The sequence below is a fragment of the Mobula hypostoma genome, chromosome 6 (genome assembly GCF_963921235.1).
Source record: "Mobula hypostoma chromosome 6, sMobHyp1.1, whole genome shotgun sequence".
Lineage (NCBI taxonomy): Eukaryota > Metazoa > Chordata > Chondrichthyes > Myliobatiformes > Myliobatidae > Mobula > Mobula hypostoma.
Genome location: NC_086102.1, coordinates 53,523,006 through 53,595,094, shown reverse-complemented (window position 1 = coordinate 53,595,094; position 72,089 = coordinate 53,523,006). Strand labels below are relative to the sequence as shown.

General features: G+C 42.5%; 1 protein-coding gene across 1 annotated transcript; it reads right to left on the bottom strand.

The window, feature by feature from the left end:
• Positions 1-23,261: 23,261 nt before the first annotated feature.
• nsun3 (NOP2/Sun RNA methyltransferase 3) lies at positions 23,262-70,865 on the bottom strand. The gene is made up of 6 exons (XM_063050837.1): positions 70,498-70,865; positions 69,496-69,617; positions 54,053-54,396; positions 49,931-50,085; positions 41,369-41,490; positions 23,262-24,732 (listed from the first exon to the last, which is right to left on the bottom strand). Exons 1-6 carry the CDS (start codon positions 70,549-70,551, stop codon positions 24,471-24,473), a joined length of 1,059 nt encoding a protein of 352 aa, XP_062906907.1. The 5' UTR covers positions 70,552-70,865; the 3' UTR covers positions 23,262-24,470.
• Positions 70,866-72,089: the final 1,224 nt, after the last annotated feature.

Below are 72,089 nucleotides of genomic sequence, written 5' to 3'. Positions count from 1 at the left end.
TGGCCTGAATGGTGGAGATCTTTGATGATGGATATTGGTTTCTTCATGAACTGCCTCTTGTATATACTACCGAGATGGGAGGGATGTGACCATGATGTACACTACTGCACATTCTAACATTCCTACACATTCGATGTTCCACACTAGACCATAAGTCGGTACACTTTCAAAAGTACATCTGTAGACGCTTGTAAAAGTGACAAGTTGAACCTCCGAAGAAAATAAAGAAAAGCTTACTAACAAATGAATAATGCAGAGCTGTTTTAATGAAATACACACAGTGGTGACTTGTATTTAGATCTAGGCAAATAGGCAAAGTTGGAATAGCACTGAAAATAACAGAAGGGTAGCAAGAGAAATGACATTCTATGTTGGAATCAGATTCTTTTGGAGGACTGTGAGCTTCTTACAGCTCTCCAATACAATCTAATAAAATAAAAACAAAAAAAATATGCTGGAAATACTCAGCATGCCAGGCTGCATCTGTTGAAAGAGAGAGAGAGAGTGTTAAGTTTTCGGGTCAAAATGTTTCTTTTGTTTCAGAGAAAATTTAAATTCACAGCTAATTATTTATCATTTGCAAGAATCTGGCAGTTTTAATAATTGGTGGAGAGGTGAACCTTCTGTTCATTTGATGGCCACAATGCAATAGTCCAGCAGATCTTTAAAGGAATTTGTCCAAAACATTTATTAAAAGTGTGTATGCATGCTAAATGGGGTTGGAGGATGATTGCACAAAGCAGGACTATATAGACAGAACTTAAGTGGAATGACTCCACATTATTATACCAGATTTTACAATGAAAAGGCCTGAAAAGAAGCTATTATTTTTTGAAAGGTTCAGGAATGTTTCTCCATGACACACATACAAAATGCTGGAGGAACTCAGCAGCTCAGCATCAAAGGAGGGAAATAAACAATCAGCATTTTGGTCAAGACTATAGTTTAAAGCAGTACAGTATAGACTATAGCAGTATGTTTCTGGCTTTTGCCCTGATGAAGTGTCTCAACCTGAAATGTTGACTGTTTATTCTGCCTTACTGAAGCTGCCTGACTTGCTGAGTTCCTTCAGCATTTTGTGTGTGTTGCTGAAGATTTCCAGTGTCTGCGGGATCTCTTGTGCCTATGCATCTCTGTGGGGTCGTTTCATGAAGGTATCACCTCACACTCGCTTCCTTTGCCACTGTGAGATGGGCAGGCACCCAGAACACAGGGTAGGCATTGCCTCAACCTGGTGAACCGGATCAGGGGTCTCCTTGGCCCCACAGCTCATTGGAAGCAGAGTATCAAAGCCGCAGGTCAGCACAGACCTGTACAACTGTTTCCAACAGTAATACTGTTCCAACAATATCTCTGGGGTTTGATATAAATAGAGATACTTACTGTGAGTGAAAGGTCAGGCCAGGTGCATCAATGCAACTTTAATCAAGCTTGACTGTTTTTTTTTGGGGGGGGCGGGGGAAGACAACTGCCGCAGAAATCTTAGCCACACTTAAAAAATAAACCAATAGAGGCGGCTGTTGGAATGAATTTCAATTTGTTGAGATGATGGGTGGAAAGAGAAAGCGTATCTGACAAATATGTACTGGTCAAGAAATGAACACAGTAAAAGGGTAAGAGATCGTGGTGGAGTAACTGCTGCCCTCACACACCGCCAATCATTTGTGCCCTGGACCATACAGTTTATTCCAGTGGGGTCCATAGTGCAGTCTTCTCATAGGTTCAAGGCAGCACAAAGCCTGTTCAAAAGAAGTGGCTGGCTTTACCATCAGAATAGCCTTAAGGCCCTACCTCCAGACTCACTGTTTGAGCTGTCTTTTCATTCGAATGTCTCTAGCATTTACAGTGCCTTCTAAACGTATTCCACCCAACTGTTTGTTCACATAAATGAGTACTACAGCCAGGGATTTTTATTAATTTACTGTAACTGAGAAGTTTTATTTGCGAATCATATGTTCCTTCCCCCCCCACAGTAGAGCCCCAAAACAGGGAAAATTGTAAAGCATGAAAAGCTAACAGTTCAAAAACTGAAATGTATTTCAAAAGTATTCATGCCCCTTTGCTCAGTACTAAGTTGAACCAACTCTCGTAGCTATTATAAACAGTAGTCTTTTTGGATAAGCCTCTATTATATTTGTACGTGTGAGGGAACAACATTTGCCCACTCCTCCTTGCAAAATTCCACAAGGGTTAAGGTCAGGACTCTGACTGGGCCACTCAAGAAAATCAATTTTCTTCATTTGAAGTGGTGTGCTATGGGGCATTGTCCTGCTGAAAGATGAACTTCCTCCCCAGTTTAAGCTTTTCTGGCAGAGACTAACAGGTTTTATATCCAGGTTCTCTCTCTATTTAGCAGCATTCATCTTCCCTTCAAGCCTGAACAGATTTCCAGTCCCTGCTGCTGACAAGCCCAGAATCAGAATCAGGATCAGGTTTATTATCACTGGTATGTGTCATGAAATTTGTTAACTTAGCAGCATCAGCAGTTCAATGCAATGCATATGTGACCCTCGGGCTCAGCCAGCACGTGTCCATCTAGGGGAAGACAACTTCTGGCCCGCCAAACTGAGAAATCTCGTTTGTGTGGATGCTGTGTGATGTGTTGCTCGGTTACAAATCCGCACCGCAAGATATCAGACAGTACACCATATGCAATTAACTGACTGAACTTTATAAATCTTAATCTGAATATAGGGTTAGTAAAGAAAATAATAAGAAAAAGGGCCCATTTAAAGAGAAAAGTCAAAAGTGCACGTTGGAGCTCACAAATATGGCCATTTGTCAACCATCGACCTTCTCCGAGCATCGCCGACCTTCAGACCCTCGCTCTCGGTCCACTCCATCCAGTGGTCTTCCAGCTCTCTCCACACGCATCTTCCTTCTTCTCCTCTCACCAACCAAAGACTGCGAAAATCTCTCTTCCAGACTCAGAAGAAAGAACAACAGCATACCAAACCGTTATCTCTAGTCATAACCCAAACATTGCTGCTACAGAGAGACCATTACATTATCAGTGAAACCTTACAGCATGTTACACTCTCCCTCCACCAAATTTAGTCATGTCCTCATGACGTTGAGATAATTCGCCAACCCTTCCTACAAAACACAAAGCCCAATCTAGGTGTAAAAGGCAGTGACATTGCTCCCCAACACAATAGGGGTCACAGTCTGTTCCCCTGGTGCTACACAGGCCAACTTATCTGGGGTCTCCTAATTCTCTGAGACCTCCGCCTCCATCATCCAAATCTTCAGGTTCCGACACTACTGGGAATACTTCTGGTCTACCTGGTGAGGCCTCCCCCGACCTATCACTCGTGCCCACCTGCAACTCGGAGCCCTCTGTCCCGTGATCAAACCCTGCTTCCTCCCCTGCAGAGTCCTGCTACAACCCAGGATGCCCACAAAAAGCCCCACCCCCTCTTCATCTGTCTCAATGGGAGAAGGGCCGGGAGACTCTTCCTCAATCAATGGGGAGTTAGTAAAAGGCAGCATATACCCCACATCCAGGTCCTCATCCTCTGAATTAGTATCCCTCTCAGGGGTGGGGGCTGGCCTAACGTCACCTGTTGGGAGTCCGGTATTCACCCCGCGTTTCTGAAGAGTCCTCTTACTAGATGTAGGCTCCAAGTCGGGCTCTGGGTCTACTTGTACCTCTTGACCCAGGGGCAACCGGTTCCGATGGAGAATCTTGACAGGCCCATTACCATCCTCTGGTTTCACCGGAAAACTGGTAGGTTTGGCATCTGACTCTCCACCACATAGCGCGTAGCCGCCCAGCGGTCAGCCAACTTACGCTTTCCAGCTGGCCCCAAATTCCTTATGAGGACTCTGTCTCCCGGCTGGAGTTGAGAGAACCTCACCCTTTGATCATACCTCCTCTTATTCCCTTGATTCTGCTTGGCAACCACAACCCCAGCTAATTCATCAGCCCTTTTCGGCTCTCTTCCCATGTCAGACACATACTTCAGGATAAGTCTTCGGTGGCAAGTCACCCTTGTCAGTCCCATAACAAAGGTCAATGGGCAACCTCGCCTCACGCCCAAACATCAGATAATATGGCGAGTATCCAGTAGCTTCATTTCGTGTAAATGTGAACCAGATGCCAAATATATTGACTCCACTTGCTCTTCTTGCTGATCTCCAGGGTCCCAGGCATGTCTGGGAAGGTCCGATTAAACCTCTATGACTGGGGATCACCCTGCGGGTGATAGGGCATGGTCCATACATGCCCAGTAACTCATGGATGAGTCTGCTCTCGAAATCCCGTCCCTGATCGTGATGTATCTGCCTGGGGAGACCATAATAAATGAAATACTTCTCCCATAACACTTTTGCCACCGTGGACGCCGTCTGGTCCTTGGTAGGAAAAGCCTGAGCATATCTGGTGTAGTGGTCCGTGATGACTAAGACATTCGCCATGTTGCTGGCATTGGGTTCTATTGCCAGGAAATCCACACACACCAGGTCCAGAGGTCCCACACTCTGCAGGTGGGACAAGGGAGCTGCCCGTGTAGACAGTGTCTTCCACAGTATTCAGTGAACGCACAACTTGCAGTATTTTTCGACCTCCAACTTCATTCAGGGCTAGTAGAACTGGTCTCCAAGCAATCCATAGGTCTTTTCCACCCCCAAATGTCCAGAATCATCATGAAGTGACTTCAACGCAATCCTCCGATACTTGTCCAGCAGAACCAGCTGGCAATGCCGGGGTCAGTCTGGGGGTGATGTGACCTGGTATGAGATCTGGTTCTTCAACTCCAACCAAGGCCATTCACGCAGTAATGGAGGCACCGACGCATTTTTCGTCTTCTCCGCCTGAGCCCTGTCTCCCTTTTCAACCGCCACTCAAATGGCACCGAGGCCCGGACCATCTTGCTGAGCAGCGGCCACTTCCCCAGAATTCAATTCCGGCAGCTAATTGGTCTTCAGAGCAGTCAGGTTACAGTAAACTTGGGGGATGGCATCATCAGAAGCCCCCGATTGATTCACCACTCGATCCTGCCCCTCCTTTTCCTCTGCCTTCATGATGATGGCAAACTGACACATGGCATTCACCCCCAGGGCAGTAACGCTCTCCCACTCCTCGTCCCTGATGCCCCCGTCGGGACAAAGTGTCCGCATCAATGTTCCAGCTTCCCGACCGGTACTTCAGGCTGAAATCATAGGCAGACAACGCTGCCAACCACCGATGGCCTGTGGCATCCAGTTTCGCCGAGGTCAGGAAATAAGTTAGAGGATTGTTATCTGTCCTCTCAAACTTGGCCCCGTAGAGGTAATCACTCAGCTTATCCACCACCGCCCATTTTAACAACAGAAATTCCAACTTGTGAGTGGGATAGTTTTTCTCGGAGGGCGACAGACTCCAACTGACAAACGCAATGGTTCTCAACCCAGTGTCCTGATCCTGATACAGGAAGCCCTCCTGGCTGGCATCCGTGTGCAGTACATATGGCAATTGGGGGTCCGCAAAATCCAGCACTGGCACTTGGGTCAGCAGCTCCTTCAACGATTAAAAGGTCTCTTCACAGTTTACATCCCACCTCGGTCCAAAGGGCTCCGACGGGTTAAGGCACTCTCAACCCTCCTGTCCCTTTTTCCCCCTCCCTTTCTTCCCCAAGGGAGGGTAACCACACAGAGGCTGATTCAACAGGTAGCTCACTTTCGCATAGCCTTTCACGAACCTCCGATAGTAACCACAGAACCCGAGGAACGAGCGCAGAGCACTCACAGTTTGGGGTCATGGCCAAGTGGAAACTGCCTCTATCTTAGCTGGAAATGTAGCGACTCCATTCCATGAGACTATGTGCCCAACATAGCTAACAGACATCTTCCAGAACTGGCACTTGTCCAGGGAAAGTTTTAAACCTTGAGTTTTCAGGCAGCCCAGCACCTTCAGCAGCCTTGCTTCATGTTCTTCCAAGGTGGACCCAAACACTATGAGGTCATCCAGATACACCAATACCTCAAGCAACTTCATATCCTGGCCCCCCTCCCCCCCACCATTCTCTCCATGACTCACTGGAAGATTGGAGGAGCTCCCGATATGCCATGGGGCATCCTTTCGAACTGGAAAAATCCCAGGGGACATATAAAAGCCATCTTCTCTTTGTCAGCCTCACTCATGGGGATCTGGTAATATCCACGTCTCATATCCAGTACACTGAACCACTTCGCATCACTCAGACAGGCCAATGCGTCTTCGATCCTCGGGACCACTTACTGGTCAGGGACGGTGCGCCTGTTCAGAGTCCTATAGTCCACACACATCTGTACCTTCCCATTCCTCTTCCGGGCCACTACTATTGGGGACGCAAAGGGACTTTGGGACTCAGTCATGATCCCAGCTTCCTTCAACTTACACAAATGCTGCCGCACATCTTCCAAGTCTGCAGGGGCCAGTCACCACGACCTCTCTCTAACGGGGTGTCCTCGGTCACCCAGACAGCGTGACGAGTGCTCTTGGAACAACCCACATCGAACTTGTCAGTGGGAAAAACACCTTCCAGCTTCAGCATCTTCTCTACCAGCCTCCTTTTCCACACCACAGGCACCAGTGAGTCCCTGAAGTTGAATGACTCCGCTGTCAACTCCCCCCCCCCACCCACACTTTTTCAACAGTTTCTCTCCAGCGTGTCTCACAGGGACACTAGACATTACCGTCACCGGGAACAGATGCGCCAGGGGCATCCCCTGCTTGAAGGTGACCTCCCTCTTTGTAGTGTTCCTCACAGTCACTGCCATCCTGCTCACCTGTACAACCGAAGGCTTCTGCAGCTCGGGCCTCACCAGTACCCCAGCCGGAAATCCCGACTACCCCTTGAGGTCTTCCAGAGTGTCCACTAAGAGGGCCTTGCCCTCAGGCTCTCGGGAAATTTGGAGTCCCCATCACTCTTGCTACTTTCCCGGGCCGGACCACCAGTGGCTTTGACTGGGTGACCCACACAGTCCCTCATTTAAATTTGGTATCCGGCCCAATGCAGCCACGCACTTCCTCAAAAGCAGCACGGAACACCGGGTGCACAGACAATGTCCCCAGAAAGCTCTCGCCAGCCTTCTCCTTGCAGGCCCCCATGAGTTTCCTCACAGGAGGGGTGTTGGTTTCCACCAGAATTGAAACGCCACCCTTCTTAACCGTGTCCAGACAAACCAGCACTAAGGTATAAAGGACCTCAGACACTCCCACATCGGCCTCCAAGAACTCCAGCTTCAGTGACAAATAACCGTCATATGGATAATCACTGGCACTGAGACCCCAGATCCCCAGCGCCCTGAACAGTGTCAATGGAAGATGCTTCAGATACAGGTTGTAAAACAAATGATACAACAACGTGACCTGCGAGCCGGTGTCGAATATGGCTTTAGCATAAATACCCTCTATTTGTAGCGACACACTGGAGCATGGTCCCACTAAGCCTTCAGGAATAGGGTCTTTCACTTTCGGGGGTTCCTTGGTACATTGCTGGAACGTCTTCCCTCAGAGACACCAGGCCGTTGCCCCCCTGGGTCTCCTCTAAGTTTCCTGACACCTCTCCCAGCTTAGGCACCCAGGGGCTCACACTCCGAGGGGCTTCCCACTGCTCACATTCCCACCTGGTGGCCCCCCTCACCACAGTTATAGCAGATGATACCGGCCGCCCCACTTCTTGTGGAACGCTGGCCACCAGCAGCCCTCTTCATAGTCCGTCCCCTTGGGGGGTCCCCCTCTCTACTTGTCCTATTGTATGGGGGGGGGTCACCCCCGCTGTTAACACCCGGGGCATCTCAGTTCTCAGCTCTGCCACAATCTCCTTTGCTATTCTTCAGGTTGGGCTAGCCGTGGTCACTTCAGCACAAGGGGTTACTACCGAGGACTGTACCCTGCTGATGGAGCCCTCCCACGCCTCCGACGCCTTCTCCTCCTCCTGTACTTTTCTAATCAGCTCAACAAAGGAGTGAGGGGGGCACGTCCTACGGGACTGTCAGAGACCCCAAGTAATCATGTCCTTGACTGGGCGCCCTTGGCTATCTGGTCCATTCTTAACTTATCCACCTCAGCTGCCTAAATGACACCACCTCCCACTCCAACCCCCGCGCCGCAAATAATTTAGCTGCCTCCCTAGCTGAAAAATGTAAGCAGAAAGCTTCTCCCCCTTCTCCTGGCGCATGTTCTGAAACCCCACCATGAGCTCCAGAGGGCTCCCTGTCATTCCAAAAGCACTCTCCAATGCATCTAGATACTCGCCAAGAGTAGCAGAGGGTTGGCTAGTTTTCACAACTCTCAACACGTCAGCTGCCAGCCCCTTCAAGCCAACCAATGTCTGTCGCTTTACGTCATCGGAGCACTGCCACTCATCTAACAACTGAGGGGTCTACTCCACACAGGTCTCATACTCCTTTCCCCCCTCAGGGTTGGGCGTTATTCCAGAGAACATTCTTAGCTTCTGGTGGGGACCCTCTGCCTGTGCATTGGGCCACTTATTCGCCAAAGAGGTAAAGACTGATGCCAACTCAGAACTCTCACTCTTCACCGGGTGACAGGGACTAATTAGACATTCCAAACCCGACCGTTCTTTCCCCTCGCTCCTCAGAAACGATAGAACCCTGTCTTTGAAATCTCTGCCCCCTGCTACGGGAATCTCAACTTGTGACTCAGCCTGCTCGGCTCCCTTCTCCTCCCTGACAGTATGGACAGGAAATGGCCCCACCTCACCTAGGGCACCAATAGACACTGACAGTTCTACTACTATTACGTCAGTGCTAGTCTGAACTAAAACAAGGTCTGAACCCACCATTTTATCAAAACACCACGCTATGATCTCAACTTTGTCAATAGCTTTAACCGTACACAAAAATCAAATTAACAGTTCATCTGGGGTACAAATATCCAACCCACTCAACATGGACACATTATTTACCGGTAATCCCATGGAGGCACACCACCGCCCCACCCCAGCAGCATCCATTTAAACACACAGCCCACTGGTTCAATGCTCAGGGCAATCGATCCCAGACAAACCCCCACAATTGTGACCCTCAGACTCGGCCAGCAGGTGTCCATCTAGGGGAAGACAACTTCTGGCTCCACCAAACTGAGAAATCTTGTTTGTGTGGGTGCTGTGTGATGTATTGCTCAATTACAAATCCGCACCGCAAGATATCAGACAGTACACCATATGCAATTAACTGATTGAACTTTATAAATCTTAATCTGAATATAGGGTTGGTAAGGAAAATAATAATAAAAAGGGCCCATTTTAAAAGAAATGTCAAAAATGCACGTTGGAGCTCACAAATACAGCCTTTCGTTAACCATCGACCTCCTCCTTCGGACCCTCGCTCCCGGTCCACTCCGTCCGGTGGTCTTCCAGCTCTCTCCACACACATCTTCCTTCTTCTCCCCTCGCCGACCAAAGACCGCGAAAAGCTCTCTTCCAGACTCACAAGAAAGAACAGCAGCATTCCAAACTCCGTTATCTCTAGTTATAACCCAAACATTGCTGCTACAGAGAAACCATTATATCATCAGTGAACCCTTACAGCATATTACACAAGAAAAATAAATAAATAAATTACAGTATACACATATTGAATGGATTAAAAATAGTACAAAAAACCAGAAATAATATATATTAAATAAGTGGGGTAGTGTTCAAGGGTTCAAAGTCCATTTAGGAATTGGATGGCAGGGGGGAAGAAGCTGTTCCTGAATCGCTGAGTGTGTGCCTTCAGGCTTCTGTACCTCCTTCCTGATGGTAACAATGAGAAAAGGACATGCCCTGGGTGCTGGAGGTCCTTAATAATGGACGATTCTTTTCTGAAACACCGCACCTTGAAGATGTCCTGGGTACTTTGTAGGCTAATACCAAGATGAAGCCGACTAAATCTGCAACCATCTGCAGCTTCTTTCAGTCCTGTGCAGTAGCACCCACCCCCCACCCCCCCATACCAGACAGTGACGCAGCCTGTCAGAATGCTCTCCATGGTACATCTATAGAAGTTTTTGAGTGTATTTGTTGACATACCAAATCTCTTCAATCTCCTAATGAAGTATAGTCACTGTCTTGCCTTCTTTATAACTGCATCAATATGTTGGAACCAGGTTAAGTTCTCAGATAATCTTGACATCCAGGAACTTGAAACTGCTCGCTCTCTCCACTTCTGATCCCTCTATGAGGATTGGTATGTTTTCCTTCGTCTTACCCTTCCTGATGTCCACAATCAGCTCTTTCGTCTTACTGACGTTGAGTGCTAGCTTGTTACTGTGACACCACTGCACTAGTTGGTATATCTCGCTCTTGTACGACCTCGTCACCATCTGAGATTCTACCGATAATGGTTATATCATCAGCAAATTTACAGATGGTATTTGAGCTATGCCTAGCCACACAATCATGGGTACGGACAGAGTAGAGCTGTGGGCTAAGCACACCCCCTTCAGGTGCATCAGTGTTGATCATCAGTGAAGAGGAGATGTTATCACCAATCCATACAGATTGTGGTCTTCCGGTTAGGAAGTTAAGGATCCAATTGCAGAGGGAGGCACAGGGTGCCAGGTTCTGTAACTTCTCAATCAGGATTATGGGAATAATTGTATTAAATGCTGAGCTATAGTCAATGAACACCATCCTGACTTAGGTGTTTGTGTTGTCTAGGTGGTCTAAAGCTGTGTGAAGAGCCATTGAGATTGTGTCTGCTGTTGACCAATTATGGCGATAGGCAAATTACAATGGATCCAGTTCCTTGCTGAAGCAGGAGTTCAGTCTAGTCATGACCAACCTCAAAGCATTTCAACACTGTAGATGTGAGTGCTACTTGGCAATAGTCATTAAGGCAGCCCACATTATACTTCTTAGGCACCGGTATAATTGTTGCCCTTTCGAAGCAAGCGGGAACTTCTGCCCGAAGCAGTGAGAGGTTGAGCAAGCGGGAACTTCTGCCCGAAGCAGTGAGAGGTTGCTTCCCTGCAGCATGATGCTCCCTCCACCATACTTTACAGCAGGGATGGTGTTACCTGGCTGAAACACAGTATCAGATTTGTGTTGAGGCCAAAATGTTCCAGGCAAGTCTCAACTGAACACATGATCTTCTCCCACATCATTACAGTATATTTGAAATAATGCACTGAATATGCTTCTTCCTTGCCACTCTTCCATAAATACCCTTTTCGTGGAAGGATTTAGAGACAGTGGCGCCATTAACGTCACCTCCATTTGCAGCCACCGACTTCTGCAGTTCACTCAGAGCGACTGTTGTTGACACAGTAGCTTCTCTTCTCTGGTGACTAAATTTAGAAGCGAGGGAGCCTGACCTAGGTAGTGTGACTGTGGTTTCATGTTTTTTCCATGATATACTGCAATGTGCTCTGAGGTATGTTCAGCGCCTTTGAGATGGTCTTGTACCCTTCCCCAGATCTGTGTTTCTCTATTTTTATTTCCCTGACTTACATGTTCTTTTTTCTTCATTTTGAAAATCTACCATACCACTGATCCTTACAGAGAGAGGGGGTATTTACTCATGTGATCCTCTAGTTTTCTACATCAACAAATTGGGTGAGTTGGTAATATACAGTATTGCACCTGAGGGAAGTTAGCCCAGTAACTACAAATACTTTTTCAACCTCACAAATTTGGTGTTCAAGCTTTAGTAAATCATTGACAGGTTTTCAATTCTTTTGATTTGATATGATGCACAATGTTTTGTAGTTTAGCTCAAAAATCCTACTTCAATATAGTAGTTGTGGGAGCTGAATACTTTTTCAAGGCATTGTATATTTGTTCAAAATCACTCAGGGCCTTTTCAAAAACATTGAAATTATTTTTAAAGTGCTTCAGAATTAAATTATACACTTAAAAATGTTAAAACGTTTAACTTAATTTAAATCAAATAAAAAGCTTTACAAATATTTTCACCAGGTGCCCAGAATAGTCGTTAATCAAACGTGACTGGCTGAAGGGAATATAGGATCATCTGAGTTAATTACTAAGGAACATCTTCTCACTCTTAACTCTAGCCTAGATGGAAAGTTGAAATTAGCCACAGATTTTTATTGATCTGTGGACCAACAGTGGATTCAAGCAGAATTCAGCAATGTGGTATAGATACACTGTAGCCATTTACTGTCTCGATCATCACCCTCTACTGCATTCCTGACGGACTTGGCAAAAGGCTGAAAAGAAAGTAGGCAGAGAAGGGCAGCCTTGCACAACTCCAGATGTACTGGGTAGGTTTCCCTTTCCACTCCTTCATTTGGAGTGTAGTATTGATGTCTTTGTAGAGCAGTTGTATTCAGTTCTGGATTCCCTCCCTAAAGCCTATCATATACATGTGATATATTGTATCCAAGGCTTCTCCTGTCTTAGCTAATCAGACATGTCCATTAGTTTAGGCAGGTATCCCTGAATGATGCAAAGAAATTAAGAGATTTTCTTTCTGGATAAGGTGTACGTTCTGTCAGGATCAACTGCCTCAGTACTCAATGCCTTGTGCATAATTTTATAATTCTCATTCAACAGTGAGGTGGATTGCCTGTGCAAGGAGCTGACCGATCGGTCATTTCAGAAGGAAAACATAAGCTAACAATATTGCTGTGAGTTTGGAGATCATCTTGGCCAGATGGAGCAAGAATTACTTCCTTACAGGGCATTGGTAAAATAAGTACTATTTTATGATAAAATGATTGTTACATTACTGATAATAGGCTTTTTTTTCCAAAATTAACTAAATGTAGATCTTCCAGTTGGTGTGATGAGATTCAAATTCATGCCTCCAGATCAGTAGATTTTCTCCACAATTAATAGTCCAGCTATATAATCTATAATATTCTGAGTCAAGGATACATAAACTAAATCCTGTGTACTGACAGACACCGAGTAAACTGGTGTTTCTAAAGCAGAGACTAAAATTACTCCAGGGCTCTGTAAGGGTCCATTTGTAAATTAATAAAAGTTAAGGCACTCAATGCTATGATAAGATAAAGAATCTTAATGAAAATAATAACATTGTACTTAATGGTGGAGGTCCTCATGAGTATTAATTGACAAAATTTAACCAGGTCAGAAACCAAAGGCATATGGTATGAGTTGGGTGCTATGTGAGAATGGTGTTAATAATCTAGAATTCCTGCTGGCATGATTTTCCTTTTATCTAACTTTACTATTAAATCACTTAACTAAGGTTATAGGTGAGCGGGTCAGTCTGAGTCATTGAATCATTATCCCACTCCATCATACATAAATAGATCTAATCACCTAAGATTGAGGTACTCATAACACAAAGGGCAAAGCAAAATGTGAGCTTTTATCAGATCTCAACAACTGAAAGAGATTATTTTATAATACACCATTTTAAACATGGTGCAACTGCAATTTTGGAAAAAGTTCTTGCTTTTTGAACATTATTCAATTATTACATTTTCAAGCAGCAGTGTCAAGGGTCCTGACTGATAGTAACAGCCAAAAAGATAATAGATAATGGACAGAATTTCACTTACAACTATTTATTTTGTGCCAAAAAATTAGCAGTCAGGAGCTGAATTACATTAAGATTGAGATTCCTGATGTCTCTTCAATATTGTTGTCTATAAGCCATGAGGGCAATTGACTCATTACAACTTCAGGAATAGCTCAATGATTTAAAGCCAGAATCATCTCAGCAGTCTTATTCCGTCAGCATCAGATTTCATTTATTTGCCAATTTGCCAAAATCCTCAAATCTAATGACATCCACTGGTTAACAATTTGCTCTATTGTTTCCAAATGCTTGTACTTCCTACTGTGGATGAAGTAATGTATTTGAGATAGGTAGGGGTTATCGAAATATTGCAAGCATTTATCACGGTTAAATATTGAGGTGGGAGAAATGGCAAGAAGCAGTGATCATTTTGTTGGAATGATGTAGCTCTCAAGACTTATATAAGTGCTCCATTTGGAAATTTTAAGGCATTGTTAAAGAACTTCATAAAGTGAGAGATCTAATAGTTGTATGGAAGCAGAAAACAATAAAACTTTCTGCAAGATGTATGGCAAAGAAAATGTAAAGTACAAGGTTGTCTTTGACTATCAGCACTAATAGTGTATATATTCTCTGGAAATATATTCTGCTGCATTGACATTGATATCAATATAGCTGAGTATATTGGAAATGCATGTGTAGAGGTTAGGACAACCATTAGTGAACAGTTGTATGTGTCCACAAAAATTAGTCTCAGGTGCTGGAGGAAGGAGGTGTTAGTGGATCTGAATGCAATACACCTCTTTCTTTTAAGCGCAGACCAATGCCAAAAAATGTATAGCTGATGAGTTTAAGAGATGCATGGATGAGGAAGAGCAAGCTGAAGTCAAATTCAAAAGCCAGGTTTATTGTTAAATGCACAAGTACATATATGCAGAGGTGCAACAAAAAATCTTACTTGCAGTAGCATCGAAGGCACAGATAAAGGCATCCGTTAGTCTTGCGAGACCACGGATCTGTACCTGGAAATTCTTCACTCTCCAGGGCGCAGGCCTGGGCAAGGTTGTATGGAAGACCGGCAGTTGCCCATGCTGCAAGTCTCCCCTCTCCACGACACCGACGTTGTCTAAGGGAAGGGCAAGGGCCGATACAGCTTGGCACCAGTGTCGTCGCAGAGCACTGTGTGGTTAAGTGCCTTGCTCAAGGATACAACACGCTACCTCAGCTGGGGCTCAAACTCACAACCTTCAGTAGCATCAAAGGCACATAGCATCATATAAGCAGTATTCACAGAAAAAAATCAACATAATTATACATAATTTTTACAAGGAAATAAAAACAAGTCCAATTTAGTGCAAAATGGTCAAAGTAGTCAGTGTTTGCTAAACTGTAGTGATAATGATACAGCATTTAATGTTGAGTGTACCTACTGATGCAGATTAGTAGGCTGACCAGTTTGCTTCTGATTGCTGGATTTTATCTAAATCTGCATTAACAACTCTACAGTTCAGAGTGATTTGCACTCTTTATTTGGTCACTACTGAAGATGATAGTTCGGGTCAATCTATATGGAAGAAAAAAGGATACAGTACAGCTTTAGGGAAGGAATATAACAGTTTTAAATACTTACTGAATATAGAGTCTCTTACAAAGTATAAAATGCTTCATGAATGAACAGAGGGTAAAAACGAAAATAATGGCAGTCCAAGGTTTTACCTGTTAAATTTGATGATCTTTTTAGGTTTCTTTTTCTCATTAAAAATACCCTGGGAAGTTTTAATGAATGGTTTTCGCTGTTGTTAAGAATCCAGAGAAACAGACATATTAGTTAAATAATTCTATCGTAACTGCAGCTTTACACCACAATAGAAGCCAGACATATCCCTGTCTCACATTGAAGGCTATTCTTTCCCATATCCATCAAAAGCATTCTGTGTTGAGGCAGCTTGTCATTGCTTTGTGTAGCATGCCCATTACTTGTGCTCCCAAGATGGCCTGCGCTGTCCCAGAAATGAATTGAAGTGCTAATATCAGCTGATGATGACAAATTGCTGAGGCCCATCACATACTATGGAAACTAGGCTATGGGAATGTTATTAGGATTCAATAGCAATAAGGCTATTCCTCCCATAACCTGTTCAGAATGAATCATAGTGTAAGCCAGGACTAATGCATGTCAAATGAGATATATTCCAATGATGAATTGAGATACAGCTTGTGCTCACAAATATGGAGAATATTTTCCTATAAAACAACCCTAATGGTTCAGTAAATTTATCTAGTAAGCAACTGAACCATGTTTCTTAGATTTGCCCCAGACCTGTGTTCAGTGAGCTGATGTGTATCAGTGTAACAATGACATTACTAAAACATGACCTGCTGAATTTGGTCTTCATATATCAAAGTATTGGTTACAGGAGTTGGAATGTTATGTTGAAATTGTACAAGACATTGGTGAGGCCTAATTTGGAGTATTATGTCCAGTTCTGGTCAACTAACTGCAAGAAATGTATCAATAAGATTGAAGGAGAAAATTTACAGGAATATTACCGAGACTTGAGAATCTGAATCATAGGGAAAGGTTGAATACGTTAGGATTTTATTCCCTGGAGCATTAAGAGAATGAGGTGTGATTTGATAGAGGTATATACAATTATGAGTGGTACAGATAGTGAAAATTCTACCTGCATTTACCCTAAGGTTGTGTGAAACTAGAACTAGAGGTCATGGATTCAGTGCGAAAGGTAGAATGTTTAAAGGGAACATGAGGGGGATCCTTCATCACTCAGTGCGTGGAACGAGCTGTCAGCGTAAATCGTGGATACAGGTGCTATTTCAACATTTAAGGGAAACTTGAATAAGTACATGGAAGGGAGAGAAGAGCAGGGCTATATTCCAGCTGCAGGTTGATGCGACTGTGCAGACTAACAGTTCAGCATGGACTAGATGGGCTGAATGGCCTGTTTCTCTGCTGTAGTGCTCTATGACTCTATAACTACATGAAAAATATAGTATATTAGAAAAATATAAAAGCTTGCATTTCTTTCCAGAGTAACATCATTATTAAGAATGCTTTAAAAAAAAGCAGCCTGCTGGATACAATAAATTTCTTCGTCAAATTTTAATGTACAGAATACAACTACTTTTCAAGAATCAGATGATTTACTCTTTGTCAAGTCAAAACAAGATTATGCACATTTATTTAGTTACTAAGACACCCAGTGTGGAATAGGCCCTTCTAGCCATGCTGCCAGCAACTCAGCAATATAACCCCGGCCTAATCATGGGACAATTTACAATGTCCAATTACCCTACTAACTGGTACATCTTTGGACTGTGGGAGGGAACTGCAGCACATGCTTTGCATGGGGAGGACGTACAAACTCCTTACAGAGGACGCCAGGATTGAACTCCAAACTCCAACACCACAAGCTGTAATGGCATCCCACTAACTCCTATGCTATCATGGCACCCTTTGCACAAGTATGGTGAGGAACAGATACCATGAAAAGCTTGTTGTAGGACAGACACATAGGTTCAGATATAGGTTCCTTGTCTCTCCAATGCCATTTCAGTGTTTGCTTGTTAAAAGCTGCAAGTTGGTTGAAAAAGTTTCTTTTTAACAGAGATGGCAAGTTGAAATCTAGTTCCAGAGTTGAATTCATATTGGCTTCTTATTCATCCCCAAATATAATCCTTGCACTGGTGGTGACTGTGGTTTAAGGTTTTAACAGCCTAAGCTCTGAAATTTATTTGCAAACTTTTCTGTCTCGTATTCCTTAATAGGCTGACAAAATAAACATTTTGTAAAATAAACATTTACCAGTTGGATTTCACCAATGGACAGATAGGTAGCATGCAAATCTTCATTTAGCGAAGTTAATTGCAAATTGACCATCAGATATGAAAGGGAATCACTGTTGGACCTCAGATCAGTATCGGAAAGGATAGAACCCCAGTGTATGCAGGGGCTGAGCTCTATTAAACTGCATGGCCAGCTCTAGGATTGCTTGGAGCTGTGTGAAGTAACACATGAATCTGGATCACACATGAAGACTGCACCAGACTCTGAATTACTGCTCAACATTATAGTATATTTCTTCTATAAATGACAATACACAGATCACTAACTCATTTCAAGTTCAAAATCCAATACAAGGTAAATTGCAATTCTTGCAATTATCCGTGTAATAAGAAAATGCTACAAACACACTGAAGGCACTTCTGCTAACATTTTCCACTTGTTATTCAAACAAAATTATAATTACTAAAGAATGAATAAAGACTTTTCTACTCTACTGTATGCTGCCAATGATAAGGATTCCTAATCCAAATTATTTGGAAGGTTCGTTCAAGTATTTCCACATATCAGTCTCTGGGGGAGAAAAAGAAAACGAGACCATACATGACTGGCTGGATAAGGAGAGTGTGAAAAGGGATATAAAGACATCATATGCTTTGTGTCAGTCTTATTCTGTGCAACATTTTTATATATTGTAAAAGGGGTTTAATTTTCTATTTCACATACCTGACCTGTTCCAGAGTGGTACTGACAAATTAGTGGTAGTTCTGAGCATGTCCAACAAGCATTGGACCAAGTTTCTACAGAGTCATAGAATTAGTATTATTATTTCCAATGCAACATTAAACCTCCATATTTGATGCTAACCCCTATTGACAGCAATGGATCTGGGGTTGAGAGGGTAAACAGCTTCAAGTTCCTCGGCATCCACATTACCAAGGACCTCACGTGGTCTGTACACACCAGCTGTGTGGTGAAAAATGCACAACAGCGCCACTTCCACCTCAGACGGTTGAGGAAGTTTGGTATGGGGCCCCAAATCCTAGGAAGTTTCTACAGGGGAATAATTGAGAGCTTCCTGACTGGCTGTGTCACTGCCTGGTATGGGAACAGTACCTCCCTTAATCGCAGGATTCTGCAGAGTGGTGCGGACGGCTCAGCGCATCTGTAGTCGTGAACGTCCCATGATTCAGGACATTTACAAGGACAGGTGTGTAAAAAGGGCCCGTAGGATCATTGGGGACCCAAGCCATCTCAACTACGATCTATTCCAGCTGCTACCATCCGGGAAGCAGTACCGCAGCATAAGAGCCAGGACCAACTTCTTCTGGGACAGCTTCTTCCACCAGGTCATCAGACTGATTAACTCACGGTGATTTGAGTGTACTCTATATTACATTGACTGTTCTATTTATTACAGATTACTATGATTGCACATGGCACATTTAGATGGAGACATAACATAAAGATTTTTACTCATGTATGTGAAGGTTGTAAGAAATAAAGTCAATTCAATTCAAGTTTAGTTCAGCTGCAACACCCAGATTAAAAAAGGTGGCATTATTTCCTCAGGTACAGGATTTGAAAAGGGTGGGACACAGCCACAATGACCTCCTGGAAAAATCTGAAGTTATTGATATCTTCTGTCTGCATCAATAAATAGGGGTCTTTACTATTTGTTAATATGAACTAATATGTTAATATTAACAACTTTGTTAATATTTGTTTACTATGTAGCTAACAAGCCTGATAGAGTTCTTTGACGAGGTGACCAGGCATATAGATGAGGGTAGTGCAGTGGATGTGATCTACATGAATTTTAGTAAGGTATTTGACAAGGTTCCACATGGTTGGCTTATTCAGAAAGTCAGAAGGCATGGGATCCAGGGAAGTTTGGCCAGATGGAATCAGAATTTGCTTGCCTGCAGAAAGCAGAGGGTTGTGGTGGAGGCAGTACATTCGGATTGGTGAGTTGTGACTAGTGGTGTCCCTCAAGGATCGGTTCTGGGACCTCTACTTTTCGTGGCTTTTATTAATAATGACCTGGATGTGGGGATAGAAGGGTGGGTTGGCAAGTTTGCAGACGACACAAAGGTTGGTGGTGTTGTGGATAGTGTAGAGGATTGTCGAAGATTGCAGAGAGACATCGATAGGATGCAGAAGTGGGTTGAGAAGTGGCAGATGGAGTTCAACCTAGAGAAGTGTGAGGTGGTATACTTTGGAAGGGCAAACTCCAAGGCAGATTACAAAGTAAATGGCAGGATACTTGGTAATGTGGAGGAGCAGAGGGATCTGGGGGTACATGTCCCCAGATCCCTGAAAGTTGCCTCACAGGTAGAGAGGGTAGTTAAAAAAGCTTATGGAGCGTTAGCTTTCATAGTCGAGGGATAGAGTTTAAGAATCGCGGGGTAATGATGCAGCTCTATAAAACTCTGGTTAGGCCACACTTGGAGTACTGTGTCCAGTTCTGGTCGCCTCACTATAGGAAGGATGTGGAAGCATTGGAAAGGGTACACAGGAGATTTATCAGGATGCTGCGTGGTTTAGAGAGTATGCATTATGATCAGAGATTAAGGGAGCTAGGGCTTTACTCTCTGGAGAGAAGGAGAATGAGAGGAGACATGATAGAGGTATACAAGATATTAAGAGGAATAGGTAGAGTGGACAGCCTCTTCCCCAGGGCACCACTGCACAATACAAGAGTACATGGCTTTAATGTAAGGGGCGGGAAGTTTAAGGGGGATACTAGAGGAAGGTTTTTTACTCAGAGAGTGGTTGGTGTGTGGAATGCATTGCCTGAGTCAGTGGTGGAGGCAGACTGACTAGTGAAATTTAAGAGACTACTAGACAGGTATATGGAGGAATTTAAGGTGGGGGGTTATGCGGGAGGCAGGGTTTAAGGGTTGGCACAACATTGTGGGCCGAAGGGCCTGTATTGTGCTGTACTATTCTGTGTTCTATTAATGAAATGTACAAAAGTAATTGTGTGGAGAAACTGTATAAAATTTTTTATGATTATATTTTCCTTTCGCTAAATGGTGAAGATGGGACAAGCATATTGAATAGTAACAGAATCATCTCTCTTCAGTGCCCAAAGTAAATCACCAGTTCAAAAATGAATGCTGTAGTATTACAACAGAGAAAGGAAGCCTTTTCTCCAGAGATGGTAAAGTGTGTGTTCTTGATTTTTTTTCTCTGGGAAATTGATGATATTTTGTCACTCCAGGTGGTTAACTAAATGCATTGCTGGTGGTATGAAAACTAAGAGTTAAAAAAGAAATTAAAGACTAACCTAATTTACACCTTTTCTTCTTACCAGATAACACTGACATGGCATTTAGCACTAACAAAAAGAACTGCTCAAATTAATAGCAATATTTAAAGACGTTTATTCAGAGCCTCTTCCTGACTTTGAATATTGATTATTTCCTGAACGTATTGTTTGTGATTTTGAGATTTGTAAATTGAAATTGAAAGTGAAAAAAATTCTCATACACACATATCCTATTTACTCATTTCTAAGTATTCTTTGTAGATGCATTCAGCTTTCTTTGAATTACCAAATTATTTGCAGTTGTAAAATAATGCACAAAATCCCTCCTCTTTTGCTAGTTCTGTTTCTTTACTAACATGAATTTATTACCGTTAATGTGTATGAATATAAATATATTAAATATTCACAGATTTCCTTTAAATAGTTTCCACATTTACACAAACCATTATCAAAATTCAAAATAGCTCCTTACTTTAAAATGTTGAATAATGGTTTACAAAGTATTGTTGGCAGAATTTTAGGTTTGATGTCAGTTGTATTTAATTAAATTTATGAGTTAATCGGCACAGTAACATAAAACTGAAGCTACCTGCAGTAGTAACCCCTTGACCATTTGAGCTTGCTCTGCTATTCAATACAATCATGGCTCAGCATCCAATTTCTGTGTCTTGTTCCTAGCTTTCTCTCCATATTTCTTAATCCTTTAACTCTAAGAAATACAGTACATCTAATTCCTCCTTGAATATTTAATTATTTTCTTTCAACAGCTTTTTCTGATGGAAAGTTCCACAGGTTTACCACCCTCATGGTGAAGTAAATCAGGGGTCCCCAACCTTTTCTGCATTGCGGACCGGTTTAATATTGACAATATTCTTGCGGACTGGCCGACCGGGGGGTGGGGGGTGGGGGAGGGTTGCCAACGGACAAGAGTAGCAGTCAAATGCGTTGTTTATCCAAAAAGACTACAATGGCCATGAAGCCTTGCGTGGGCACCAGTGCGCATGCGCGTCGTGACCTGCCGATTCCCGCCCCGCCCGCCCCCACGAGCAAATCCTTTTTGGCGATTCTGTTCGTGGGGGTGGGTGTTAATCACTACTGGAATATAGGCGATAAGTGGGTAATACACTCAATTTTGTTTCTAAAAGGGCTTATCTAACGAATTTAATATTAAACACACAGCACATATTTTCCTCGCATGAATACAGTGATAAGTCAATTATCAGGGGAGGACAGGGGAGCTTGAAGTGTTGAACGAACTTCCAGTAGAAGTGGTAGAGGCAAGTTCGATATTATCATTTAAAGAAAAATTGGACAGGTATATGGACAGGAAAGGAATGGAAGGTTATGGGCTGTGTGCAGGTCGGCGGGACTAGGTGAGAGTAGCGTTCGGCACGGACTAGAAGGGCCGAGATAGCCTGTTTCCGTGCTGTAATTGTTATAGGGTCACTTATAAGTCAATAGCATCATAACATTTTAAGTAACATTTGGATATTAAACACACAGCACATATTTTCCCCGTATAAATATATAAAATCATTGCAACACACCAATATCGCTGAATCAGTGGGAGCCCTGGGCTTGTTTCACTGCAACATCACGGTCCTATCGAGGGGTGATGGGAAGACAGCGATACTCGAAGGGGGTTCCCTATGTCCAGTCTATTCCGTAATTTAGTTTTCGTTGCATTCATTGCAGAAAACTCCGCTTCGCAGAAAAATGTTGGAAATGAAAGCAACGCTTTCAGTGCTTTTGTAGCTATCTCAGGATATTTAGCCTTGACTTTGATCCAAAATGCCGACAGAGATGTTATGTCAAACGTACTTTTCACCCTGTCGTCATTTACAAGCTCGAGGAGTTGATCTCCTTCCCACCCTGACACGGATGACACGCGGGTCACGACCTCGCGTGCGTAATGGCTGATCAGTGGCCGTGACAGGGAATGAAGAACGGTGCAGCTGAATCATATCGCTTCCCCACGGCCCGGTGGTTGGGGACCGCTGCAGTAAATTGTCAGTAAATTTTCCTCAGCTCTACATTGTGACTCCTGGTCCTGGACTACCCTGCCATCAGCAACATCCTTCCTGCATCTAACCTGTCTAGTCCTGTTAGTATTTGTAAAATTTCCCTCTCAAACAGCTAAATTCTGAGAATGTAAGCCCAATTGACCACCTCTCTTCATACATCAGTCCTGCCGTCCTAGGAATTAGTCTGGCGACTTTTGCTAAAACTCCCTCCACAGCAAAAACAACCTTCTTCAGATAAAATCCAAAACTGAACTCAATACTCAAGGTCGACACGACAATACTCAAGATCTCCCAGTGGGCACACATTTTAATTCCACATCCCATTCCCATTCTGACATGGCTATCCACGGTCTCCTCTACTGTAAAGATGAAGCCACACTCAGGTTGGAGGAACAACACCTGATATTTTGTCTGGGTAGCCTCCAACCTGATGGCATGAACATTAATTTCTCTAACTTCCGCTAATGCCCCACCTCCCCCTCGTACCCCATCCGTTATTTATATACACACATTCTTTCTCTCACTCTCCTTTTTCTCCCTCTGACTATACCCCTTGCCCATCCTCTGGGCTCCCCCCCTCCCCCTTTTCTTTCTCCCTGGGCCTCCTGTCCCATGATCCTCTCATACCTCTTTTGCCAATCACCTGTCCAGCTCTTGGCTCCGTCCCTCCCCCTCCTGTCTTCTCCTATCATTTTGGATCTCCCCCTCCCCCTCCCACTTCTAAATCTCTTACTAGCTCTTTCTTCAGTTAGTCCTGACGAAGGGTTTCGGCCTGAAATGTCAACTGTACCTCTTCCTAGAGATGCTGCCTGGCCTGCTGCATTCACCAGCAACTTTGATGTGTGTTGCCTCAATACTCAAGGTACTTCCTTAACAAAGCCCTATATAAATGAAACAAGATATCCATGCTCCTCTCTACTTTTTAAATATTAGGGTAATGTCAGCTTTTTCTCCAATCCGATGGAATGACTCCAAAGTTCAAAAAAAGTTGGAAAATACCCACAATTTTTAGGGCTACTCCTTCAAGCACCATGGGATGCAGAATACAAGTGTCCTCCACTTTTTGAATGTTCACTTTACGAAACCTCGCTGTTTCGAAAGACCTACATTAGCTACCTGTTTTCGCTAACAGAAGGTGTTTTCACTGATACGAAAAAAGGTAGTGCACCCCGAGCAGCCAAGCTCCTCACCTGGAACTACATTCCAGCCAGCATTGCTTAAACACGTGCCTGTGAGCAGCCGTTTCTGCCTAGAGCGCTTGCATGAGATTTTCGCTAAGGTGGACAGTGCGGCAATGATTGTAGAAAAGTATTTCTCCTTTATATAGGCTGTACATTTATCATATCATTCCTGCTTTTAGTATATGTTACTGTTATTTTAGGTTTTATGTGTTATTTGGCATGATTTGGTAGGTTATTTTTTGGGTCTGCGAACGGTCACAAATTTTTCCCATATAAATAAATGGCAATTGCTTTTTCACTTTACGACGTTCCTGCTTACGAACTGTTTCATAAGAACGCTCTACCTTCGGATGGCGGGGGAAACCTGTATTAGGCTTCAGGAAATTACTGATCTTTGCATTACCTGGAATCTCATTAACTGTAAATGACAATTCTGGTATTCCACACAATTTCTATCATGATTTTCAGCAAAATAACACCAGAACTACTTCAGGCACAAAACAACATATTTTACAAAATAGTAAAATAGTACCATATTCTGTAATTTATCATAAGTTAACAATCTTTTCTTGTTAAATAATTACAAAAAATTATTAATTCTGTAAATCATTCACATCTGAAAAATTTAATTTTATTAATGTATACAATTATTTGAGGCAATTTTTAAAATTTCTGCAAGTTAACAAAAGTCTTAAATTAGCTCAGCCTATTATATTATCATCACGCATATCCATCTTTTGAGCTCATACCTCGATTTCAAGTCAATGTGTCTTCCATAATTTGCTGACATACATTGGGCCCCAAGTTTTATCCTTTTCAGGCACAACTAACAGTCCATGCTGTACACCTTCAGCAAATGTAAAGCTATGAACAAGGGAACATGCCAAGTCTGTTAAATCCACAGTCTGAACGTTGTCACAAGAATTCAGGAGAGAGGCCACAACATCATCATTTTCTGCTCGAGATAGTGTACACGTAGAATAAACCATTGTCCCTCCAGGACACAACGCCTCAAGAGCTGACCTGCAAGTCACCAGTAAAAGGTTACGTCACGTAAGTTATGTCAAATGCATAATAGAAATTGAAAAAAAACATTATTTTTGTCATTATACAATATCTTTAGATAAAGAGTTCTCTCTATTGGGACATTCTAAAATGTGTTTCAAGTCATGCCATAGTACATCTCAATCATTCTGGCTCTATCAATATTAAACCACAGGTAGATATACTGAATCAGTTTGGAAGTAAATATATATATTTTAATATCAAGCGAACTTAGAGTTGGTGTCAGTAATAAACTAGAAAATTTAGAAGACGTTTCATTTTAAAGATTTTTCCCCAAATGAAGTTAACATTGCGAGCCTATGCCATATACAAGTTTCACAACTGTGCATTGCTAGCTGTTGTCTAATGAAAGTAATCCATCAAGAAGAAAATTGTGGTTTCAGTTCTTCTGGATTATTTTTAGAACATCTTTTTTATATTTGCATAATTTTTACCATGCATTGCCTAATTAAGGGCTTAACAATTTAAAATAAACAGATTAATATCAACTGCTGATCAATGTGAAAAATGTAGACTTAAGGAAATGAAATGTATTAAGTAGCACAAGAAACATAAACAAGAGATATATACCGCATGTTTACAATTTTAGGTCAACCTTCTAATAAACATGCATGGGCTTCTTAATAGCATTTTTCAATCCAGTTTAAGCATTCCAATTGTGGAGCCTGAATAACCATTGTTGCTTGGATGTAAATGAAACAAACCTTTAAATTTTATTTGACTTTTGAAGCAATGGCTGTGTTACTAACTCTGTTAGATACACATCAGTTTAGAATACAAAATTAATTACCATTAAAGTACTTCAGCATGCTAAAGACATAGGACTTGACATGTAACAACATGTAACATATCAACCAATGGAAAAAGTTTATATGCAATTAATTCCATTATTAATATTAACAATAAAATGGCAATCAACTGAAATAAATCGCAAAGTTAACTATTCTACCAGACAGTGTGGTATTTGGAATTTTGCAGTACGTAGCTCTCCACATAAATCTCCTTCTAAATTAGTTTCTGGAATTGTGAGTTGCTGAAAACAACCAATTAAGCAAAAAGGAGCTGATTCAATAAGGGTATCACATTATGTACTGAAAACTAGTTTCCAGTAAAGGGTAAACAACAAACAACAGGAATTCTGCAGATGCTGGAAATTCAAGCAACACATGTCAAAGTTGCTGGTGAACGCAGCAGGCCAGGCAGCATCTCTGTACCTCTTCCTAGAGATGCTGCCTGGCCTGCTGCGTTCACCAGCAACTTTGATGTGTGTTGTTCCAGTAAAGGGTGACTGTGTCAGCATCACTGTTAAGCATGTATTAGGATGAAGTAATAAATGCGTTGTAGGTGACAAATTTTCAGTTAACAAAATACACAAATGTAGCAAAACATTCACTTCAAATAGTATGTGCTGCAGCAAACAAGTTTATTTTGATGATTTTAAAAATCGTATAAATGTGAGCAAATAGTTTTGGTAACACATTTTAACGGAGCAGTCACTTGGTTAAATTTTGTCCACATTATTACCACTGTATCTGAAAAATAGAGCTACTTTTGTACAATTTATAAAGCATGATCATTCATGTTACAAAAGCTGGAAAAGTTTCATAGTTTAATAAGACACTTCGTTAGGAAATTGTTTTATTTTGCTTACTCTGATTGTTATTTTCATTGATTACAAAACACTTCTGAAGAATTGGTATTTGAATTTTAGCTATCATATTTTATCTTTTCAGGTCCCTGATTGGGCACAAACGCATTGCAGAAAGTAGTTTCTGAAACAATGTGATGTATTATTACAGTTGATATCCAAAGTATACCAATAAGTACTGTCAGAATAGTGCCAATTCAATGTAATTGAATGCAGACATCCCACCTCTCCTGGAAGTCCCGGGAGTCTGCCACATATCGATAGTGGCTCCCTGACGCCCGGAAGTTATATACAATATCCTGGAAATAGATTTTTTTGAGAGGGAGAGGGAGAGCGAGCATCCTGATTGGTCTCTCTTCGTGCTAAGAATGGTTCCCAACCACCAGGCCACCAGGAAACAATATGATTTGGCGATGTGAAATGATATGAGTCAGCTGCACCTTCCTCATTCTCTGTCATGCACTGTTGAACTTAAAGCACGCGAGGTCATCAGTGACCCGAGACGTGCAAAGGAATGGGTCCGTGACCCATTTGTGAATGTCCCCGGTGAATCGTCCATGTCAGCGCGGGAAGAAGATCAACTCCTCGAGCTTGAAAATGATGATGGGCTGAAAAGTATGTTTGATATAACATCTCTGCCGGCATTCTGGATCAAAGACAAGGCTGAATATCCTGAGATAGCCACGAAAGCACTGAAAACGTTGCTTCCATTTCCAACATATCTCTGTGAAGCGGAGTTTTCTGCAATGAATGCAACGAAAACTAAATTGCGGAATAGACTGGACAGAAGGAACCCCTTCAAGTATCGCTGTCTCCCAACACTCCTCGATAGGACCGTGCTATTGCAGGAAAACAAGCCCAGGGCTCCCACTGATTCAGCAATATTGGTGTGTTGCAATGATTTTATATGTTCATGTGGGGAAAATACGTGCTGTGTGTTTAATATCCAAATGTTACTTGAAATGTTATGATGCGATTAACTTATCACCTATATTCCGGTTGTGATTAACACCCCCGCCCCCGGTCCGTAAGAATATTGTCAACATTAAACCAGCCTGCGGTGCAAAAATGATTGCAGACCCCTGCTAAGTAGACCTATCAGTTTTTTCTCTGGGCGGGCTTTACAGTTGACCTCAAAAATAATGACAATGTTGCTCACTGCACTGTTTGCAACAGTAATTTTTCTATTGCCCATGGTGGGTTAAAATGTAAAAGACATGTTGAGGTGAGTTTAACAGGCATCATTCGTTCATTAGCATAGCTAACATTATTTAAACTAGTTGGCTGCCTGCTAAGGAGCTACGCTATTGATGTTCTACTTGATGAGGCCAAACTCCCTGTAGACTTGCTTTAAGTTGTAATAGAATAAACATGATAATATAAGTACATATTTTAATGTCACATTTTCTGCATATACCCAACTTGGTTTACAGATAAGACAAAATCACTAAACAAAGTATTACATACACCCTTGGAGGTCGACCGAGGGGTGGGCGGGGGGGATATGGGGTTGTGGGGGGCTGTGGTGCTACCTCCCTGAAATGAGTTTTTGCAGGGTGGGATGTCTGTGAATGGTTGATCTATTGTTTGATTCATAAGAGCATTCAGCCAAAATGGAATTATTTATATTTGAGGGTACCATCTTTCAATAGTCAAATAATCAGCCACTGCCTGGACCTCCAAGATTCTTTTCCCCGCTCTCAAATTGTTGACTGCTATATCTGACCAAACATTCTTTTCAGATACACAAGTGAAAAAATTCTACTTTTGATGGTTAGTGTCAATCATTGTCACAGCAGTGGACCGACTGCCATGATTTTTGGCAACAGATCTTCAAATATAACTGTAACTGACAGCAGACAGTATCCAATTTGCCATAAAGTTGGATATACATTCCTTCAAAGAGTATTATTCCAACAGTCATATTTTATACGTAAAAACTATTGCTGTCATTGAGTATCTGCTATTTCTAAATGTTTATTGTTTTAAAATGATTATGAACTAAGTTGGTTTTGTTTTTTTATCTTTAGAATTATTGGTTAGAATATCTCTCTGATCAACAGTGCCACCTCATGGAAATGTGCAGAATTTGGATACAAACTCAGAGCAATTAAAATTTGATCCCTAGAAACCCAAATTCAGAGGCTGTATCACACCTCTAACATAACCAAGTATTACATTTTGCCTGTACAGGTTTTCAAATCTTCTGCAGAATAGATTTAATTTTACTGGGGGAAAACTGAAATGGTAATTCCCTTATTCACTCTTCCTTCAGTTAGTCCTGACGAAGGGTCTCGGCCTGAAACGTCGACTGCGCCTCTTCCTATAGATGCTGCCTGGCCTGCTGCGTTCACCAGCACTTTGATGTATGTTGATGGTAATTTCAAGGCCATTGTTTCAACCTTTACATGTGACGTGCAGAAGAGCAAGAATAAGTTCTACTGGCAGTCATTACATAAAGTTTATTGGAATCTTTCAGCCCCAAGTTCAGGTAGGTCACACCAGAATGTTATCCATTTGTTTTATCTGCAGGCAAGGCTTGCATGACCAGTGGTAGTTCAATTATAGCCCATTACAACACAGATGGTAAGGACGTCAGTGTTGTAGCGTGGATGAAATCACCGGAGAGACAGAGTCACTGGTAGATAAAAAGCAGCTTCTTTATTCGACACAAGGTACAGTAGGCATCTTACGGACGGAGACGCTTTCCGCAGAAAGGTCTGCTAGCTAACTGTGGGCTCGATGTGACTTCAACCAGGTTACCATGGCTAGAACACTGCCCAACTTCACGCAGTATGTGAGCTGTACAACCAGAGGGGAGAGGACTCTGGATTTGATGTGTGCTAACGTTAAGGATGAATACAGCTCCTCTCCCCTCCCCCCACTGCGAAGGTCAGATCACAACCTGGTGCATCTAAAACCCTGCTACCTGCCTCTGGTGAAGAGTAAACCTGCAACCTCGAGGACAGTGAGGAAATGGTCAGAGGAGGCTTATGAGGTGCTCCAGGGTTGTTTTGAGGTGACAGACTGGCAGGCACTCTGTGAGCCACATGGAGAGGATATTGATGGGCTCACAGAATGCATCACTGATTACATTAACTTCTGAGTGGACTGCAATGTTCTGACAAGAACTGTCCTTTGTTATTCAAATAACAAGCCATGGGTGACAAAGGACATTAAGGACATCCTGAACGCTAAAAAGAGGGTGTTTAGAGATGGAAATAGGGAGGAGCTGAGGGCAATACAGAGGGACCTGAAAGCCAGGATCAGGGAGGCTAAAGACAGATACAGGAGGAAGCTTGAGTGGAAACTCCAGCAGAACAACATGAGAGAGGTCTGGAGGGGATGAGGGCCATCAAACTTAACCTGTTCTTTAACAGATTTGACATTGTGACCCCTGCCCATCCCCCACATGAGCCATCTGATGTCGGCCCCCGACCAACACATATTCCACTCTCCCCTCCTCACAGTCCCCCACCCTGCTCTCATGACTATACCACTCCCCCACACGAAACCACCATGGTGGGCTTCACGGCTGAACAGGTGAGAAGACAGCTGAAATATCTCAACCCAAGCAAGGCTGCAGGACCGGATGGTGTCAGTACCAGGGTGCTCAAAGCATATGCCCCTCAGCTATGTGGAGTACTTCGCCATGTATTCGACATGAGCCTGGGGCTCTGGAGGGTTCCTGTACTGTGGAAGACGTCCTGCCTCGTCTCTGTCCCGAAGACGCGCCCCGCAGCGGCCTCAATGACTACAGACCGGTGGCATTGACCTCCCACATTATGAAGACCCTGGACAGACTTGTTCTGGAGCTGCTCCGGCCTATGGTCAGGCCACACTTAGATCCCCTCCAGTTCGCCTACCAGCCCCGACTAGGAGTTGAGGATGCCATCGTCTACCTGCTGAACCGTGTCTACACCCACCTGGACAAGCCAGCGAGCACTGTGAGGGTCATGTTTTTTGACTTCTCCAGTGCGTTCAACACCATCCGCCCTGCTCTGGTGGGGGAGAAGCTGACAGTGATGCAGGTGGATGCTTCCCTGATATCATGAATTCTTGATTACCTGACTGGCAGACCACAGTACGTGTGCTTGAAACACTGTGTGTCCGACAGAGTGATCAGCAGCACTGGGGCTCCACAGGGGACCGTCTTGTCTCCCTTTTTCTTCGCCATTTACACCTCAGACTTCAACTACTGCACAGAGTCTTGTCATCTTCAGAAGTTTTCTGATGACTCTGCCATTGTTGGATGCATCAGCAAGGGAGATGAAGTTGAGTACAGGGCTACGGTAGGAAACTTTGTCACATGGTGTGAGCAGAATTATCTGCAGCTTAATGTGAAAAAGACTAAGGAGCTGGTGGTAGACCTGAGGACAGCAAAGGTACCGGTGATCCCTGTTTCCATCCAGGGGGTCAGTGTGGACATGATGGAGGATTACAAATACCTGGGGATACCAATTCACAAGAAACCGACTGGTCTAAGAACACTGAGGCTGTCTACAAGAAGGGTCAGAGCCATCTCTATTTCCTGAGGAGATTGAGGTCCTTTAACATCTGCTGGACGATGCTGAGGATGTTCTACGAGTCTGTGGTGGCCAGTGCTATCATGTTTGCTGTTGTATGCTGGGGCAGCAGGCTGAGGGTAGCAGACACCAACAGAATCAACAAACTCATTCATAAGGCCAGTGATGTTGTAGGGATGGAAATGGACTCTCTGACGGTGGTGTCTGAAAAGCGGATGCTGTCCAAGTTGCATGCCATCTTGGTCAATGTCTCCCATCCACTACATAATGTACTGGGTGGGCACAGGAGTACATTCAGCCAGAGACTCATTCCTCCGAGATGCAGCACAGAGCGTCATAGGAAGTCATTCCTGCCTGTGTCCATCAAACTTTACAATTCCTCCCTTGGAGGATCAGACACCCTGAGCCGATAGGCTGGTCCTGAATTTATTTCATAATTTACTGGCATAATTTACATATTACTATTTAACTATTTATGGTTCTATTACTATTTATTATTTATGGTGCAACTGTAATGAAAACTAATTTCCCCCAGGATCAATAAAGTATGACTATGACTATGATATTTATATGCTAAACACAAAGGCAATCGCTACTTAAAAAGTTGCATAGACAATGCTTCCCTTTGAAGTTACATACAAAATATCACACTATCCTTTCCTTCCGACGCCAACATGACTGTGTTGGTATCCACAGCCTTTAGTTCAATCCACAATACATTTATTTGGCAATTTACATGCTAACGTAGAAGACAATTAATATTTATAAAGTATAGATAATACTGTCTTCAAAACTACAGCACCAGGCACCAGAAGCACCTGGTATTTACACCTTTTAGGAAGCCCATTGTGGTGGACTCAATCCACAGTCCTTTGTCAAACAGTTAAAATAGAAGTCCGGTGGCCAGTCATTTAAGTGTAAACAAATCATCTACCCCCAAAAAAATCCACTCTAACAGTCAGCAACTGCATATTGCTCAATATACATTTTAATCAAAAACAAACTATCTTGATTGTGCTTAACAATCAACCATTAAAAATATAGGGAAGTGTCGATGACTGGGACACATTAGATTATTATATTCAGAACTCCTCAATAAGTGACAGAAGTACTGGGCAGTAAAACTACACTTCAGATGGCATGGGTCTATTTGCAAGAGTAAATACCAATTACTAAGGATAGATTTTAGTTATTTTGCCAAATATACAAAGTTTGAGGCAGAGAATGAGACAGCCTACTTGGCTTAAAGTTTAAGAGGAGAAACTTAAACATGAAAACTTACACAGTTGTGTTTCACCTTAAATCACTCCAGCCAAGTTCCTCAGTTACATATTAGTCACCTCAATCTGATAACTAATCATGTACTTTTGAATGATTATCTTATCACACTACTCAAATAAAAGGAAATTATTTTGTAATCAAATGTAAGGAATTAATTCAAATTCCTTGTTAATACAACAAAAAGTTGAATTTCTCTTTCAGCAATCAGATAAATATTCTGTAATGATGGCACATTAAATACAGAAGATCATTCTTTTTCTTTATTATGGGATGAAGAACTCCAATCACAATTGTGAAATAATTAGCTTCTTTCGCAGGGCAAATGGATATTAAAAAGGAAAATGCTGAAAAGATTCAAGATGAGGCAGCATCTGTTCAGTTAGAAACAAAATGAATGACTTAGAACGATGATATCAATTGTATGCTGATTGACTTGTTGAGACTTTCCAGTGTAGATATTTGGACACTAGTGAACTTAAGGATGAAGTGTAAATGTGGAATTACGATAAAAAATCATCTGGAACAATAAATGACAGAACAAACTCACGAGGCTGAATGACCTACCACAAACTCCTATTTGTTATGCTCTTCAAAGCCTCCGGAATACTTACTGTTCAGAGATTCTACTTTATTTCATCAAACAATCTTGATAGCTTTGAACACAACAATTACTATCCACTATATAACCTTTAATCATCCTAATCGGGCATTTCTGATGATGGTAGGTAGTTAAAATGGAAGCCTAGATTTTGCATCTCTGGGCTAAGATTGAGAAGACCACCAGTGAGATTTACAAAGTTGAACTTCAGATACTTATATGAGCTGATAGGGACAGTTCTCATATAGTCAACATTTAGTTGGCCTATTTAAAGAGTAACTTCCAATGTTATATTTCATTCGTAAATCTGTGCAAATTATGTAGTTTGGTTAGTATGAATTATAATATACATCAATCTTATACTTTAAGGCAGTTTTAATACTGCACTAAGTAGTCAGTTATCACTGAAACTGAAATATCACTAAAAGCCTTAATCAAAACCTCATCTAAAGGTGAAAAGATTGAAAATCAGTTATACATTTTTAAACAATTGTCCTAAGATTTTTGTAAATTTGGTGTATATGCCATTTTCTTCACCAGTCTCTTGAGATTAAGGAACACCAAAGAGACCAATTTTCAAAATCACAGACTCTTCCAGAAATGGGGCAGGAAATAGCTGACTGGGAGGGTAGTTTATGAGGTAGTGCACTACCTTTGGCATGCATACATGTCCTTGGTGCACTCGCCATGCAGACTTGAGATTCTTCACACCATCCTGATTGCTGCTTCTGCACTCTGTGTGGTCATGGACCAGATGTCTCCAAGAGTCAGTGGGAAGGTTAACACTTACTCAAGGAAACTTTGATCACATTCCTTCAATCTGTCTCCTCTATTCACCTAGTAATCTCCTTCCATGGGGAGCTTGAAAGACAACATCCTTTTCTGTGATGCAGTTTATGCAACATAGCAGACCAAGTGGAATTAGCGAATAGCAATTAGTGAAACTTGGCTACAGGAGGGGCAGGACTGGCAGCTTAATATTCCAGGGTTCCGATGTTTCAGATGTGATCGAGGCAGCGGAATGAAAGGTGGGGGAGTGGCATTGTTAGGGAAAATATTACAGCAGTGCTCAGGCAGGACAGATTAGAGGGCTTGTCTACTGAGTCCTTGTGGGTGGAGCTGAGAAACAGGAAAGGTATGGTCACATTAGTGGGATTGTATTACAGACCACCAATAGTCAACGAGAATTGGAAGAGCAAATCTGCAGAGAGATAGCAGGCAACTGCAGGAAACATAAAGTTGTGGTGGTAGGGGATTTTAATTTTCCATATATTGATTGGGACTCCCATACTGTTAGGGGTCTTGATAGCTTAGAGTTTGTAAAATGTGTTCAGGAAAGTTTTCTAAATCAATATATAGAGGGACCAACTAGAGGGGATGCAATACTGGATCTCCTGTTAGGAAACGAGTTACGACAAGTGACAGAAGTCTGTGTAGGGGAGCACTTTGGTTCCAGTGATCATAACACCATTAGTTTCAACTTGATCATGGACAAGGATAGATCTGGTCCTAGGGTTGAGGTTCTTAACTGGAAGAAAGCCAAATTTGAAGAAATGAGAAAGTATCTAAAAATTGTGGATTGGGACAGGTTGTTCTCTGGTAAGGATGTGATCGGTAGGTGGGAAGCCTTCAAAGGAGAAATTTTGAGAGTGCAGAATTTGTATGTTCCTGTCAGGATTAAAGGCAAAGTGAATAGGAATAAGGAACCTTGGTTCTCAAGGGATATTGCAACTCTGATAAAGAAGAAGAGAGAGTTGTATGACATGTATAGGAAGCAGGGAGTAAATAAGGTGCTTGAGGAGTATAAGAAGTGCAAGAAAATACTTAAGAAAAAAATCAGGAGGGCTAAAAGAAGACATGAGGTTGCCTTGGCAGTCGAAGTGAAGGATAATCCAAAGAGCTTTTACAGGTATATTAAGAGCAAAAGGATTGTAAGGGATAAAATTAGTCCTCTTGAACATCAGAGTGGTCGGCTATGTGCGGAACCAAAGGAAATGGGGGAGATCTTAAATAGGTTTTTTGCGTTTGTATTTACGAAGGAAACTGGCATGAAGTCTACAGAATTAAGGGAAACAAGTAGTGAGATCATGGAAACTGTACTGATCAAAAAGGAGGAGGTCCTTCCTGTCTTGAGGAAAATTAAAGTGGATAAGTCCCCGGGACCTGACAGGGTCTTCCCTCGGACCTTGAAGGAGACTAGTGTTGAAATTGCAGGGGCCCTGGCAGAAATATTTAAAATGTCTCTGTCTACAGGTGAGGTGCCGGAGGATTGGAGAGTGGCTCATGTTGTTCCGTTGTTTAAAAAAGGATCGAAAAGTAATCCGGGAAATTATAGGCGGGTAAGTTTAACGTCAGTAGAAGGTAAATTATTGGAGGGAGTACTAAGAGACAGTATCTACAAGCATTTAGATAGACAGGGACTTATTAGGGAGAGTCAACATGGCTTTGTGCGTGGTAGGTCATGTTTGACCAATCTATTGGAGTTTTTCAAGGAGGTAACCAGGAAAGTGGATGGAGGGAAGGCAGTGGATATTGTCTAGGTGGTAAATTGGATTAGACATTGGCTCAATGGAAGAAGCCGAAGAGTGGTAGTAGAGAATTGCTTCTCCGAGTGGAGACCTGTGACTAGTGGTGTGCCACAGGATCAGTGCTGGGTCCATTGTTATTTGTCATCTATATCAATGATCTGGATGATAATGTGGTAAATTAGATCAGCAAATTTGCTGATGATACAAAAGATTGGAGGTGTAGTAGACAGTGAGGAAGGTTTTCAGAGCCTGCAGAGGGACTTGGACCAACTGGAAAAATGGGCTGAAAAATGGCAGATGCAGTTTAATACAGACAAGTGTGAGGTATTGCACGCTGGAAGGACAAACCAAGGTAGAACATACAGGGTTAATGGTAAGGCACTGAGGAGTGCAGTGGAACAGAGGGATCTGGGAATACAGATACAAAATTCCCTAAAAGTGGCATCACAGGTAGATAGGGTCGTAAAGTGAACTTTTGGTACATTGGCCTTTATTAATTTAAGTATTGAGTATAAGAGCTGGAATGTTATGATGAGGTTGTATAAGGCATTGGTGAGGCCGAATCTGGAGTATTGTGTTCAGTTTTGGTCACCAAATTACAGGAAGGATATAAATAAGGTTGAAAGAGTGCAGAGAAGGTTTACAAGGATGTAGCCGGGACTTGAGAAACTCAGTTACAGAGAAAGGTTGAATAGGTTAGGACTTTATTCCCTGGAGCATAGAAGAATGAGGAGAGATTTGATAGCGGTATATAAAATTATGATGGGTATAGATAGAGTGAATGCAAGCAGGCTTTTTCCACTGAGGCAAGGGGAGAAAAAAACCAGAGGACATGGGTTAAGGGTGAGTGGGGAAAAGTTTAAAGGGAACATTAGAGGGGGCTTCTTCACACAGAGAGTGGTGGGAGTATGGAATGAGCTGCCAGACGAGGTGGTAAATGCGGGTTCTTTTTTAACATTTAGGAATAAATTGGACAGATACATGGATGGGAGGTGTATGGAGGGATATGGTCCGTGTGCAGGTCAGTGGGACTAGGCAGAAAATTGGTCGGCACAGCCAAGAAGGGCCAAAAGGCCTGTTTTGGTGCTGTAGTTTCTCTGGTTTCTATGGAATGAGGGCAATAATTCTGGAGGTGTTGGCTTGGGTGAGGATGTTAATATTGATTTGGTTATTTCAATGGATCAGCAGCATATTGTGGAGATAATGCTGGTGCTACTTATCCATTCTCTTCAGATCCTGCTATAGGTTGTCCAGACTTCAGAAATATACAAGAGGGCTGGGATCACTGCTGACAGTAGGCCATGAATGTAGTGTCAGAACTTAATGCATCTTAATTTTCAAAGGCCCTTTTTAACCAAGTCCATCGAAGGTTGTGGTGGCATTTTGAAGGCAATAGTGAATTTTATAATAAATGTGGACTACATTTTACCAGGATCTTGCTGTGAACCTGGACAGCAGTGTAGTGCAGGAAGAGAGGTTAGTATACACAACCTTGCTCTTCTGCATGTTAAGTACAAAGCCCGTCTCTCTTAGTTAATGTGCATTTTGCAGACGTACACATTTATATGGTTAAATGTAGTTCAGGTGCCCTACAGTAGGATCAGTCTGAACATTTTAAATCTGTGGCTAGTCACATCTTTATTTGGAATTTAATGCCAGTGTTTTCAAAATATTATAAGTTCTTAGAAAGCCACTTACTCCTCAGAATATTTTAAATTGTTAATTGATACCAAATAGTTTTTAATCAGATCGATGGCTAAGCTTCACTATTTCGTATCATTGGAAAAAATCCCACTACATTGGCTTTTCAAGAAAGTATTCTGAAGTAAAAATCAAAAGATGATGTTTTTCAAGGTAGAGTTAGCTTATTTCCCCTTCAGACAGCTTTGAAGAAACTTTTAGTGTCTTGTTTGCTATGAATATTTTTATCCCTATTCAGCTGAAATTTCAATAACTTATTTATATACATTTTTTTTAAACTTGGTGCTTGTAAAACTAAGTTATACAGAAGTACTTCAAACCAGCCTGCAAACAGAATCCATAACTTTAATTCCGAAAAATGAGTGTATTTCCAGGTCTACTTTCACATGGGTAACTGTATATTTTCATCCATACTCTGCAACCAGATTTACAGTACATTATAATTTGCACATAAAATTTTTGAGTTCTACTAATATTTATAGATTTAAAGTGAAGACATGGCTATGGTATTTTCTTCCCATAATGAAGGCGAGCGTGAACTCATTTAAAAAGTTAAGTTTTATCCTGTATGTTCAGGATTAGAGAAAGGAAAATCATGTGCAATAAAAATGTGCTTGTGTGATTCAACAATTCAACAGTCAGTGCCAGTACCCTCTGACATGTGCTATTGAAAATGCACGTGTGGATTCCAGTTGCAAAACCACCATTCTCTAATCTGAAAGGATTTAAGGATTTCATTCCATAAAAAAAAAACTGGCTGGATATTGCTCTCATTAGCAATAATTTACATTCCACTTCACCATAGTTTTTCATAGAATTTATATTGACAGACTGTAAATATGAGCCTGTACACTGCATCTGGAACTTGTATAAACAGTTTAACAACTGTTTAATGCCTTAATCAATTACTGTGGAAAATTATTGATGATTGCATTGTCCAGTCCAGAAGATATAGGTTAGAATATGTTGTCAATCTCGTCAGGTTAAAAGAAAAAGTCAAAAGAAGAAAATATTGAGTTAGTTACTAGTGAGAAAAGAAACAAGACTGTTTGATAATACAGGTTTCCCCCGCCATCCGAAGGTAGAGCATTCCTCTGAAACGGTTCGTAAGCCGAAATGTCGTAAAGCGAAGAAGCAATTACCATTTATTTATATGGGAAAATTTTGTGAGCGTTCGCAGACCCAAAAATAACCTACCAAGTCATGCCAAACAACACATAAAACCTAAAATAACAGGAACACATAGTAAAAGCAGGAATGATATGATAAATACACAGCCAATACTTTTCCACAATCATTACTGCATTGCTCTCCGTAGCGAAAATCGCACGCAAGCGCCGTCAGCAGAAACTCTCACGCAAGCACTCTCAGCAGAAACACGCGCAAGCGCTCTCCAGTAACCTTTAAGCTATGAAGCTGCCAAATCATACCAAATAACACGTAAAAATACACAGCCTATATAAAGTAGAAATAATGTATGTACAGTGTAGTATCACTTACGAGAATCATGAAGACAGCTTGCCGAGCACACTGGTGTGTTAGATTTGTCGCAGGCTGGGGTGGTGCAGTGGCCCCCACCCTGTGGGTCGCCGACCCGATACATTGCCGCGAAGAATGCAGAGGTCCAGTGGTAGCCGGGAGGTACACAGCACATCTTTAAGAAAAAACCGAAACAAACATGCTAATTAATTAGATGCTGCCCGTAATTGTCGGCCCAGATCAGTGCCGATTTCCGATTGCATCGTCTCTGATCTGGGCCGACAATTACGTGTCGGCGGCTCCTAATTAATTAGCATGTTTATTTCGGCTTTTTTCTTAAAGATGTGCTGTGTGCCTCCTGGCTACCTCCGCGAATCGGTATCTGTCCGTCGCCTGGGGGTTGGGGTGGTGGGACACTGGGGTGTCATCTCGTCGCCTGTTTCCATTAGAGCAGGCAGCTCATCTTCTTCTATCTCTGCCCGCCTCGATGTTGAAGGTCGAGGTTCATCGTCTGCTGTGGCTGACCTGAGCCTCGCGCATTTTTCTATCACACAGTTCAAACCATGCTGCAAATATCCCCTAAACTGACGTACCCTTTCAAAATTAAAGTCATACTTTATCATTACTCATTCGGTTTCCATTGTTATCCTTTTTTCTTCCAATTGCATCAGCTCTTCATCTGCATTGACTGCATTGGCGCTGCTTCCTGCATGCATGCAGAACTCGTTGACTTTATTAACTTTGCCTCCTACTTTCACCCTGCCCTCAAGTTTACCTGGTCCATTTCCGACACCTCCCTCCCCTTTCTAGATCTTTCTGTCTCTGTCTCTGGAGACAGCTTATCCACTGATGTCTACTATAAGCCTACTGACTCTCACAGCTATCTGGACTATTCCTCTTCTCACCCTGTCTCTTGCAAAAACGCCATCCCCTTCTCGCAATTCCTCCGTCTCCGCCGCATCTGCTCTCAGGATGAGGCTTTTCATTCTAGGACGAGGGAGATGTCTTCATTTTTTAAAGAAAGGGGCTTCCCTTCCTCCACTATCAACTCTGCTCTTAAACGCATCTCCCCCATTTCACGTACATCTGCTCTCACTCCATCCTCCCACCACCCCACTAGGAATAGGGTTCCCCGGTCCTCACCTACCACCCCACCAGCCTCCGGGTCCAACATATTATTCTCCGTAACTTCCGCCACCTCCAACGGGATCCCACCACTAAGCACATCTTTCCCTCCTCCCCTCTCTCTGCATTCCGCAGGGATCGCTCCCTACACAACTCCCTTGTCCATTCGTCCCCCCCATCCCTCCCCACTGATCTCCCTCCTGGCACTTATCCGTGTAAGCGGAACAAGTGCTACACATGCCCTTACACTTCCTCCCTTACCACCATTCAGGGTCCCAAACAGTCCTTCCAGGTGAGGCATCACTTCACCTGTGAGTCGACTGGGGTGATATACTGCGTCCGGTGCTCCCGATGTGGCCTTTTATATATTGGTGAGACCCGACGCAGACTGGGAGACCGCTTTGCTGAACATCTAAGCTCTGTCTGCCAGAGAAAGCAGGATCTCCCAGTGGCCACACATTTTAATTCCACATCCCATTCCCATTCTGACATGTCTATCCACGGCCTCCTCTACTGTAAAGATGAAGCCACACTCAGGTTGGAGGAACAACACCTTATATTCCGTATGGGTAGCCTCCAACCTGATGGCATGAACATTGACTTCTCTAACTTCCGCTAGGCCCCACCTCCCCCTCGTACCCCATCTGTTACTCTTTTTTATGCACACATTCTTTCTCTCACTCTCCTTTTTCTCCCTCTGTCCCTCTGAATATACCTCTTGCCCATCCTCTGGGTCACCCGCCCCCCCCGTCTTTCTTCCCGGACCTCCTGTCCCGTGATCCTCTCGTATCCCCTTTTGCCTATCACCTGTCCAGCTCTCGGCTCTATCCCTCCCCCTCCTGTCTTCTCCTATCATTTTGCATCTCCCCCTCTCCCTCCAGCTTTCAAATCCCTTACTCACTCTTCCTTCAGTTAGTCCTGACGAAGGGTCTCGGCCTGAAACGTCGACTGCGCCTCTTCCTATAGATGCTGCTTGGCCTGCTGCGTTCACCAGCAACTTTGATGTGTGTTGCTTGAATTTCCAGCATCTGCAGAATTCCTGTTGTTTCAGCTCTTCATCTGTCAGTTCTTGGTGCCAAAACCTCTTTAACATCATGTTCGTCAGCTTCCACAAGCCAAACTCACGTTGTCCTTACTTCGTTCACCACGATCAAAACGCTTAATTATGTCTAGTTTTACCGTAAGTGTAACACCCTTACGAGCTCTTTCAGGCTTTTCCAATACCATAGAACACATCTTGCAAACGGCTGCTCACAGGCATGTGTTAAAGCAAAGCAGTTCCCAATCCGGGGGAGAGCGGCTGCTCTGCCTTTTATCACGCACTGATTTTTCCGCGCGCGGAAATTCTTTTCGTAACAGTGAAAACACGTTCTGAAAGCGAAAACAGGGTACTAATGTAGGTCTTTCGTAATAGTGAGGTTTCGTAAAGCGAACGTTCGAAAAGCGGGGGACACCTGTAGTTAAGACCTATCACAACTTAAAACAATGTTCTTCTGGAATAGATGAGGCCCAAACCTAATTTGGTGTGTATAATTAAGATTGAACACAGCACTTTCATGTTGTACTTACATTTGAACAAATCAATATTCATCTCTCAGGGGAGTATCTTTCATAGACTGACCACTTGCTCATTGAAAGCATTGGACAATTATTCCATTTAAAATGTCAAAACATGAACAGATGAGCTTTAAGACTTTTCTTCCCATACCTCAGTAACTGCTTCTGTAAAACAGGTAGATTCGGCGTGTGTGCAATCCTTTGGCGAGCTTTAAGACTGTCAGAAGAGAACAACCAACTTCTGTCATTTGAACATGGTGCATCCACCAGCACCTAAGAGAATGACAAATAATTTTATTGGAAAAAATTGTACAAGCCCAGATGACAAAATGCTATTTTATTCAAAATGTCCTTCTTTTCCCACTCCAGAGATCAACTGGAAGGCGAACTATCCAAGAATCACGCCTTAACCAACAGCTCTAAAATTAAATATTCTGCTATTTGTTCACTGTTTATGAGGTTTTGCAGTGCACAAACTCTCTGTACTGTATACCTAACAGTAACTGTACTTCAAAGGATAATTCAAGGTTTTAAAAAACAGCTAAAAATAAGTATACTGTAGAATTGGTATCATTGCACTCCACAACCTTCACAAAATATGGTAATGTAAACTGATAATCAGAAAACTGAGAGGTGAAAGAGGCTGTACAGTGAAGTCCTCAATTTTTATATCTTTGCATTCCAATTGGATTAAATGCACCAGATTTCTCAAAAAGTGAATAAAGTGACCTAGTTAAAAAGCAACTTCTCAAGCGAAGTTTACCACCAAAGGAAAGCAAAACAAATCTGTTAATGTAACACTGATATATTCTAAGATCTACTTGTGAGCCAAGACATTTGGGAAACTCATTATTTAGTTAATTACATCACTGACTTGCTCTTGTTGATAGGCTGCCTGTTGGGAAAATTATGGAAATTTTATTCTCCTGGCAATAATACATGAGAATAGACATTATAAAATTTAATTCCTTGTAAATTACAAATGAATAACTGGGAAGAAATCATCTGAAAAAAAAGAAAAATTATTATTGAAAGTAAATTTACGGTACCCCTTTCCACCATGTCTTTTGTAAAAATGCTGTTCACTTTTCTCAGTTCCTTCGTCTCCACCGTATCTGTCCTCAGGATGAGGCTTTTCATTTCACAACAACTGAGATGATGGAGCGTTTGATGGCTCTGGGTCTGTACTAGCTGGAAGTTAGAAGGATGTGGGGGGGGGGGGAATCTCATTAAAACCTTTCAAATGTTGAAAGTCCTAGACCTTTCAACGTGGTGTAGGAAGTAACGATTCACATTCTTGGACCACTGGGGTATGTTTCGGGGTAAGGATGAATTGTACAAAAGGGAAGGGTTGCACCTTAAAAAGTGGGGCACCAGCATTCTGGCAGGCAGGTTTGCCTCTGCAACACGGGTGTGTTTAAACTAAGTAGTGGGGGGGAGGGGATGAACTGGAAACATAAGGATGGAGATAAAGGGAAAGTGAGAATAAGAAAAGTTAAGAATGACAGCAGAATCAACAGAGCAGAAAGCTCAAGAGAGGATCGTACAGTATGGCCAAGTGAAATAGGAATTGACATGGGAGGTGAGGGGAGCAATGAATTAAAAGTATTGTATATGAATGCACGGAGTATAAGAAATAAAGTGGATGAGCTTGAGGCACAGTTGGAAATTGGTAAGTATGATGTTGTGGGAATAACAGAGACATGGCTTCAAGTGGACAGGGCCTGGGAAATGAATATTCAAGGGTATACGTCCTATCGAAAGGACAGACTGATGGGCAGAGGGGGTGGGGTGGCTCTGTTGGTGAGGAATGATATTCAGTCCCTTGAAAGGGGGGACATAGAATCAGGAGACGTAGAGTCAGTATGGATAGAACTGAGAAATTCTAAGGGTAGAAAGACCCTAATGGGAGTTATCTACAGGCCCCCAAACAGTAGTCTGGATGTAGGGTGTAAGTTGAATCAAGAGTTAAAATTGGCATGTCGCAAAGGTAATGCTGCAGTTGTTATGGGGGACTTCAACATGCTGGTAGACCGGAGGAATCAGGTTGGTACTGGACCCCAAGAAAGGGAGTTTGTGGAGTCCCTCCGAGATGGATTCTTAGAACAGCTTGTACTGGAGCCTACCAGAGAGAACGCAATTCTAGATTTAGTGTTGTGCAATGAACTGGATTTGATCAGGGGCCTCGAGGTAAAGGAGCCATTAGGAGGTAGTGACCATAATATGGTAAGTTTTAATCTACAATTTGAGAGGGAGAAGGGAAACTTGTAAGTGTCAGTATTACGGTTGAACAAAGGGAACTATGGTGCTATGAGGGAGGAGCTGGCCAAAGTTCAATGGAACAATACCCTAGCAGGGATGACAGTGGAACAGCAATGACAAGTGTTTCTGGGAATAATACGGAAGGTGCAGGACCAGTTCGTTCCAAAGAGGAAGAAAGATCCTCAGGGGAGTAAGGGGAGGCTGTGGCTGACAAGGGAAGTAATGGACAGTATAAAAATAAAAGAGAAGAAGTATAACATAGCAAAGACGAGTGGGAAGCCGGAGGATTGGGAAACTTTTAAAGAGCAACAGAAGGTAACTAAAAAGGCAATACGCGGAGAAAAAATGAGGTACGAAGGTAAACTAGCCAAGAATATAAAGGAGGATAATAAAAGCTTCTTTAGGTATGTGAAAAAGAAAAAAATAGTTAAGACCAAAATTGGGCCCTTGAAGACAAAAGCAGGTGAACTTATCATGGGGAACAAAGAAATGGCAGACGAGTTGAACAGGTACTTTGGATCTGTCTTCACTAGGGAAGACACAAGCAATCTCCCAGATGTAATAGTGGCCAAAGGACCTAGGGTAATGGATGAATTGAAGGAAATTTATATTTGGCAGGAAATGGTGTTGGATAGGCTATTGGGTCTGAAGGCTGATAAGTCCCCGGGACCTGATGGTCTGCATCCCAGGGTACTTAAGGAGGTGGCTTTAGAAATCATGGATGCATTGGTAATCATTTTCCAATGTTCTATAGATTCAGGATCAGTTCCTGTGGATTGGAGGGTGGCTAATGTTGTCCATCTCTTCAAGAAGGGAGGAAGAGAGAAAACAGGGAATTATAGACCAGTTAGCCTGACGTCAGTGGTGGGAAAGATGCTGCAGTCAATTATAAAAGATGAAATTACGACACATCTGGATAGTAGTAACAGGATCGGTCCGAGTCAGCATGGGTTTACGAGGGGGAAATCGTGCTTGACTAATCTTTTGGAATATTTTGAGGATGTAACTATGAAAATGGACAAGGGAGAGCCAGTGGATGTAGTGTATCTGGACTTTCAGAAAGCCTTTGATAAAGTCCCACATAGGAGATTAGTGGGCAAAATTAGGGCACATGGTATTGGGGGCAGAGTACTGACATGGATTGAAAATTGGCTGGCTGACAGAAAACAAAGAGTAGCGATTAACAGGTCCCTTTCGGAATGGCAGGCGCTGACCAGTGGGGTACCGCAGGGTTCAGTGCTGGGACTGCAGCTGTTTACAATATGTATTAATGATTTAGATGAGGGAATTAAAAGTAACATTAGCAAATTTGCCGATGACACAAAGCTGGGTGGCAGTGTGAAATGTGAGGAGGATGTTATGAGAATGCAGGGTGACTTGGACAGGCTGGGTGAGTAGGCAGATGCAGTTTAATGTGGATAAATGTGAGGTTATCCACTTTGGTGGTAAGAACGGGAAGGCAGATTATTATTTAAATGGAGTCAAGTTAGGAAAAGGGGAAGCACAACAAAATCTAGGTGTTCTTGTACATCAGTCACTGAAAGCAAGCATGCAAGTACAGCAGGCAGTGAAGAAAGCTAATAGCATGCTGGCCTTCATACAAGGGGAATTGAGTATAAGAGCAAACAGGTCCTTCTGCAGCTGTACAGGGCCCTGGTGAGCCCACACCAGGAGTACTGTATGCAGTTTTGGTCTCCAAATTTGAAGAAGGACATTCTTGCTATTGAGGAAGTGCAGCGTAGGTTCACAAGGTTAATTCCTGGGATGGGGGGGACTGTCATATGTCGAAAGATTGGAGTGACTGGGCTTGTATACTCTGGAATTAAGAAGGCTGATAGGGGATCTTACTGAAACATATAAGATTATTAAGGGATTGGACACGCTGGAGGCAGGAAGCATGTTCCCGCTGATGGGTGAGCTCAGAACCAGAGGCCACAGTTTAAGAATTAGGGGTAGGCCATTTAGGACGGAGTTGAGGAAAAACTTTTTCACCCAGAGAGTGGTGGATATATGGAATGCTCTGCCCCAGAAGGCTGTGGAGTCTAAGTCTCTGGATGCTTTCAAGAAAGAGATGGATAGAGCTCTTAAAGACAGCAGAATCAAAGGTTATGGGGATAAGGCAGGAACTGGATACTGATTGTGGATGATCAGTCATGATCGCAGTGAATAGCGGTGCTGGCTCGAAGGGCCGAATGGCCTACTCCTGCACCTATTGTCTATTGACCGAGTAGATATGGAAAGGTCATTTCCCATGTTGGGGGTGTCTTGGACAAGAGGGCATAGCCTCAGGATAGAGGGGCATCCATTTAAAACATTGTGCAGAGAAATCTCTTTAGCCAGAGGGTGGTGAATTTGTGAAATCTGTTACCAGAGGCAGCTGTGGAGACAAGGTCATTGGGTGTATTTAAGGCAGAGATTGATAGGGGTTCTTGATTGGACATGGCATCAAAGGTTATGGGGAGAAGGCCAGGAACTGGTGTTGAGGAGGAGTTAGAAAAACGGATCAGCCATAATTGAATGGCAGAGCAGACTCAATGGGCCAAATGGCCTAATTCTGCTCCTATGTCTTATGGTCTTAATTGGGACAAGAGACTGCTGCTGAACAGTTTCAGTCGTGTGCACTTGTATAGCCATTAGACACTACACGGTGTTTAGATTGAACAGTTTTTAAAGTGTCAGTTATGTGTGCTTGTGTTATGATATCCATTCAGGCTGATGGACGCCGACACAAAAAGCAACAATTTTTGATAATTTTGTTTTATTACTTTGACTTCACAAAGTGATGAAGTTCACATCTGAACTTGAGCTAGCGACTACACAGGATGCCAGGAAATTTATTGTTGGATTACAACTCTCATGCAACAAAGGCAGTCCATTATCTGTTTAGGTCATTGTGCTGATTTTGTTCATTTACAGTTAATCAAAAGAGCATGGTGGTGTACACTGGATGAATTCCTCCATCAATAACTATCAGGAACTAATAGACAGTTTTAGATTACTGTAGTAGCACTGGTAGTCTAATTCATTCTGTATTTCATTTAAGTACATAATTTGTTACTTAATTAAATAGTAGTTTGTCTTTATTATACTGTACCTTTTTAACTATTTTCATGAAACCTCGGCTAATTGGAGCAGCCGTTTAGTGGGCCAACATATACTGGTCCCAATGTGTTCCATTTAACCAGAATCTATTGTATATGCAGACTAACATAGGCTGATTTCACCTGAATGGAAATTTTTAGATAAAGCTTGCATCTTAATACCCCCATGTGGCTTGTGTCAGTACTACATGGATGTTCCAAAATTCAAGAACACAATAGAAGCAGAACCAGAAACACAAGAGGTTCTGTAGGTGCGGGAAATCTTGAACAACACACTCAAAATGCTGGAGGAACTCAGCAGGCCAGGCAGCATCTAAAGAGGGAAATAAGCTGTTGATGTTTCTGGCCAAGACTTCCTGATGAACGGCCTCTTCCTGAAATGTCAACTATTTTCCTCCGTTGATGCTACCTGGGCTGCTGCCATTTGTGTGAGAAGTAGAAACAGAACCAGGCCACCTATCTGCACCGAAATTCAATATGATCCCAGCTAATCTATTCCAGGCCACAATTCATTCTTTGATTCCCATCCCCATAATCTTCAGTCCCCAAATCTTTCAAAGCAATTTGTCTACGTCCACTTTCAATACCTAAAATGATCTAATCTCCAAAATTTTCTCGGGTAGAGAATTCCAAAGATTCACTGCCCTCTGCAAAAAGAAATTTCTGCGTATCTTTTAAATGACCAACCCGTTGAAACTCTACACCCACAATAGAGACAAGGCAGAATTAATCACTCCATTTATAAACGGACAAGGGTGTAGCACTTCATCCCATTTGAATGATGTCACCTAATTCCGAATGTGATTATTTCAGTTTTAAATGAGACAGTATTGAACCTCTATTGAAGATACAATAGGAATTTAAAGGAGTTCTAGATTGCCACACAAAAGCAAGCAAAGTTTTACAGAGCTGCAACATTACCTCGTGGCCCTTTACAACAATCTGATGACTAATCAAAACCAACCATACAGCGTCTTAGCCACCCTATTAACTTGCACGGCAACTTTGAGAATCACAGGACGTGAACCCAAGATGTTACTCCACGCTGCTAAGAACCATGACATTCACCCTGTACTCTGTCTTCAAGTCCATCCTTTCAAAGTGTATCATTTCACATTTTTCGGGATTAAATTTATCTCCAGGTACTGAGGACCAGTGCTGGATTGTGCACCGATACCTTCGGCAGGCTAAGGTACCCACCTTCTTCAAGTAGGTTTCAGTTATACCAGTGCCCAAGGAGAATGCAGTAGCACTTACATCCACAGTGATGAAATGCTTTGAGAGGCTGGTGATGAAACCGCCGTTGTCTATAAGGAGTTTGTATGTTCTCCCTGTGACTGCGTGGGTTTTCTGTGGGCGCTCCGGTTTCCTCCCACAGTCCAAAGACATACCAGTTGGTAGGTTAATTGGTCATTGTAAATTATCTTATGATTAGGCTTGGGTTAAATTGGGGGTTGCTAGGTGGCATGGCTCAAAGGGCCAGAAGGGCCTATTCTGTACTGTATATAAATAAATAAATACAAATAAAAATAATCAACAAGCTCCAAGACCTAGACCTCAATACCTCCTTGTTCAGCTAGATCCTCAATTTCCTCTCTCGCAGACCTCAGTCAGTTCAGATTGACAACAATATCTCCTCCACAATCACCATCAGCACGGGTGCACCAGAAGGCTGTGTGCTTAGCCCCCCTGCTCTACTTGCTTTATACTTATGACTGTGGGGCAAGGTACAGTTCCAATGCCATAGTTAAATTTGCTGACGGCACTTGTTGGCCAAATTAAAGGTGGTGATAAAACAGCACAGAAGACGGAAGATTGAAAATCTGGCTGAGTGGTGCCACAACAACAACCTCTCACTCAATGTCAGTGACACCAAAGAGCTAATTACTTACGACAGGAGGAGGAAACTGGAGGTCCATGGGCCAGTCTTCATCAGGGGATTAGAGGTGGAGAGGGTCAGGAATGTTAAATTCCTTGGTGTTATCATTTTAGAGGATTGCCCTGAGTCCAGCACATAAGCATCATTACAAAGAAGGCACAGCAGTGACTCTACTTGCTTAGAAGTTTGAAGATTTGGCATATCATCTGAAATTTTTGACAAACTTCTATAAATGCATAGTGGAGAGTATACTGACTGGTTAAATCACTGCCCGGTAAGGAAGCACCAATGCTCTTGAACAGAAAAGCCTTTAAGAAGTAGTGGATACAGTCCAGTTCAGCACGTGTAAAGCCTTCTCATTGAGCACGTCTACAAGAAGTAGAATGCAGGAAAGCAGCATTCAATATCAAGGATGCCCACCATCCAGGCACGCTATCTTCTTGTACAAGAGCTTCAGGTCCCACACCACCAGGCTTAGGAACATTTATTACACCTCAACCACTGTGCTCTTGAAACAGTGGGGGTAACTTCATTTAACTATTCCACAACATATGGACTCACCTTCAAGAACTCTGCAGCTTACTTTCTTGATATTATTTATTTATTATTTGGTTTATTTTGCACAATTTGTCGTTTTTTGTATACTGATTGTTTTTTCTGTCTTTGTTGAGTTTGTTTTTTTATTGATTTCATTGTTACTTTGTATTTACTGTGAATGCCTGCAAGAAAATGCATCTCAGGGCAGTATATGGTGACATATATAGGTACTTCGATAATATATTTACTTTGAATCTTATCCTACTTCTCAGACTAGCTCTGCATCCTATCAACGTGCTGTTGTAACCTACAACAACCTTCTACAATATCTACATCACCATCAAGCTTCATATCAGTTGCAAAATTACTAAATAGCCCTCCACCCCATCTAAGTCATTTATAAAAACACCACTGGGCACCAACCTCCAGGCAGAATACACTCCATCTATTACCATCCTCTGCCTTCTGTAGTTCTAGTCAATTCTGAATCCATGCAGCTAAGTTTCTCTCGATCCTATGCCATCTGACTTTCTGAGTGAGCCTACCAAGGGGAATAATGCTGATTAAATGTGGCTTTCTCCACATTACACTCTGTTTTGTCTGTTAAATTCAACTTTTCAAATGCTACTTTGTCAAAAAAGTGTACAGTAAGCATCATGTCCCTCTGATTTCATTTTCAGTTATTTCTGTAGCATTCATGGATTACACAAATTGTTCCATTCCAATGTGGAGTACATAATACATCTTTCTTTCTATATTCTTCACCACGTCATTGCAGTATTATCACTTCCATCTACTCCAAAGCAGGCCACTAAAATCTACTCAGCGTAACATGGTCTATGGCCATAAGCACAGGTCTCAGTTACACTTTGAAATTCTGATAAGCAGCACATTCGCCATAGTCCAACAAAGCCTGGTCAAAATGCAGACTCACCTTGTTAAATATTTGTGGCTGTTGTGGGCCAATGACTCTTCCATCCAGGTTCGTCACAGATATTACCCCCCTTATGGCATCAGGTACGAAAGACTCAAGGGTTTGCTTCAGCCACTTCTGACGCAAATTGTCCTGCTCATTGCAAAGAAAGTGACCTTTTAAAGAAAGAGAAACTATTCTGAGGCTGTGTGATCGCTCATACATCCCCCAGTGACACAGGAAGAAATTCTATCAGATGACTTGAGCAAAACACACACAAAATGCTGGTCAGGCAGCATTTATGGAAGTTAACAAACATACTTAAATATATTTTTTATGATCGCAAGACCTGCTGGACATTAAGACCTAAAGTAATGCAGTTCTACCCCATCAGCTAGTTGCTGGTTACTGAAGAACTGAAGGAGCTGGACTTGATGTGTATCGTGCTGCTGCCTGCGTCAGAGCGCAACAGAGGAGTGCAGTGGAATACTGCATGGCCTAGGTTGTCTCAAGGACTGGGCCTCAAGCCACGGTGTCCCATGTTTGCAGCTGCCCAGGAGAGAGGTGGAGCCGCTGCGCTCCACCGGAGTGCCAGAGGAGGTGTAATGCAGTGTAAATGGAGTCGGCACTGCCTTCCAGTGTTCACTCGGCCAGAAAATGGGAAACATTTAAGCTCAGTGCTAAAAAGACGTTCCTAATCTTTTCTTCATAGAATTAATATTGTTTTGCTGTGATGACGAGACTAAATTAATAAACAGATCGGAGGAATATTGTTGAAAAGTAAATAAATAAAAGCCAAATGAGAATAATGGTTTGATACGATCAAATGTACCTCAAATGCAAAAGCCAAGAGATGTGATAGGAATGCAATTATCTTGACATCACTCCTTTAGAATCTGTTACACTTTCTATGGGTATTGGGGAGCTTTCCACAAAGAGGGCGATAGTTAATATTAAATCTTTTTTAATCTTTTTGAGAGCAGTTGTCGTAATAGCAATAGCATGTGGTGAAAATCTGAAGGATAAATTATGGGATGTACTCACTGCAGGTCTATCCAGCAGAGATTATGAAAAAATAATTGTCAGGTTGTATGATACATGTAGCATCTTAATTGTACATATTGATGGAAATAATAGTAACGCAGAAGAGTGTCTAAGTGTGTAAGTATTCCCATCAGGCTATAAGCTAAGTTCAATCGCTAGGTTGAAAAGATGATATAGAGTAAAATTGCTTTGAAGAAAACAACCATAATGATGAGATCTAAAAAAATAATGTTCCTACTGTAACAATAAGACATAGCATAACATGCTGCAAGATAGATTATGAACTTCACTGAACAGAGTTAAATGAAATGTATTTCAATTAAAAGTTGCTATATTTCGTAACAATATTCTGTTTCAAAACGTTAAACTTCGCTAAGTAAACAAGCTACTACCTCATTCCTACAAATTCTCCTTATACGACCTAGTTTGCAACTAATCGTGTTTCAGTAATATAAGAAACTGGTAAAATTGAATAGAAAATTCAAAAGCATTTCAGTAAAGCATTCTACCTGGAAATGTCTGAATCAACTTACAAAAGTGAGCTTTCGAGTCACTCGCAGTCATGTCTATTAGAAAATTAATGGAGCCATCGAAATGGATTCTAAGTTTGCATATGCTATCTGAAGCTAACTGCTCATGTAGAAAATGTCTGTGACAGTATGCGGAAATATTTATTTTAAAAGAAAAATGTCAAATCCACCATATTATTGAGGTTCCAGGAAAGATCAAGAATAATACTGACATTTTCCATTGAAATGTGATGAAAAATATACTGAAAGTTATACTTCATATATAGACATAAAAGATAAAATATTTTAATGTTTACCTACAAGTTTGCAACCTATAAAAATGTTTGGTATGAAATAAGAATAATCTATACCTGCTGTCCAATCATATTTAATGAAATGCAAGTACCACTAACTATACTGTTTTAGTATAAAGTTCATCCTTTAAATTGGGCAAAATTAAGGAATAACTTGGTCTCAAAATCCAGCAACTGCTAAGGGGTAGTTACAGATTGAATCCAGAAGTGGTTTTTCCAGTGGAAGCTTTGAAATATTGTTAATTTGCCACAAGATTCAGCGTTCATACAAAAAAGAAACTATTAGATATCGATTAGACACACTAGAAAATGCTAAGGCACATTTATTTAAGTATAAATAATTTTTTTAATGGTGGGAAAGCTCTAAATTATTGATCATCACCTTACCAGCAGTGATAATTTAAGGAATTATTACTGGCAGTTATAATTTGACGAATAAATTGAAAGTAAAAATTATTATTTTCTTTTACTTGTTGCCTTTTTAATTTTCTTGAACTCAAGCATCCTCCAACCCCATTAATTCTGTAACATGAAAATACGTTCAATTTATGCTTCTTGATCTAGACCAATGTGATACCTCAACAAAGTTTCATCAGGATGATTAGTGGAAGAGGCACCCTACCCCAAGCCAATTAATAAAGGCCCTAGATTCCCTCTGGAAGGCACCATGCTATTTGAGGTTCCTAACAAAGACGAGTTGTCACGCCATCACAAGAGACTCATGGCAGCTCTAATCACGAGGAACAATAAGCCACGTTTGCTTTTCACTGACCAAAAACGGGACAACAACCTCAGTGTAACTTGTATTCATTGCATAAAATTTATACATTACACGTGGAAAAATAAACTGCATTATGGAGAGTTAGACATGCATTCACAGGTCCAACAGAATAGCCACAGCCCGAAACATTGACTGTGTATTTCCCTCCATAGATGTTGCCCGAACTGCTGAGTTCCTCCAGTATTTTGTATAAATAGAACATGATGCTTGAAGGAGGTCATGAAATACTAGGCAATCTCAGATGTCCTCAGCAATGTCACAATCCTGACCATCTTTAAGAAAGAGAGCTCAAATGGAAATGACAGATCACCTGGATGTCAACTACAGAAAAAAAATCCATCGAGATGCCTTTCAGGTCACCAGGGACCATAATTCTCTGTGTATTGCCTTCTTTGATCTTACAAGGGCTTCATCCCTGCTAATAACCATTCTGGGTAATTCTTCTGAGTTATGTTTACTCCCCAAATATGTCACCACTTTACTCAAGCTCAACAACAATAATAAGGCGTTAATACACAATGTCAGCCTCAGCACAAACTGGACTGGGGTTAAGAGAGAACATCAAAGGGTGGCCTCAAAACTTCTTTCTGCAATTGCTTATTAGGCACTAACAGGCCCCCACCAAGCAAATGGATGGACAGAAAGCCAACTAACCTCATTGACACTAACCCAGAACCAAGAACATCTTGATTTCAGTCACCTAACAATACGGCTGCAATAAATGTTCTAATAAAAAAAAATGGATGTTCAGGCAATCTTCAGCATGTTTACCAAAGATACTGGAAAATAAAAATGCCACTTAATACTAAGACTAAAATCCTCCATCAAGGAGCTTTGAGCGGACATTCCCCTGTTCTTGCAGTGCCAATTCAGAGGAGATTCTGAGAATGATGAGCTTCACACACCATGGAAGCAATCTCCCACAAACAGCTAAATATTGATAGTGAAATCTAATATTAAAAGTGTAGGAAGCCAGTTAACCCTCTAATTTGCGTAGCTCTGAATGTGGGATGAAACTGGGTATTGAGAAAATGTGCTAATTCCATGCAGATACCAGCAGGGGGCAGAATTAAACTCATGTCACTGGAGCTGAGGTTGTAGCTCTACAAATAAGTCACTCTGCTGCCTGATCAAAGCATTCTACACCCTAATCCACAGTCTAATAAAGGCTTTCCTTTTGTCATCTCTGGTTCTTTTGCCAGAGATATAGCATGGAAACAGGCTATTCCACCCACCATGTGCACACTGATCACTGACCCATTCATAGTTACTCCCATCTTCCAGCACTTGGCCCATAGTCTTCTTTGCCTGAGCGATCCCAGTTCTCATTTAGCCAGTTAAGTTACGTCCTCTTAAATTTGTATCTTAGCCAGAAGGAAACTAAGAGCCAGAAAACCCAGATGTAACCATAAAAATGATGGCAATTACAGAGTAGAAGAAAGAAAATAAGTTATTTCTGTATCCCGCAAGTAATATGCAATAGTACAGCACTTACGTGGAGTGGCAGACTGCAATATTGCCACAGATTTTCCTCCAGGAGCAGCACACATATCTAACACACACTCTCCATCTTGGACACCTAATGCAAGGACAGGCAGTAAAGAGGCTGCATTCAGTAAGTAATATTCCTTTAACCTTTCAGCATGATGTAATAGTCTTGGGAACCGGTTCTGGGTCCTGCTGATGTAACATCGTAATGAATGCTGGGAAAATGGTAACGCATCTCCTACAAAATTCCAATATCCCTGTGATCGAAGACGTTGTTCCAATGCTATACAGTGGCTGAACTTGTTCACCAGTACGCCATACTGCCAGCCGGAGGGAAGCAGCAGCACTTCTCTGAAAGACAAGCAAACAAAAAATAGTAAAAATTAAGCTCTGACAAAACTAGAACCTTTTTGTATCGGAGGATCGTATAGCTACCTGAAAAGCAACAGCTTAGTGGTATTAGAGCATACAATTCATACTACCTTATCTACTGAGCAATGTTTGTAAGGTTATATTGAGGCAATGGAAAGAATACAGGCCTCCAGTGCAGACAAGCTGGCCAGTCGCAGAAGTGGATGATGGAAAAATTGTCTGGCTCAGTTGCTTAACTACTAACATTGCCATGAAAAATTAGACTCCAAATAGATGAATTCACTCTCCTCATCCCCAAGTAGCAGCAATTCTTCCTCAGAAAATAATACACTTGACTTTAAGTCCTACTTATACACAAATACCTGAAGATGGAGACCTGGTCCAAAAGGAAGCATGCCACTAAATCAAATCAACTGAACTACAAGGTGTCACAAATAAAGACCAAGTATTTTAACTTTATTTTAAACAGTTCTAATCTTATCAGCTGCTCTGATATTCTTGCTGCAACTATAATATACTGCCCACATGAACTCACGACTTCTACACACTTAGGAATTTATATTAGGCCCTGCTGTACTACCATATAAACTGTAGTGTTCAGAAACAAAAAATCCAAATACTAGCAACCCAGTTGAAAACTACTGTAGATATTATCCCGGCATATGCAGTAGTTCAAATACTTAATAGCAAAAAGAATGATAAATATTAATGTCTACATGGTATTGTTTTTGCAGTAATCCATATAATTTACAATTTTAGATTTAAGCCACACGTACTACTTAGTGCTGAGGCCAAAATGTTCCACTTTAGTCTCGTCTGACCACAAGACCTTCTTCCACATCTTTATAGTATCTAATTATGCTTTGCAAAATCTTTATGGGTAAGGATATGCTTTTTTTAATCAGTACATGTGGCGTAAATCGAATACTGCACATCAGCCAGGTAAAACTGTCTCTATTAAAAGTATGGTGGAGATCGCACCAAGGTACGGAAATGCTGTTCAGCAGTGGGGATTGGAAATCTGATCAGGACTGATGGGAAGATGAACTTTGCTAAACACAAAAAGATCCTGGATAAAAATGTGCTAACCACGGCCAGAAAGCTCAAACTGAGGAGGAAGTTAGTCTTTCAACAGGACGATGATCCAAAGCACACTGCCAGAGCAACCATGGAGAGGCTTCAAAAGAAGAAAATGGATGTCCTTGAGTGGTCCATAGTCTGATCGAACATCTCTGGCAAGACCTGAAAATTGCTGACAACCGTCGCTCCCCAACTAACCTGGCACAGCTTAATGCAAATTTGCAAGGAGGAATAGACAAATTCTGCTTCAGCACGTTGTGCAAAGAGACTGATCCATAAAGTCTACTGGCTGTAATATCTGGTTCAACTAAGTACTGAGCAAAGGGGGGTGAATATTTTTGAAACACTGAGATTTCAGTTCTTGAATTTTTAGTTTTTCATCCTTTACAATTTCCCCTGTTTTTCTGGGGTTCCACTGCGAAAAAAAGGAGCATATGATTCACAAACAAAAAATCTCAGTTAAATTGATTCACATTTCTGGTGGTAATTCTCTTTTATGTGAACAAAAGGCTGGGGCTGAATACATTTTCAAAGCACTATAGATACCATACTATCTGCATACAGGCTCATATCTTTAATCAAGCTCTCTTCAAACTGCTGGACTACAGAACTACAAGTTTCCCCCGCCATCCAAAGGTACAGCGTTCCTATGAAATGGTTCGTAAGCCGGAATGTCGTAAAGCGAAGAAACAATTACCATTTATTTATATGGGAAAAATTTGTGAGCGTTCACAGACCCAAAAATAACCTACCAAATCATGCCAAATAACACATAAAACCTAAAATAACAGTAACGTATAGTAAAAGCAGGAATGATATGATAAATACACAGCCTATATAAAGTAGAAATACTTCTCTACAATCATTGCCTGCACTGTTCCCTTTAGCGAAAATCTCACACAAGTGCTCTCAGCAGAAATACTCCCTCCAGTAACCTTTAAGCTATGAAGCTGCCAAATCATACCAAATAACACGTAAAAGTACACTGCTGATATAAAGTAGAAATAATGTATGTACAGTGTAGTATCACTTATGGGAATCGAGAAGACAGCGCCTAGCACACTGATGATGGTGTGTGAGGCTGAGTCGTTGGAGGTTGGGGTGGTGCAGTGGCCCCCACCCTCTGGGCAGCGAACCGATACCGATCCGCGAAGCATGCAGGGGTAAAGCGGCAGCCGGGACGCACCCAGCACATCTTTAAGAAAAAAGCCGAAATAAGCAAGCTAATTAATTAGGTGCCGCCTGGCACCTAAATGTCAGCCCAGATCAGAGGCGATTGCCGATTGCGTCGCCTCTGATCTGGGCCGACATTTACATGCCGGGCGGCACCTAACTAATTACCTTGTTTATTTCGGCTTTTTTTCTTAAAGATGCGCTGAGTACGTCCCGGCTACCACTGTATCCTTCGCGGATCGGTATCTGTCCGCGGCCCGGGGGTTGGGGTGGTGGGACACTGGGGTGTCATCTCGTCGTCTGTTTCCATCAGGGCAGGCAGGTCACCTTCTTCTATGTCTGCCTGCCTCGATGTAGAAGGTCGAGGTTCATTGTCTGCTGTGGCTGATGTGGAAGGCTTGCTTGACTGCTTAGCCTCGCGCATTTTTCTATCATACAGTTCTTTGTAAGGACTCAAACCATCTTGCAAATATGCCCTAAACCGACATACCCTTTCAAAATTAAAAGTCGTACTTTATCATTGCAGTGAAAATCTCATGCAGTTGCTTCACGTTCAGTTCCTGGATGACTTCACTTTCAGTCCATTCGCTACTGCATTCGGTTTCGATTGTTATCCTTTTCTCTTCCAATTGCATCAGCTCTTCATCTATCAGTTCTTGGTCATGGAATGCCAAAACCTCTTCATCATCATCTTCATCAACTTCCACAAGCCAAACTCACTTTGCCCTTGCTTCATTCACCACGATGGAAACACTTAATTATGTCTAGCTTTATGCTAAGTGTAACACCCTTACGAGCTCTTTTAGGCTTTTCCGATAACTTAGAACTCATCTTGCTAACGGCTGCTCACAGGCACGTGTTTGAGCAATGTCGGCTAGAATGCAGTTCCGAAACCGGGGGAGTAGCGGCTGTTTGGGGCGTGCGCTGCCTTTTTTCGTATCAGTGAAAACACCTTCTGTTTGCGAAAACAGGTAACTAATGTAGGTCTTTTGTAACAGGGAGGTTTCGTAAAGCAAACGTTCGAAAAGCAGGGGACCCCTGGTATACTAAATCTTGGGAAGTCCACTGCTTATTGTCCTTTAGCAGAATGAATTCTGAAGACATTTAAGAGTTTAAGTTTTTTTAAAAACCAGTAAACCACTGGAACTTCAGTTTTACCTCATGCACTACTGAAATTGTGTTTGTGTATGATGAGTGGTGGATTGGTCCTCTGGCCTGTTCAAGGAACCGGCACAACAAATGGGATAGAAAAGAGGGACTCTGCCCCACCTTATATCAGAATCAATGGATTTTTAAGTTATATCTGATCATTGCAAAAGCCATCTGCCTACATGCCTCAACTCTGGAAAGAAAGCTTACACAAATACTCATTCCAAAACTGAATTTCCTAAGAGTCTAGCACTTTAACCTACGCTGCTCCTGAAATTAGTCTTGCAGTAAAGTTGATAAAGTTGACATTATTGCCTTTTACATAAGCGCACTGTTGATTCAGTTTGCCCAATGCCATGATAGAAATAAAAAAATCAAATGCAAGTAATTAGTTTGGAAGACACAGGACACACAATTTATGATGTTAAACTATCTAAGCCAGGGGTCCTCAACTTTTTTTTTGCACCATGGACCGGCAGACCGGGGGAGGGTAAGGTTGCCAACTTTCTCACTGTGTTTACCCCGAGAAAGACTGCCATGACCATGAAGCCTTGCACGGGCACCTGTGTGCGCATTTGTGTACGTGCCGATTTTTTTCTACAAATCGTTTTTGGCGATTCTGCTCAGTGAAACTACACTGTACATACATTATTTCTACTTTATATAGGCTGTGTATTTATCATATCATTCCTGCTTTTACTATATGCTAGTGTTATTTTTAGGTTTTATGTGTTATTTGGTATGATTTAGTAGGTTATTTTTTGGGTCTGGAAACGCTCAAAAATTTTTCCCATATAAATTAATGGTAATTACTTCTGCGCTTTACGCCATTTCGGCACAAAAAGTTTCATAGGAACACTCTACCTTAGCGGGGGAAATACGGGACAAGGGCGGTCCCATATGGGACAAACCAATTTAGCCCAATATACAGGATGTTCCAGCTAATACGGGACAGTTGGCAACCCTGGGGGGTGGTGTTAATCACGACCGGAATATAGGTGGTATGTCAGCTATAAGTCACTTATAAGGGGCTAATACAGGTTTCCCCGACCATCCGAAGGTAGAGCATTCCTATAAAACGGTTCGTAAGCCGAAATGTCGTAAAGCGAAGAAGCAATTACCATTTATTTATATGGGAAAATTTTATGAGCGTTTGCAGACCCAAAAATAACCTACCAAATCATGCCAAATAATGCATAAAACCTAAAATAACAGTAACATATAGTAAAAGCAGGAATGATATGTTAAATACACAGCCTATATAAAGTAGAAATACTTTTCCACAATCATTGCCGGCACTGTTCTCCGAAGTGAAAATCTCACACCAGCGCTCTCGGCAGAAAATCTCATGCAAGCGCGGTTAGCAAAAACACTCTCTCCAGTTACCTTTAAGCTATGAAGCTGCCAAATCATACCAAATAACATGTAAAAATACACAGCCTATATAAAGTAGAAATAACGTATGTACAGTGTAGTATCACTTACTCGAACTGGAACAGCGTCGAGCACACTAACGGTGTGTTAGGCTGAGTCGGAGGTAGGGGTGGTGCAGTGGCCCCCACCCTCCAGGCCGCCGACCGATACATTGCCGCGAAGCACGCAGGGGTTCAGCGGTAGCTGTAAGGCACACAGCATATCTTTAAGAGAAAAGCAGAAATAAACATGCTAATTAATTATGTGCCCCCCCGATACATAATTGTCGGCCCAGATCAGTGCTGATTGCCGATTGCATTGCCTCTGATCCGGGCCGACATTTACGTCTCGGGCGGCACCTAATTAATTAGCATGTTTATTTCGGCTTTTTTCTTAAAGATGTGCTGCGTGCCTCCCAGCTACCACTGCATTCTCCGCGAATCGGCATCTGTCCGTGGCCCGGGGGTTGGGGTGGTGGGACACTGGGGTGTTATCTTGTTGTCTGTTTCCATCAGGGCAGGCAGGTCATCTTCTTCTATGTCTGCCTGCCTTGATGTCGAAGGTCGAGTTCGTTGTCTGCTGTGGCTGATGTGGAAGGCTTGCTTGACTGCTTAGCCTCGCGCATTTTTCTATCATACAGTTCTTTGTAAGCACTCAAACCATCCTGCAAATATCCCCTAAACCGACGTACCCTTTCAAAATTAAAGTCGTACTTTATCATTGCAGCAAAAATCTCACGCAGTTGCTTCATGTTCATTTCGCTACTGCATTCGGTTTCGATTGTTATCTTTTCCTCTTCCAATTGCATCAGCTCTTGATTGATCAGTTCTTGATCATGGGATGCTAAAACCTCTTCAACATCATCTTCGTCAGCTTCCACAGGCCAAGCTCACTTTGTCCTTACTTCATTCACCATGATCAAAACGCTTAATTATGTCTAGTTTTACACTAAGTGTAACACCCTTATGAGCTCTTTCAGGCTTTTCCAATACCTCAGAACTCATCTTGCAAACGACTGCTCACAGGCACGTGTTAAAGCAATGCCGTTCCGAATCCGGGGGAGAGCGGCTGCTCAGGGCACGCGCAGCCTTTTATCGCGCACTGATTTTTTCATAACAGTGAGGTTTTGTAAAGTGAACGTTCGAAAAGCGGGGAACACCTGTACACTCAATTTCGTTCCTAAAAGGGGTTTATCTAACGAATTTAATATTAAACACACAGCGCATATTTTCCTCGCATGAATATAGTGATAAATCAATTATAAGTCACTTGTAAGTCAATAGCAACATAACATTTTAAATAATGTTAGGTTATTAAACATACAGCGCATATTTTCCTGGTATGAACATATGAAATCATTGCAACACACCAATATCGCTGAATCAGTGGGAGCCCTGGGCTTGTTTCCCTGCAACAAGACAGTCTCATCGAGGAGTGTTGGGAGACAGCGATACTCGAAGGGGTTCCTTATGTCCAGTCTATTCTGTAATTTAGTTTGCATTGCATTCATTGCAGAAAACCCCGCTTCGCAGAGATATGTTGGAAATGGAAGCAACGTTTTCAGTGCTTTCGTGGCTAACTCAGGATATTTAGCCTTGACTTTGATCCAGAATGCTGGCAGAGATGTCATATCAAACATACTTTTCAGCCCACCGTCATTTGCAAGCTCGAGGAGTTGATCATCTTCCCGCGCTGACATGGATGATGCATGCATAATGACCTCGCATGCGTTCAAGTTCAACAGTGCATGACAGGGAATGAGGAAAGGTGCAGCCGACTCATATCGTTTCATATCGCCAAATCATATCATTTCCTTGCGGTCTGGTAGCACATGCTTTGCAGTCCAGTACCAGTCCCCGGCCCGGTGGTTGGGGACCACTGATCTAAGCAAATCTAACCATGTTTCCATTCAAACAAACTGAATTGTTTCACTTGCTGATTGGAAATTTACTGCATTGGATAAAAAAAATGTCTGCTCCCTTATTAATTAGCTTTCCAAAAATTTATGACAGAGCTATTCTACTGAATGGCCACTGACTAGTACGATGAATAGTCTTCCCTTCAGAAATAATCCAAGTCACTATGGTATTCACCCAGTTCAGCTCCTGCAGAATGTCTGCAATACTAATTAGACAGAGGGAAGTCAACTCTGGTGATGCTCATTAAATACAGGCCCAATAATTTTTCTGTGCTACTTAATTGCAGGTGCTCCAAATGTAGCACCAATTAGCTACAGGTAGAAGAAAGACCAGAAGTAGTCTCCAAAATGTACACCCACTATTATTGTAGAGTTCAAGTATTAGATATTAACTTCCATGAAATTTGAAGTGGCATACTGTATGCACTCTAAAATACAGGTCAATGATCATCTCCAACTATGGAATCGATATAAGCACACTTGCTTTCAATAGCACTATCATCAGCAGAGCCTTGCACCATCAACATCTGGGTTCACTTTTACTTAGAAACAACTGGGCCAACCACATAAATACTACAGTAGCAAGAATAATTCACAGGCTGGGAGCACTGCAGTAAATGAATCACCTCCTAACATCCACAGCTCTCCCATCTTTTCAAAGGCACTTGTCAGGAGCGTGATCAATTGTAATTTCAACAACACCAATAGCTGGATGCCATTCAGAAGAAAACACTCCAATTTAACAGGAAACAACAGGAATTCTGCAGATGCTGGAAATTCAAGCAACATACATCAAAGTTGCTGGTGAGCGCAGCAGGCCAAGCAGCATCTGTAGGAAGAGGTGCAGTCGATGTTTCAGGCCGAGACCCTTCGTCAGGACTAACTGAAGGAAGAGTGAGTAAGGGATTTGAAAGTTGGAGGGAGAGGGAGAGATCCAAAATGATAGGAGAAGACAGGAGGGGGAGAGATAGAGCCGAGAGCTGGACAGGTGATAGGCAGAAGGGGATACGAGAGGATCATGGGACAGGAGGTCCGGGAAGAAAGACAAGGGGGGGGGGTGACCCAGAGGATGGGCAAGAGGTATATTCAGAGGGACAGAGGGAGAAAAAGGAGAGTGAGAGAAAGAATGTGTGCATAAAAATGAGTAACAGATGGGGTACGAGGGGGAGGTGGGGCCTTAGCGGAAGTTAGAGAAGTCAATGTTCATGCCATCAGGTTGGAGGCTACCCAGACGGAATATAAGGTGTTGTTCCTCCAACCTGAGTGTGGCTTCATATTTACAGTAGAGGAGGCCGTGGATAGACATGTCAGAATGGGAATGGGATGTGGAATTAAAATGTGTGGCCACTAGGAGATCCTGCTTTCTCTGGCGGACAGAGCGTAGATGTTCAGCAAAGCGGTCTCCCAGTCTGCGTCGGGTCTCTCCAATATATAAAAGGCCACATCGGGAGCACCGGACGCAGTATATCACCCCAGTCGACTCACAGGTGAAGTGATGCCTCACCTGGAAGGACTGTTTGGGGCCCTGAATGGTGGTAAGGGAGGAAGTGTAAGGGCATGTGTAGCACTTGTTCCGCTTACACGGATAAGTGCCAGGAGGGAGATCAGTGGGGAGGGATGGGGGGGATGAATGGACAAGGGAGTTGTGTAGGGAGTGATCCCTGCGGAATGCAGAGAGAGGGGGGGAGGGAAAGATGTGCTTAGTGGTGGGATCCCGTTGGAGGTGGCGGAAGTTACGGAGAATAATATGTTGGACCCGGAGGCTGGTGGGGTGGTAGGTGAGGAACAGGGGAACCTTATTCCTAGTGGGGTGGTGGGAGGATGGAGTGAGAGCAGATGTACGTGAAATGGGGGAGATGCGTTTAAGAGCAGAGTTGATAGTGGAGGAAGAGAAGCCCCTTTCTTTAAAAAAGGAAGACATCTCCCTCGTCCTAGAATGAAAAGCCTCATCCTGAGAGCAGATGCAGCGGAGACGGAGGAATTGCGAGAAGGGGATGGCGTTTTCGCGAGAGACAGGGTGAGAAGAGGAATAGTCCAGATAGCTGTGAGATTCAGTAGGCTTATAGTAGACATCAGTGGATAAGCTGTCTCCAGAGACAGAGACAGAAAGATCTAGAAAGGGGAGGGAGCTGTCGGAAATGGACCAGGTAAACTTGAGGGCAGGGTGAAAGTTGGAGGCAAAGTTAATAAAGTCAACGAGTTCTGCATGCGTGCAGGAAGCAGCGCCAATGCAGTCGTCGATGTAGCGAAGGAAAAGTGGGGGACAGATACCAGAATAGGCACGGAACATAGATTGTTCCACAAAGCCAACAAAAAGGCAGGCATAGCTGGGAACCATACGGGTGCCCATAGCTACACCTTTAGTTTGGAGGAAGTGGGAGGAGCCAAAGGAGAAATTATTAAGAGTAAGGACTAATTCCGCTAGATGGAGCAGAGTGGTGGTAGAGGGGAACTGATTAGGTCTGGAATCCAAAAAGAAGCGTAGAGCTTTGAGACCTTCCTGATGGGGGATGGAAGTATATAAGGACTGGACATCCATGGTGAAAATAAAGCGGTGGGGGCCAGGGAACTTAAAATCATCGAAAAGTTTAAGAGCGTGAGAAGTGTCACGAACATAGGTTGGAAGGGATTGAACAAGGGGTGATAAAACAGTGTCGAGGTATGCAGAAACGAGTCCAATTTAACAGGACTTCCCTACCCCATCTGTAAACGTAACTTTGCTGGATCAAATAACGACAGCACAAAAAGATCATTACTTATCTTTTCACCTGTTTATTTCTTCGAGCTCAGCCGGCGAGTGAACTTGGACCTGACATCAGGGAAAGAAACATTCTCATCTCCCTGGTGGTTCAACAAGTTCACTGCCTGATGTCAGAATTGTTAGAAGTTAAAAGGCCACCGATACAAGAGAACAATCAGTTTGATAACCATTCCGGTCAAGTCAATGGACTATTGATACATAAGAACAATCAGTTTGACAGACACTCCAGTCACCTTAATTAAAGAAAGGAATGTCCTACCTGGTTTGTTGGAGCCACAACTTAATTACAAAGATAAGAACATCCATCAAATTTATGCTTTAATTAAGAAAGGAACGTTCTGTCTAATTTCCATCAGGTACAGCCTTTTGTCAAAATCAAAAAGGTGTGAAAAGCCAGAAGACTTCTTATGTGGATCTGGGTGAACTTTCACCCTTATCTCGCTCCAAAGAAAGCAGCTGTGAGACATTATTCAAACACACTGCAGTCACAGACATAGTCAGTAATTAATCCATTGTTTACAGGAATCTGAGAATCCCCCATTCCCTTAAACTTCATCACATCCATCACCTTAAACTTGAATTCCCTCTGCCAGTGTTGAAAAATTCACTACATTAGTAGTTGAGGTTTATTATTTAATCAATTTTTGTTTGAGTGCAGGATGGTCAACATCTGTTTAGTTTCCTTAAATGCCCTCGCAAAGGTGGTGGCAAGTTACCTTTTTGACTGTAGCAGTCATTCTGGTGAAGGTGCTCTCACAAAGCCATAGCAGAGAGTTCCACAATCCACAGTTCCTGCTATGATGAAGGAACCGCAATATACCTCCTATTCAGGAAGGTATGCAACTTGCTGACATCGTGTAGGTGCTGACATTCCCATGTGGTGCCATGTCCTTCTTGCTGGTTGAGGTTGCAAAATGTTATTGGAGTAAGCTGGGTAAGTAACTGCAGAGCATTTTGTAGATGATTTTGCAATTGGATCCGTGACTCTCTAACCGGAAGACCACAATCTGTGCGGATTGGTGATAATATCTCCACCTTGCTGACCACCAACACCGGTGCATCTGAGGGGGTTGTGCTTAGCCCACTGCTCTGCTCTCTCTATACCCATGACTGTGTGGCTAGGTATAGCTCAAATACCATCTATAAACTTGCTGATGATGCAACTATTGTTGGTAGAATCTCCGATGGAGACAAAAGGACGTACAGGAGTGAGATATGCCAACTAGTGGAGTGGTGTCACAGCAACAACCTGGCACTCAACATCAGTAAGACGAAAGAGCTGATTGTGGACTTCAGGAAGGATAAGACGAAGGAACACATACCAATCCTCATAGAGGGATCAGAAATGCAGTGAGTGAGCAGTTTCAAGTTCCTGGGTGTCAAGATCTCTGAGGACCTAACCTGGTCCCAACATATCGATGCAGCTACAAAGAAGGCAAGACCGCAACTATACTTCATTAGGAGTTTGAAGAGATTTGGTATGTCAACAGGAACACTCAAAAACCTCTTTAAATGTACCGTGGGGAGCATTCTGACGGGCTGTCTCACTGTCTGGTATGCCGGGGGCGGGGGGGGGCGCAACTGCACAGGACCAAAAGAAGCTGGAGAAGGTCGAAAATTTAGTCGGCTCCATCTTGGGTACTAGCCTACAAAGCACCCAGGACATCTTCCAGGAGCGGTGTCTCAGAAAGGCAGTGTCCATTATCAAGAACTCCCAGTACCACAATGCCCTTTGCTCATTGTTACCATCAGGTAAGAGGTACAGAAACCTGAAGGCACACACTCAGCAATTCAGGAACAGCTTCTTCCCCTCCGCCATCCGATTCGTAAATGGACATTGATCCGTGAACATTACCTCACTTCTTAAATATATATTATTTCTGTTTTGCACGATTTTTAATCTATTCATTATACGTATACTGTAACTGATGTACTTATTTTTTAAAATTCTTTTTCTTCTCCTATATTATGTATTGCATTGAACTGCTGCTGCTAAGTTAACAAATTTCATGACACATGCTGGTGATAATAAACCTGATTCTGAGATGGTACGTATTGCAGCCTGTGTCCTCGTGAAGAACATAATAAATGTTTAAAATGGTGAATGGGATATCAATCATAAATAAAAGAACAGAGCAAATAGAAGAAGGAGTAGGCCATTCACCTCCTTGTGCTTGTGTCACCATTTAGTACGATCAAGGCTGATCTTTTAACCCAGCACCCCTTTCCTCCACTGACCCTGTACCTCTTGACTCCATTAAAAAGTATATTGATCTCTATCTTCAACAAAAGCAGAGACCAAGTTTCCACAGTCTTATAAGCTGCAGAATCCCAAAGGTTTACTACTTAGGAGGAGACAATGGCGCTTAACAGCGACTCCTTTGCTTGCATCTTCGGAAACAGCTCTATTTCCATCTTTAATATCTCTGTTTTTCCCTTTCAGGGTTCTTCTGAAGACCCTGACCTGGAGTTACACGCTGACTTCCCTTCTTTGCGGGAACGGGACCCACTCTCGGGGTTTCACAACTGGCTGTTATTCAACATGCCAAGGATGCTGCCTAAGAGCTTAGCTTGACTTCGGAGTTCTGGGATCTCGTGGCTCTGGAGATGGGCGGACCGAAGGCTGGTATCCCGGCAGGAAATCGGTGTGTCGTGGGAGACCAAAGATCTCTGGCTGTGTGCCCAGAGACGTGAGATCTTCGGGCACAGAGCTCAGAAAAAGTGAAGCAACAGACTTTTAACATTGTAAATAAGTGAGTTATTTGTTATGCCTCCCCCCTCGCTGTGAAACAGAGATACCTGTCGAATACTGGGTGAACGAGTAGTCTTTGGGGTACTGCAAGTCTGTGTCTTTGCTGTTGCTTCGCTACACGCTTGAGTATCCAGTGGTGGATGCCAATGCTTTTTCTCAAATTGGTGGGGGAGGGGGGAATCATTGCTTTGCTGCTGCTTACACGTGGGGGGAGCTGGGAGGGACTTTGGGGATCTAACATTTAACTGTCATTCATTCTTTGGGGGCACTCCTCTGTTTTCGTGGATGGTTGCAAAGAAAAAGCATTTCAGGATGTATATTGTATACATTTCTCTGACGTTAAATGTACCTTTGAAACTTCCTGGATGAAGAAATTTTATTCCACCTCAGTCAGCTGTGAAATGCCAACTCCTTTTTCCAAAACAGTGAATTCTGGCTCTAGCCATCCTAACCAGGAAGAAACTTTAACAGCTCAACCTTGTTTCTCCTACCTAAAATTGAATTATATACGGCAGTCACATTTCTGCAATGGGAATTATGTGTACATTTACAAAGATTTACTTTACAAAGATTTATTTGTCTACTTTTTTTTTACAAATACTTACAAATAAGCACAAATCTTTTCCAAGCACAGTCATGATCTTTGTGAGCTGATGCTAATGCTGCGCAGAAAAGAGCCACATGGCCAGAGTTTAAGCCAGCAAGGACTTGCCTAGCAAAAATACCTTTGCTGTACTTAAACAAAAAGATTGATATCCCATTCACCATTTTAAACATTCATTCTGTTCTTCACTGGGACACAGTTGTTGATCTAGAAGGCTAATACACCTTTTCATTCAGGCTTTTCTGAGCACGCTGGATGCATTTCCCAAGAATGAGTGCTAAAAAATGTCACTAGAGTATTTTACATACACAGAAGTATATTACTGATAGCACTCCTAAGCTAGGAACCTTGGGCAAACCCCTGCCCTCTTCAGCTGATTTGCTGATGATCTGGCACAATGATTAGCCCCACAGCTTGGTATGGAGAGAATCGTGCTGGTAAGTGGTGAGGCCAGTCAGTGCTAGGATTCGAACCTCAGTGTGCACCCTGCCTGGCACAGTGTGGGTGAGATTTCGCTGGCGAGTAGCAGCAGTTGCTTTGTGTGTTGTCAGACCATTCAGATCCTAGTCTCCCTATTCACCACCTGTTGAATGTGGTGGTAGCTGCTGCCTCTCACACAACACACCCCGCACCAGAATTTCAGTCCTTTGCAAACTCACTGGCTGGCCTGTGCATTGCCTGGACCATGCACATCCAGGTTTGGTCTAAATAGGAACCAAACTGCTGAATTTGAGAAGTGAGGTGAAAATGACTGCTCTGGCCACGAGGGAAACATTTGACCAAGTGTGACAGGGCATCCTAGCAAAACTGGTCAATGGGTACCAAAAGGGAAAATACTCCAATGATTGTAATCAATGTCACAAAAGGAAGGAGGCTGTTACTGTTTTACATCAATTTTCTCAGCCACAGGATAATATGTCAGGGGTATCTTAAGACAGTAATCAAACACATTCATCAATTAGCTTCATCAAAAGCTGGGGTGTCCCATTTGAAAGCACCACTCTCCAAATGAAGTTGCCCATGCCTACACGCATCAACACCAAGGCAATATTCAAGCAGAAGCTGATGAGTGGTAGGTACATTCATGCCACAGTCGTGTCGGGCAATTATCACTACCTACCCTTGTCATTACTTTTGGATTCCATCAACTAGACTTGCAACATAAATCCCCCATCTGCAAGTGTAGGTAAGAGGCAGGGCACTCTACAAGTGACTCAATGTCTCTTGCATCAATGTCTTTCCACCATCTGTAAGGCACAAGTTAGGAGAGTCATGAAACAGTCCCCACTTACTTGGCTTCAATACATCCCAAGAAACTTGGTAACATCCAGGACAAGGTAACACGCTTACTTGAATGCTATCCCATCAACCACCCTAAACATTCATTCCCTCCACTATTCACAGCACAGAAGCTGCAGTGTGCATCACTGACAAAATGCATTGCAGTTCCTCATACAAGCTACTGGACAGCAGCTCCTGAACTTATGACTTTTTATAATGGGAACAACAACACAACACAGACTATCCTCACTTGGAAATTTTTTGCCATTGCTTCACTGTCACTCGGTCTAAGTTCAGGAGCTCCACATGCAAAATTGCCATGGGAATACATTCACTAAAAGGACTACAGCAGTTCAAGGTCACAGCTTAGCACCATCATATCAGAATCAGGTTTAATATCACCAGCAAATGTTGTGAAATTTGTTAACATTATAGCAGCAGTACAATGAAATACATGATAAATAAATAAAGAAAACTGAATTACAGTAAGTAATTAAATAGTTACATTAAAATAAGTATGCAAAAAAAGTGAGGTAGTGTAGTGCACTACCTATAATTAGAGATAGGTTATAAATGCTAATTTTGCCAGTGACAGCTAAAATATGAAGTTGAAAGAAATAGCTCCAGAATCAGTTTATGGCCTGAAACTTAACATTAAACTATGCCAGTACATTAGTTTTAAAAATCTGTCCATACATTTAACATTCTTCCTAAAGGTCAAGGTGCTTTGTTTGTAGACTACATTTCTTTCAAAGGGCCAAGATCCATTCTAGGGACTTCAGCACATAACTGATACCAATATTTGAATGCAGTATTAAACAGACATTGTAATGATACAGATACAAAACTATAGAAATATGATAAATTGAGATTAGAATCATTTCTATATCATTTAATCAGAACATCTTATTTTCTTTATTCGCTAAGGAAATAATCTCTTTTATTACCTGACTTTGTCCCACAACTTTCCATGGTCATGCCCGTATTTTTTATCAAAATATTCCAAAGCTGGTATACAAACTTGTTTCTGTGATTTCTGTCTGATCTGAGACTTTTTATTCTTATTGTTCTAAAAAGACAAAATTCAAAACAACAAATGATTCCTTCATCCTTTATTACCTCATTATTTAGTTTTTTCTTTACTACATCTGACTCCACCACCTTTTCTGGTTGTTCAGCTTTATCATATTAGTTTTAACTATAATTCCATTTTACTTTGCTCTGCTTACTGGTCACAAAACCCTATTAGACTCACAGCAATATGGACTTTACTATCTATCCATATCTCTCATAACCTTGCATACTTCTGTCAGATTACCCCTTAAGGCTGATTTATACTTCTGCGTCAACTTGACGCAGTACCTACGCGGATCCCTACGCCATAGCCTGACGCGCACCTCCCCATAATGTAACTGCGCATCGCAGCAACGCAGACCACAACAGCTGTGATTGAGTCCGTTTGGTAGCACTGCATTTCCTCCTACACTGCAATAGCTTCCCATTGGCCGACTGAAAGGCAGGGAAGGAACTCTGGCTGCAATGCTTTCCATAAAGCTTTACAGACCTCTGAAATTATGGAGGACACTTTTTACTTTTATGAAAAAAGATGCTCGCTTTAAACTTGTTTACCCCGAGAAAGATTACCATGACCATGAAGCCTTGTGCGGGCAGGTGTGTGCGCATGCGCGATGTGCCCGAATTGCAGAGCGACGCAGACACACCAACACACAAGTATAAATGCTCACAACGCACGTAGGCCACTTGCGTAGGTTATGGCGTCGAGTTGATACACAAGTATAAATCAGCCTTTAGACTCCTTAACTCCACAGAACTCAAGCCCAGGTTATCCAAGCACTCCCCAAAACCAAGATGGTGATCACTCCCTACGTGACTCCCTTGTCCATTTGACCCCCCCATTCCTCCCCACCGATCTCCATCCTGGCACTTACCCTGTAAGCGGAACAAGTGCTACACATGCCCTTACACTTCTCCCTCACTACCATTCAGGGCCCCAGACAGTCCTTCCAGGTGAGGCGACACTTCACATGAGTCGGCTGGGGTGATATACGCCGTCCGGTGCTTCTGATGTGGCCTTCTATATATTGGCCAGACCTGAGGCAGACTGCGAGATCGTTTCACTGAACACTTACGCTCCGTCTGCCATAGAAAGCAGGATCTCCCAGTGGCCACACATTTTAATTGCATGTCCCATTCCCATTCTGATATGTCTATCCACAGCCTCCTCTACTGTAAAGATGAAGCCACACTCAGGTTGGAGGAACAACATCTTATGTTCCGTCTGGGTAGCCTCCAACCTGATGGCATGAACATTGACTTCTCAAACTTCCGCTAATGCCCCACCTCCCCCTTGTACCCCATCCGTTATTTATTTATGTACACACATTCTTTTTCTCTTTCTCCTTTTTCTCCCTCTGTCCCTCTCACTATACCCTTTGCCCATCCTCTGGGCTTCCCCCCTCCCCCTTTCTTTCTCCCTAGGCCTCCTGTCCCATGATCCTCTCATATCCCTCTTGCCAATCAACTGTCCAGCTCTTGGCTCCATCCCTCCCCCTCCTATCTTCTCCTATCATTTCGGATCTCCCCCTCCCCCTCTCCCTCCCACTTTCAAATCTCTTACTGGCTTTTCTTTCAGTTAGTCCTGACGGGGGGTGACGAAGGGTCTCGGCCTTTGACTCTATCTCTTCCTAGAGATGCTGCCTGACCTGCTGTGTTCACCAGCAACTTTTATGTGTGTTGCTTGAAATTCCAGCATCTGCAGATCTCCTCGTGTTTGTGTTTTTAAATTACCCTCCAAGTTTGTTTATTCTCATAGACAAACATGCTAAATTTATAAATACAGTACTTTGGATGAGGAAGTGGAAGGGCGGGTTAGTAAGTTTGCAGGTTGCACCAAGTTTGGTGGTGTTGAGGATAGTGTGGGCTGTCATGGGCTATAATGAGACATTGGTACGCTGCAGGGTTGGGCTGAGAAGTGGCAGATGGAGTCAATCTAGAAAATGTGAGCTGTACACTTTGGAAGGTCAAATTTGAAGGCAGAATACAGGGTTAATAGCAGGATTCTTAGTAGTGTGGAGGAATGGAGGGATCTTCAGGTCCATGTCCATAGATCCCTCAAAGTTGGCGCACAATTTGTTAGATTAGACTAGATTCAACTTTATTGTCATTGCGCCGAGTACAGATACAAAGCCAATGAAATGTAGTAAGCATCTGACCAGAAATGCAAAGAACAGCTTTATTTACAAAATAACTGCAAATAAAAAGTAAGTGCTGGAGTACACAAATATAAAAGTACTGAGTCAGTACAATATGGGTGCAATACTGCTTAGTGCTGTGATGTGAGGTTCAGCAGGTTCAAAGCCTCAGGGAAGAAGCTCTTCCTGAGCCTGCTGGTGAGGGAGCGGAGGCTCCTGTAGCGCCTACCAGATGGGAGGAGAGTAAAAAGTCCATGGTTAGGGTGAGATTCATCCTTGATAAGGCTTTTCACCCTTCCCAGGCAGCGCTTATGGTAGATGTTCACAAT

Excerpts from the sequence above, each read along its gene's own strand:
- nsun3 (XM_063050837.1), bottom strand. The coding sequence starts at position 70,551 with ATGGTAGTGAGGGAGAAGTGTAAGGGCATGTGTAGCACTTGTTCCGCT. Across the intron at positions 69,618-70,497 it reads GCACTTGTTCCGCTTACAGG|AACAATAAGAATAAAAAGTC; the intron begins GTAAGTGCCAGG and ends TTGTCTTTTTAG. Across the intron at positions 50,086-54,052 it reads ATTGCAGTCTGCCACTCCAC|GTCACTTTCTTTGCAATGAG; the intron begins GTAAGTGCTGTA and ends TTTCTTTAAAAG.